Genomic DNA, 72089 nt, shown 5'->3' on the forward strand with positions numbered 1-72089 from the left:
TATTATTATTTGTTAAATGATGACAACCTGGTTCACCCCTTTAAATTTTCCTCCAATTAATTAATGAATTTTTAGTAATAAAAAAATAGTTAGAACCTTTGATCAAGGTCGTTTTTCATTTTTGTCAATAAATATTGAACAAAATAAATACAATTTCGTAACACAAAAACTCCTACAACACATTCTCAATTATCAATTTTTTGAGATGACTCTCCAACCCGACCCGATCCAGTAAACTCGTCTCACAGAAAACTTACTCATATTATGATCTAGATCTTTTCAGTTGGTGAATAAGAATAACGTCTCTTTGGATGAGAGATCCATAGACGTCTATCTCACCACAATTTTATAAAGACTTTTAAAAAAAGTCATCATATCGCTATTTTCAAAAAATCTTGAAAAATATTGTTGAATCCAAAATGGGCATGAAAATAAAAATTTCTACAGATTTTGGTCTGCAATGGAAATCAAGCCCAATGTATAGCCCAGTTATTACTAAATGGGTCTCAACCCGATTCAAATACACACACACAAATCGTATCTATCGGGTTTGTGCACTGTGAAATTCGCCTTCCGGATGCATATCTTTTTCTTTTCCCCAATGGGTTTGGGGGTGTAAAATCATAGCATTAAGTTATGATGGAAAAAATTTAAAAAATTAATTGGATCTTTTAAGACATATCGGGTAATCGACCACTTGAACTGGATATGGCTCCACAGCTGTCTTCTTGATTTTACATCCTTGTGGCCGTTGGGTGGGTTCGATTGATTCGAGCCATATCCGGCACGACCCAATGGATCCGTGAGCCACACAAAGTTTTGTGCGTATCTGGGTTGCACGTGCATGGTGTTGATATGGAACATTTTGGTGGAACCAATTTGTATATCGACATGTTCCCTTACCAACAGGCCATTTAACTCTTTCCTCTGAATAATGCATGAAACAGCGTGGGATATTGGGACAATACCCATGCTTGCACAGATGGATCGTGTTTAAATGGGGACACACGATAAATACCTATTTCTTTTGTTTGATTTATTTGTAAGTTTACTACGGAATCATTAATCGGTTTGATTTTTTCACAAGTCCTGTCCAAATAACAACAATGGAGCCGTACATTGGCTGGCACTGTCTTCCAATGATATCCAAATTGTAGTGCTGATGTATTTGTTGGCCACTCACCGTATTTATTTCTGTGCCTATCAATGAAGTCACACTAATCTGTTAAATTATGTGATGAAATATATCCAAATTATACAGGTCAATGTTATCATTATATCATCAAAAAAGTGTATATATATAGAGGTTCGTGTTAAATGTGGAACTTAATCCCATATCTTAACAAATTTAACTAAAGCTGAAGCAAAAGTGGTCGTGTCACACTCATAATCGTGTCGTTCAAGGAGTTTATTCCTTCGAATATTTGACAAACGTTAGAGGTTGAAAAACCTCCGACATTTGCAGGCTAAAGCCTGAAAATAATAGGGGGGAAATGATTTTTTTTGGGGGGGAAATTGATTTGTTAATTATTACCAAATAACAATAGCTAATGCCAAAAAGACATGAGAGTATCCCATAATATTTAAAGAATTAGCTTTGCGTCGATAAGTAATTAATTTATCGTATTATCAACAAATTTAACACATCATTAAGTGGGGTTTATCTTGGGATTTGTATTATATGTCATCAAACACAAATATCTCAGGTCTAGATTTTGTGTTCGATAACCAATTACAACAATTCTCTTTCTCCGGCTGAAATAACAAAAATAGAACATTCATTCGCAATATTATTGTTGATACGATAAAATTTGCGTATCGATTATGATATTCCACGTCAATCGCCGTTGGCTTCAATCCTTGCCACGATGTTGATCTTTCATTTATTTATTCCCTAAGAAATAGTTGTAATAATCAAAGTATATGAATCAATATTTGTGATCAAGATTGTATTTGTCATGAATTTAATACAAAAATGGTCCAAAAAATACTGCACAATCTCCTAATCATATATATCTTCATCAGCTATTGCTATAACTATCATATTCATGTTTGTATATATATCATCGTGAATCAGCCACATTTCTTCCAAACGACTTTCAATATTGGTCCTCATGATAAGATAGCTTTCGATTACTTAACGAAAAATCTTCATCGTCTTTTGTCACGAGCGAGTCGAGGGAAAAAAAATCATACTTAAAACACATTCGAAAAATCTAAAAATCGATCATGTCAAATAATCAGCAACCGTATCTTGTCACTTGGCCGATTATTTCACTCTAATTTATCGAATTGAAATCATATAAAATGGGGAAAATATAGAACCACAAAGATGAACAAGAAGAGTGCAAATAATGTAACCAAAGTGGGGATTTTTATGTGGCCCATTTTACAATAAGGTGAGTGTGACCATTCGGGGGATCAAATTGCCAGTTCAGACCCACAATGGATGTTTACAATTCAGTATATTATTCTAATAAAGCACAAAATCAAGTTCATGTGTATTTATTTAAATATAATATATTTGAGTATAACACGAGTAGTAACACATCGATTTCAGCTGTGCATGTGTGCATGTTCCGATACATACAAAGAAACGAGCCCAAAAGTGAAATAACATTCAAGAAATTGGGATATTTCCACCTAATTTGAAATGGGTTAATGTTTTTTTTTTAAATATATATATATTCTTGAAATGTCTTAATTATTTAGAGATTGGGGCAATCGTCGACAGAGCGAGAATTGATGTGCTTAATTGGTACCTATCACTAGCAACTTTCTGGTCCTGTCCATTCACAATAATGCAAGGCTTTGTCAAGGTATATGGTACTTAATTTATGTTATATATGAGATTCTTTTAGTCAACTGTGATATTATCGAATTATTTATATGGGTTTTTCATATTTTTACATGGGTCGATCCGATGTTTCAGAAGCCAAATTTTAGGTTTGAACCATAAAGTAGAGGGAGTAACGTATACAGATAAAGATTCGTGAGACCGTCTCACAAAAAAACCTATTATATTTATTTTTGCTCCCCTAATTTTTTTTGACCTTTAAACTCCATTTTCTGCTCCGATAGGCTTTCTCTAGTCTTAGTTGCTTAATTCACTATCAATGATAGCGTTTTTCAAGTTGAATTATTTTATTGACTTTACTATTACCACCATTATCTTGAAGCTTCTTGTCTTTCAGGCGTTAGTTTTTTTTAATGGATAATAAAGTTCTTGTTAAAATAAATAAAAGTACATAGCTAGGTTTTTAAAATTTTAAATTTATTTTATTGTTATCATGAGATAACTAGGTTCTTATATAAATGTTGGTGGAGAATTCCACTTGTTGGAACAATCAAGATATGGGACGACCATTTTTTATGGCGCCAGGAATATTGGTATTGGAGTTGTAGCATGCGATGATCCGAGAATTGTAATATTTGCTCGAAGTTTATGTGTCCAAGGTGTGTTCTCATCGTATGTAGCGGAACTCCTGAGGTCATTGCAGGCATTATGACGACTTTGCAAAATCAGTGGCAAGATGTCATTTCTGACTCCGATGCTCTTAATGGTGATGTCAACAATCGCTAATCTGACTTCGCATGCTGAGAATGCTCTTATCGTATTTTTTATTATCAATCAATGTACTTGCCCAAACCTCGAATTAGACAGTCCATTTCTGTAGAAGAACCGCTAACCATGTTGCTCTTTCACTAACAACTTATGGTGATGTTCATCTTAATCTTTTCATGGAATTCAGGGACTGTTGTCCCATCTTTTTAAGCTATTTTGTAAATTATGACTTGGGTAGTGCTCTCATCCGAATGTGATGTTTTATGAAAAATAATAATAAATAAAACCCCAAACGCGAAAAGCCGAGCAAGTCTAATTTGGGCCAATCGAATTTTCCAAGCCTATCGCCTAAACAAGAATTGGGCTCACTTAGGTGCACATGGAGGGGCCCATATGTCGGACTGTAACCCCGCTGGGTAACACGGATTGGGACCCCGTACTACTCCGCCAACGGTGCCTTTTCCCATATGCTATCCTCCTCCACCACACTTAAATTCCCGATTTACGCATGGCCCCAAGAAAAACACCGGAGACACCACCCGTCACGAAAATTGGAACCATTTGGGCTCATGGATCGAGCCAACACATGGTTGAGCCATGGTCCCGATCAAACATCGATCGAGTCAAGTCGTGGTTTGAATTCTGGATCCATCTTAGTGAATGAGAGATATATATGTATAATGAATCTTTTTCGTCGCACGATTTTTTATCTATAAATAAAAATATGTGGGTAGGTTTTTAGTTCTAAATATTCTCATATATCAAAGTCACGATTACGAGTGATTTGGTGTTATTGTAAAAAATAAAAAAAATAAAGTCTGGAAATCATAATATAATCAGAATAATTTCAAATATTTCATCCATTCAAAACCTAAGCTGTAGCAAATTAAGTTGACTGCATATTGAGGAATTAAATGATGGTAAAAACTTGTGTGAGACGGTCTCATTGATCGTATTTTGTGAGACAGATCTCTTATTTGGGTTATCCATGAAAAAATATTACTTTTTATGATAAGATTATTACTTTTTATTGTGAATATCAGTAAGATTTATATGTCTCACAGATAAAGATTCGTGAGACCGTCTCATAAAATACTTGATCTTAAATGATTGGTGACAAATTTTCAAAGGTTTATTTTTCTCGTCTCTCTATTTTCCTTTTTTGACATTTGAAGAGACAAATCCTGTTCATCTAGTCTAATTTCCAATATCCGTGGTCATAATTAGACATGATTGTTCGATTTAAATAATATATTATGTTAGTTTTTTTAAAATTTTAAAAAAGATATGAATTTTCACCCTCCATTTTTTTTTTAATATTAAATATATGCATGTGAATTCTCAATTATTATTATCAAAATTTTGCTTAGTAATTTTTACACGTTAATATCGTACTCTCGTAATCTCCTAGGTTTTGATGATGAATAAAAGGGATCTCTTGCATTATTGGAACCTAACATTTTCCACTCGTTGATTTTCTTGATTTTGTGTCATCAAATTATCAACCACGTGGTACAAGAGAGATAATTCATGTACCTTAACGAGAAGAATCCAATGCAATTTTAATTTTTAAAAAACAATTATTTTTAAATTTAAATTATTTTTTAAAAAATATATTTTTTAATCATTATATCCATTTAAATTTCTTAAAGTAATCAAGAAAAAAATACATACACATATCTTTACTTTATACAATTCTTGAGGAGATACCTCGTAAAGAAAATTAAATCATGAAAATTTGATGATATGTCAGCTAATTCTGGACTCCTTTCTGAGGCGTTAATTATATACATTTTCGCATGCTAACTTTCTTTGTCTAAGTATTCAATAACCACTTATATAAAAGTTATTTGACAAAAATTTGTGTGAGACGGTCTCACAGGTCGTATTTTGTGAGATATATATCTTATTTGGGTCATCCATGAAAAAGTGTTACTTTTTATGCTAAGAGTATTATTTTTTATCGTGAATATCGGTAGAGTTGACCCGTCTCATAGATAAAGATTCGTAAGACCAACTCACAAGATACCTACTCAAAGTTGTTAGTCCAATATATATATATATATATATATATTCAGTGCATAATGTTTGATTTGATTTTTATGCTGCTTATTAAATATTATGAACTTTTCATTTTCATGTGTCTGAATTGGTGTTGTCACTAGTTCGATTTTCCTTAATAACAATTTATGGGACGAGATTATCGCATATGATTTGCCAATATAGTTTATTTGACTAAAGAATCCTCAATCCCACTTGACTATTTTCAATTATGATATTTTTTTGGTCAATAATCATGAACTTGATTCTTCTATAAGTGCCCAGTGTTTCCAATTTCTTGTTTTTTTCCTTCCAATTTTTAATTATCTTTTTTATAATTTATTATATATAAATATTAATTTTTATTATTTGATATTGGTATAAGTGATATGTATTGCATTACATGCACAATATATATGATTTTAATTTTATAGTAAATTAGAAGCCAAGATGAAGTCGTAATCCATTTTTCTGTTCCGAATAAAATAATATACAACCAATTAATTTTTTCCCCAAAAAATTATCTTTATGATATCTTACACTTCCACATATTAGTCATTATATTTAATACTTCGTTATTTCCCAGCTTCTCAAATATTATATTAATTTATTATTTTCAATCAAAAATCAGATATATGATGTTTTAAAACTTAATAAATAGATTATCACAATATAAAAAAACTTGTTCAAGAATATCAATTTCAGTTGTCAAATAAAATTTTAAATTATCTGATTAATTGATTTACTGATATATATATATATATATATATATTTACGTATCTTATAAAAAGTATATCTGAAGTAGACCTTTTCAACTTTCAAAAGTTGTTTTTCTAAAAATTTGACATCTTTTATATTGTCTATAAATATATATATATATATATATATATTATCTATAAATATATGACTTTATATGTGAATTTACATTTACCTCCTTATTAATAGCTTGTTTTATATTAATTGCTTATTTTAATATGTCTTTTCTTTCTCCTTATTTATATTTTAAATTAATGTGATTAGTAGTATTTAATTTTTTATGTCTACCTACATTATAATATGTTATTTTTATCCAATTATATCTTTTCATTATGTTTTTCTTTCTCCTTATTTATATTTTAAATAAATGTAATTAGTAGTATTTAATTTTTTATGTCTACCTACATTATAATATGTTATTTTTATCCAATGATATCTTTTCATTATGTAAATTAGCATTTGGTTTTTTATGCCTACCTACATCATAATATGTTATTTTCAATCCAATGATTTAGATTTTTTATTTATCTTTTCATTATTTAAATTAAATTAATTAAAGTTTAGAAATAACTCATTATCGAATTGTGAATTTTCTTTGGTGTCTTATTAATATTTTTTCATGTCCTCATATGACATTTTACTAAAATTTATGTGTTTAAATTAAAGTTTTTTGCAACCAATATTTTTTTGCGGCTTATATTTATAAATTATTTAAATAAAACACGGTAAAAGATCGTTGTGATTTGAGCCGTCAATTTGGGTTGTGTCTGTCGGGTTGGCATGCACCTCCAAACAGTTTAAGTGAGTTAGGTTGAAATTTTGTCGACTCGTTTAAAGGTGACCCTAAATGAGCTCGCATGAGTTTATATTAAATATCTATATATATAATATTATCGATTTTCGATTATTATATTATATTATAATATATAAATATGTGACTTTAAATGTGAATTTACATTTATCTCTTTATTAATTGTTTGCTTTACATTAATTGCTTACTTTAAATGTGAATTTACATTTATCTCTTTATTAATTGTTTGCTTTACATTAATTGCTTACTTTAAATGTATCTTTTCTTTCTCCTTACTCATATTTTAAATATGTGTGATTATTAATATTTAATTTTTTATGTCTACTCACATTATAATATGTTATTTTTATTCAATGATATATTTTCATTATGTAAATTAGTATTTGATTTGTTATGCCTACCCACATTATAATATGTTATTTTTAATTCAATGATTTAGATTTTTTATTTATCTTTTCATTATGTAAATTAAATTAATTAATGTTTAGAAATAAATCATTATCGAATTGTGAATTTTCTTTTGTGTCTTATTAATTTTTTTTCATGTCCTCATGTGACAGTTTGTAGAATTTATGTGTTTAAATTAAAGTTTTTTGCAACCGAAATTTTTTTGCGATTTATATTTATAAATTATTTAAATAAAACATGGTAAAAGATCGTCGTGATTTGAGCCGTCAATTTGGGTTGGGTCTGTCGGTTTGGCCTGCACCGCCAAACAGTTTAAGTGAGTTGGGTTGAAATTTTGTCGACTAATTTAAAGATGATCCTAAATGAGCTCGCACGAGTTTATATTAAATATCTATATATCTATCTAATATTATTGATTTTCAATTAAGAATTCTTGATGTAAAATAGAAAATATCATTTTAATTTCAAAATTGTGATGTTACTATCTTATCCAAAAATTATGGATTGTTGAGATATTTTGGCAGTCACTCAAAATTGAGTGTCAAAGTTGACATTTGAGTTGTATTTTTGGATTCCTGACAATATATTTGTCAACATATTATTTTTAAGTTAGTTTTATCAGTATCGTGAGGGGTAAATATATTTATTACAATATATAAATATTGTTATCTCTTTAAATTAATATTCACTTTCATGTTTGACATATTATGAGTCTTGGTAAAATGAGAAACAATAAATTCAAACAAACGAATACAAAAATTCTGGGCGAAACCAGAATTATATGGTATCGAAAATTAATATATAAATTTTTATTGAATTTATCGATGTTAAGATGTATACAAATCTTATATCAAAATATATAAAATTTCAACTTTATAAATGAAATAAATCAAACATATATGAAATATACAAAATTTTATTACATATATAATCAAGTAATTTATTATAATTGTATTTTATTCTAAAAGAACTTGTCAAACTCAGTGATTGTAGATTTAACATCTATTAAATCAACAAACTAAAGAGCGTGTGTGGGGACCCGGACGCTAATCATCTTCTTAATCATCTTTGGGATTTAATTATCAATTAAGATAAACAGGGTCTAAAAATTTTTCTTTTTAAAATATAAGTGCGGAATGTAATGGAATTTAACTAATATACATCTCAGTATAAAAGTACAATAATGTACAACAATTATTTAAACTAGTCTAAGGTTCACTACTAAATTTCAAGTATTAAACCAAATCTACAATAAGTCCGGAATCACCACTCTAAACCCGTCTTCTCTCATCATCTTCTTGACCCCGATCATGTCCCACCTGTTGTCATGCACACATACAAAACAAGACAACAGCCGGATACTCCGGTGAGAATAAATCTCAGTATAAATAATGTATACATGCAGTTAACTGAATTAACATAAAAGCATGAATTATATCTTATCACATGTAGCATAATCAAACAACATATATCAATACCAGTCTGTAAATAAAACATGAATCGTAATCTACGAAACATAAATCAATACGGATCTGTAAATCAAGTTCTAGTCTCGATATCTAAGACTCGACTCATCTCTTATTCTAATCTAGGGATCCTGATCTAATTTAAACTTTGGTATGCTGTATCGAATGTCTACAATAGACTTCAATCTACATCTAAGCTCATCGATACACCGTAAGTCTAGAGTCTACGCGGTTCTGACAAAGACTCGGCGGTTCTGCCCTAGCTAGGCTGGTCTGCCCTAGACTCAAACTTTGGCTCTGCTATAATTCAATAGACTAAACATATCAATCTGATAATCTGCAAATATCAATGCAATAAAGTAAAGTATGTGATTTTGGGAAACTCAAGTCAAACCTAACTCGAGTTGTGCAATCCCGAATCAACATTTATTTATACCTTTCTCTTCACGATCTGATGAAGACGAAGTCTTGTATGTCAATCTGTCCATACCCAGTCTAGCAATGACAAGTCACATAAATACCATATCAGTATATAACTCAATTCAAGACCCGTTCTGATCAATACTCAAATCGGTATATAATCTGATACATATCTGAACAAAGTACAATCTAATTCATATCAATGATATCACGATACAATCGAAATCATTACTGAATCTGATCAATCTCAATCAATACTGAATCTGATCAATATCAATCTACTGATGTTTCGACAGCATAACAATACAGTCTTGATACCCCGTCAATCTCAACATCACAGATATAATACCAGAAATCATAATCAGTATCCGTACAATTCAAAATCTGAATAATAACACAACTCTGATATAGAATCTCAACTAAATCAACTTTGAAATTCATAACAATTTAATAAACAGTCTATTCTTTAATCTGGCTTAAGTTATACAATGTCTACTGTAGCAGAAACATCATATCTGATTCATATTCAATTCTGACAATAACATAAATTCAAATCGTGTCTAAACGTAACAAAACTTACGTCCAGTTGTAGCCTGCGTCGATAGAAACACAGTACTGAAGTCGGATTCAAAATCTGACGGACGGATCGCAATATAAAGGCGTAAGGATGTTCAACAATTCTCTCGTCCCTTTTCTTATTTTCTGAATTTTGAACGAATACAATGACACACACACACACACACACACACACACACACACACATATATATATATATATATATATATATATATATATATATATATATATATATATCTCGTACATGCAGGAGGACGAGTGGCTCAACCTTTGCAGCACACGTCTCGCGCATATGCGCGACCCCAATCGGCGCATATGCGCGAGACACTCGGTCTCCGCGCGTATCATGCACATCGCCTCGCGCATATGCGCGACTCATCTCCGCGCATATGCGCGAGACTCTCTGGAGTTACTCGCATAGGCTTCGCGCATATGCGCGACATCTTCCGCGCATATGCTCGAGGTCTTCTGCCTGTTTGGTGCATGTGCGCCGATGCTACTGTCCTCGCACATCAATTTTCACACGCGATCTCATTTCGTGTCTCAGTTAGCCCTTTCATAATTATCTCAATTAAAAATAATAATCGTAATTTAACACGGTATAAAATCTCGGGCATTACACCGTGTCAATTAAACTAATTGAATAATCACATATTTTTGAATTTCTTAATTAATTTTTTATCTTGATAATTTGTTTCATTTAATATTTTAATTTATAAGACACTGTTATTATAATTAAAGACACATTTTTTTAAATGTTCATAAGGAGTCATTCATTAACTCATATGAAAAAACATTTATCGATATCCTATATTGAAAGCATTCTAATTAATTCAGCGCATTTGTTGAAAATTTTTTAATTAATTAAGAAAAATTAATTTACAATAATCATATTTAATCTTTTTGGGCTAACACAATTTATTTTATAAGATATTCATTGCAATTCTTTATTTTTCTGTTAATCTTTAAATCTGAATTATGATGTATATTGTATTGCTAAAAGTTCTTAATTAACGATTTAATGCATTTATTCGACACTTCAATATTAATATTTTAAAATATATTAATTTTATATTGTATGTGTGCAACACTTCTAATCATGATTATAAAAATTTAATAAAAATTCTAAAAATGAATTAGGTAAAACATAAAAAAAATTACACAATTAATCAAAATACATAAAATAAAAACTAAATAATTGTCTATTACCTATAAACCACTAATACCGATTTCTAAAGATTGAATTCGGTGAGAACGGAGGCCACTATGTATTAAAAAAATAAAAAATTAATGCTTGAATGAGTCACACTGCAAAGTTAGTGAAGTAAAAATGAAGGACAAAGTGAGTTAATAAAAAAATTATAATGAGCTAAGTTGAATGAGACTTATATATATAAGTATCTCACTTGATCTCACCTTATGTTTTGTCACTGTACATAGCGAAAGTTCATGCACTGTAGTGTTCTACATTTTCTTAAATTTTTCTTGATTTCAAATTTAATTTCATCATCTATTGGTCTTTAAAGATATATTAGAATTTTTTCTAAACATCTAATATTAAATATGATCAATTAACCAAATAATTATTATACTTTATATACAATAATAAATAGATTAATATATTTGAAGATAGAAAAAGTAATGTATTGAGGAAAAAAAATGTTAGAATTAATACAGTAATTATCTAATGTCAATTTTAAATTTAACATCCTACATTCGAAAATGTGTCTATTGAGGTAAAAACTATGATGATAAACTAAAAATAATAATTTATTTATCATTGTAACGTAATAATAATGTGATCGTTATTTGGAATCGGAAAATGATGTACTTTGACTTTTTTATTAAATTGTATAAATAATTTTTTCAATATTTTTAGTGGATAAACATGTTAATTAGTCTATTAAAATTAAATAGTAGAATTTAATGATGAATATGAATGTATTAATTCAACTTTCAATTTGGGTTTCGAGATTTTGTCAAACATGTTATATATATATATATATATTTTTTTCTGATTTTTGTTTTATTTTAAAATATAAATTTTCAAATAGATGAAAAATGATTTTTTTTCTCTACTACTTATGTAGAATATCAAGTATATATTCTACTCAAATGTCTTATAAATTCATATGATATAGTAAAATGTTATTTGCATAAACTATATTGAAAGCATTCTAATTAATTCAGCGCATTTGCTGAAAATTTTCTAATTAATTAAGAAAAATTAATTTACAATAATCATATTTAATCTTTTTGGGCTAACACAATTTATTTTATAAGATATTCATCGCAATTCTTTATTTTTATGTTAATCTTTAAATCTGAATTATGATGTATATTGTTTTGCTAGAAGTTCTTAATTAACGATTTAATACATTTATTCGACACTTCAATATTAATATTTTAAAATATATTAATTTTATATTGTATGTGTGCAACACTTCTAATCATGATTATAAAAATTTAATAAAAATTCTAAAAATGAATTAGGTAAAACATAAAAAAAATTACACAATTAATCAAAATACATAAAATAAAAACTAAATAATTGTCTATTACCTATAAACCACTAATACCGATTTCTAAAGATTGAATTCGGTGAGAGCGGAGGCCACTATGTACTAAAAAAATAAAAAGTTAATGCTTGAATGAGTCACACTGCAAAGTTAGTGAAGTAAAAACGAAGGACAAAGTGAGTTAATAAAAAAATTATAATGAGCTAAGTTGAATGAGACTTATATATATAAGTATCTCACTTGATCTCACCTTATGTTTTGTCACTGTACATAGCGAAAGTTCATGCACTGTAGTGTTCTACATTTTCTTAAATTTTTCTTGATTTCAAATTTAATTTCATCATCTATTGGTCTTTAAAGATATATTAGAATTTTTTCTAAACATCTAATATTAAATATGATCAAGTAACCAAATAATTATTATACTTTATATACAATAATAAATAGATTAATATATTTGAAGATAGAAAAAGTAATGTATTGAGGAAAAAAAATGTTAGAATTAATACAGTAATTATCTAATGTCAATTTTAAATTTAACATCCTACATTCGAAAATGTGTCTATTGAGGTAAAAACTATGATGATAAACTAAAAATAATAATTTATTTATCATTGTAACGTAATAATAATGTGATCGTTATTTGGAATCGGAAAATGATGTACTTTGACTTTTTTATTAAATTGTATAAATAATTTTTTCAATATTTTTAGTGGATAAACATTTTAATTAGTCTATTAAAATTAAATAGTAGAATTTAATGATGAATATGAATGTATTAATTCAACTTTCAATTTGGGTTTCGAGATTTTGTCAACATGTTATATATATATATATATATATATATATATATATATATATATATATATATATATATATATATTTCTGATTTTTCTTTTATTTTAAAATATAAATTTTCAAATAGATGAAAAATGATTTTTTTCCTCTACTACTTATGTAGAATATCAAGTATATATTCTACTCAAATGTCTTATAAATTCATATGATATAGTAAAATGTTATTTGCATAAACTATATTGAAAGCATTCTAATTAATTCAGCGCATTTGCTGAAAATTTTCTAATTAATTAAGAAAAATTAATTTACAATAATCATATTTAATCTTTTTGGGCTAACACAATTTATTTTATAAGATATTCATCGCAATTCTTTATTTTTATGTTAATCTTTAAATCTGAATTATGATATATATTGTTTTGCTAAAAGTTCTTAATTAACGATTTAATACATTTATTCGACACTTCAATATTAATATTTTAAAATATATTAATTTTATATTGTATGTGTGCAACACTTCTAATCATGATTATAAAAATTTAATAAAAATTCTAAAAATGAATTAGGTAAAACATAAAAGAATTACACAATTAATCAAAATACATAAAATAAAAACTAAATAATTTTCTATTACCTATAAACTACTAATATCGATTTCGAAAGATTGAATTCGGTGAGAGGGGAGGCCACTATGTACTAAAAAAATAAAAAGTTAATGCTTGAATGAGTCACACTACAAAGTTAGTGAAGTAAAAACGAAGGACAAAGTGAGTTAATAAAAAATTTATAATGAGCTAAGTTGAATGAGACTTATATATATAAGTATCTCACTTGATCTCACCTTATGTTTTATCACTTGTACAAAGCGAAAGTTCATGCACTGTAGTGTTCTACATTTTCTTAATTTTTTCTTGATTTCAAATTTAATTTCATCATCAATTGGTCTTTAAAGATAAATTAGAATTTTTTCTAAACATCTAATCTTAAATGTGATCAATTAACCAAATAATTATTACTTTATATACAACAATAAATAGATTAATATATTTGAAGATAGAAAAAGTAATGTATTGAGGAAAAAAAATGTTAGAATTAATACTGTAATTATCTAATGTCAATTTTAAATTTAACATCCTACATTCGAAAATGTGTCTATTGAGGTAAAAACTATGATGATAAACTAAAAATAATAATTTATTTATCATTGTAACGTAATAATAATGTGATCGTTATTTGGAATCAGAAAATTATATACTTTGACTTTTTTATTAAATTGTATAAACAATTTTTTCAATGTTTTTAGTGGATAAACATGTTAATTAATCTATTAAAATTAAATAGTAGAATTTAATGATGAATATGAATGTATTAATTCAACTTTCAATTTGGGTTTCGAGATTTTGTCAAACATGTTATATATATATATGTATTTTTCTGATTTTTATTTTATTTTAAAATATAAATTTTCAAATAGATGAAAAATGATTTTTTTCCTCTACTACTTATGTAGAATATCAAGTATATATTCTACTCAAATGTCTTATAAATTCATATGATATAGTAAAATGTTATTTGCATAGGCTTATTTGTTGGGTACAATAATTGATCATCTTGGGTAGAGTAATTGATATGTTGCGTTTGAGCTGTTGTACTATTTAAAATATTTGATTTGTATTGTTACCATAATCTATAGGTTTTGATAAAACAGTAAACGCTTGAGCCTACAATTGGTATCAGAGCCAAAATCGCGACTTTGATTTTCATTGATTGAAATTGGTGCAATTATTAGGAGATAGATTGTCTGGTACAATAATTGTCCACGATGGGTAGGCGCTTGAGTTGTTGTATGATTTAAAGAGTTGACATGAATAGTTACCATCAATTATAGTTTTTGGTAAAGCGATAAACGCTCGATCCTATATTATTTGATTGTAAAGTTAGAAGAAACATGATGCATCAACTTTTAGTTTTGAATCGATCCCTTACATGTTACTCGATTTTTAAATTTAGAAGCATTCTACAGTTTTAAAATATTATTATATATTGAATTATAATTTATCTTTTTCAAATTGGATAAATATACAATAAAACACATGTAAATATTATTAACAAAAATATTTAAATGAAAATTGGATTTGTCGATAATCAAAATAAGAAATAAACAAATTTTGATCTTTGAAAGAGAAATAAGATATTTAAATAAAGTTATAATTGCCAAAATGAAATAGTGCACCTACATGCATTTATCACCATATTTTGCAACTAAAATGTCAAAAAAAATTTCCACATATTATTTTTATATCATATTTAAAATAATTCCTAATTTTTATTGTTTTGAGTTGGCCTTTGTTATGAAAAATCATTGTGAATAAATTGAATTTGAAAATTCTTATATCTATGTATATTACATATTACTATATCAACATAATTCTAGGTAATAAAAAACTACAAAATGAACTTATTCATCTTCAATGTACACAAATTATATTGTAAAGATATATGACAATTAAGACACTGAAGTAGAATATATGTTTACATATAACAAAATATATAGACACGAAAAAAAATATTTTTCTAGATATAAATATTTTTTAATAACTTTTTGCAGTGAGTTGGAGAACATAAAAGAGAAAAAATATTAACTCTGTTGGATGCAATAATTGTCTATGCTTGGTGGAGCGAACGAACCGTGGTGCTTGAGTTGCTGTGTGGTTTAAAGATTTGAGTTGCACCATTACCACTAGCTATAGCTTTTGGTAAAGAGGCAAGCGTTCGGTCCTACAATTGGTATCAGAGCCAAGGTCACGAGTTCGATTCTCATTGATTGCAAGGAGTGCAATTATTGGGAGGGAGATTGTTTGGTGCAATAATTGTCCCTTTTTGGTGGAGCAATCGAACCGTGGTGCTTGAGTTGCTGTGCGGTTTAAAAGATTTGAGTTACACCATTAGTACTAGATATAGCTTTTGGTAAAGCGGCAAGCGCTCGGTCTTACAAACTCTTTTGGGTTACACAAAAAAATAAAAAGGAAGAAGTGTTTGTCATACAATGAATTAAGTTTCCAAATTAAATGTATACTATAAAGTTATATTTACTATTCAAACTTTATAAATGCAATAAATTTTTCTCAAGATAAGGGTACACAAATGATCCTGTTAACATATTAAACAATTAGAAAAATTAAATATATTATTTTTCTGGAAATAATACCAATATGAAATTAGTAATTTGATTGTGCTAATTATACTTATGAGTTAATATGAAATATTAAAATCAATGACATAAGAGTCAGTAAAAAGATGATTTATTGTCAAAAATATTATTATTGTAAATTACAAATAAATGACAACATTTAATCAATATTTTTTTGAATCAATCAATTAGTACTTTTTATGTGATGATAGATTGTTATACTAATTAGGGGTGAGCATTCGGTCGGTTCGATCGGTGACCGAACTAAATTAGTCATAACCGTTCTGAACCGAAATATTTAGCAATAACCGAACCAACCAAATTATTTTTCATAACCGATGAAAATCGAACCGAATTAAAATCGGTTAATTCTGTTGGTGTCCGAATTAACCGATTAGTTTTTTTAAAAAAAGTGATTTAACTTTAATTATATATGTAATTTGTTTGAACGCTACAATCTACATAAATGCATAAAAACATAAAATCACATACATCACAAATTTTTCTTTAGAATTAGGTCTGATTTTAAAATTAAAAATTAAAAAATATATTAAAATTGATAAATAATAAAAATTTATTAAATAATATTATTTATTATATCGGTTAATTCGGTTATCCGATTTCAAAATTTTGAAAACTATAACCGAGTCGAATTAACCGATATAATCGAATTTTTTAATATTAAAATCGAATTATGAAATAACCGAACCGAATTTCCGAATTGACTCGGTTCGGTTAGTTAATTAAATCTAACCGAAATTTTGCTCACCCATAATAATAATGTGTAATTTATATGTTATCAATTATAAGTGTAGAAATAAATTAAAGGTGACTAGGAAAGTAAAAATATTCAGTGGAAATTTTTGTCAATTTACATGAAAGAAGTTAATAATCAAACAACATTGTAAATAAAAATTTGCATATCATTGATTGTCAAAAAAATTGTAATAATTGAATATTTTAATAAAATATATGCATTATTGAAAGAATATGACAAATAACAAAAGAAAACAATATGATAAAAAACATATGAGAAAAATTTTAGTAGTCCAAATCTTTTTTTAAAAATTAAAAAAATATGTTTTTTTTTCAAATTAGTTAAATATGCTAATTAACACAAATTGTCAAAATTTACAATACTATTATCATTATTTTTTGTTGAGTTAAATAATTTTATTCCAAATTCTAATTACTTTCCCACGTACAACGCACGTACATTATTTTTAGTATATATATATATACACACAACATAAAGTAAAACCCAATATTTTGGAAACTCATTTCATTTTTCTTTATTTCACACGAGAATTAATTTTGCATGGCCCCCCCATGCATTAATGGAAGAAAAAGTGATGTGTTATTTTGAAGAAAAACAAGGGCAGTTGTCATCTGAAAATTTTATATAATTTCAAATTGAGGCCAGCACGCAAGAACAGAAGCCACCATTGATGGTGATACCTATTCCTCCCTTTTTTTAATCCAGCAGCATCCCTTTAATTCTTTTTTCATATTATTTTTTTTCACACGCACTCTTTTTCAGAAAACATATTTTAATATGTGAAAACAAATTATATGCATTCTTGGGTGTATAGCGGCGCAGAATTTTTGTTATGAAGTAGAGTTTGAATAAAATAATCCCGGGGTGATGGTGAAGAATCAAGAATGGCGCTAGTAAAAATTGCTGTTGCAATGATGAAGAAGTAGGTGCTGGATAAGGACGTGCACGCTGGCGTAGCAGTACTGGTTTAGCTAGCTTAGTTTAAACATTATCTCCTCAAATTAAAGGGAAAACAAGAAATTAAAAGGAAGAAACAGCCAACCGCGAATTGGCAGTCGTGAGTACAAGTTGAAAACGACCATAAATTATTTACTGGTTTAATTGCTCAGATCTTAGTCTATGTTTCTTCCGCTTGCTTTTAATAAGGGATGTCACGCGAAAACTGAAATTTCGTCGATTCTTTCGACGATATCGGTGGTTTCTTTTGCTTAGTCATATCAAGAATTTGATTGAATTGACAAGGTTTTCTGAGAGATTGATTTCTGTGGGGAAGTCAGCTTAGTTCATGAAATTCCTCATCTTTCATCAAAATTCTGCATATTTGTTCCTTTATCAACTTAAATTTTTATCGAGCTTTGGTGGGATTGAATCTTTTTGTTTTATTTTTGATTTTTTTATTTAAAAAATAAGAAAACTGGTAGTGGAAATCTGGTTTCCGACAAAATCTATTGCTTGCAGCTGGAGGTGGATCTTTTCCTGGTAGGGTGTCGTAAAAAAGTGAAGCTATCAACAGTGGAGATATTGGTTTTTGTCTGATCCAGAAATGGTGCTGCCCTTTTAGTAAAACACTATAGTTTTGCAGCAATTTAGAAGCATCAGAAATGAAGTGTATGAAACTTGGATCCCGGCCTGATACTTTCTACACCAGTGAAGCCGTGAGGTGAGCTTTTTTTTCTTGTTGTCGCTTCTGTTTCTTCTAATTTTCTTTTAAAAAATTATCAATTTTCGGGCTGCTTTTCAAGATTTGGCGCGAGAATTCTTTAATATGGCGTCATTTTGAGATGCTTGTTCAATGAAGAAGAATCAGAGTTTTGCTTTTCTTGATTTTTAGGTCCGTGTCTTCTGAGGTTTCAAGTGATCTTACCATTCAAGTGAAGGGAAACAGATATCTACTGCATAAGGTGAATTTACAGACGATTTTTATGAGTTATATAACAAGAAAAATTATACAGAAATAAAAATAACTTATGGCTATTGAATTCCAAAATTTTCACCGCTGCAGTTTCCCATGCTGTCCAAGTGCTTGCGCTTGCAGCGGTTATGTGCGCAAAGCTCAGAAGCCTCACAAATTCAAATAATCCATCTCCATGACTATCCTGGAGGAGTCGAGGCCTTCGAAATGTGCGCAAAATTCTGCTACGGAATCACGATCACTCTCAGTGCTTTCAACATTGTGTCGGTTCGATGTGCAGCAGAGTATCTTCAAATGACAGAAGATATCGATAAGGGTAATCTAATATACAAGATTGAAGTGTTTTTGACTTCTTGTATCCTCCAGGGATGGAGGGATTCAATTGTAACTTTACAAAGCACGAAAGCCTTTTCTTTGTGGTCCGAGAACCTTCGGATCACAGGCAGATGCATTGAAGCCATTGCTTCAAAAGTTTTAGCTCATCCCACAAAGATTAACTTGTCACATAGTTATTCGAGACGTGGTCGAGATGACATGTCGTGGAATGGGTCGGAGAGCCATAGGCATAAGACTACAAGTAGTAGCAAAGGATGGTGGGCTGAAGATTTAGCAGATTTAGGGATTGATCTTTATTGGAGAGCAATGATAGCCCTCAAATCTGGCGGCAAGGTTCCTTCGGCTCTCATCGGTGATGCGTTGCGAATCTATGCATCACGGTGGCTACCGAATATCTCGAAGTACATTAGTATTGAGAAGGGAGTAGAATCAGACAACGAGTTGGATTCGACTAGAGAAGCTACTAGGAAACACAGGGTGCTGCTGGAATCAATTGTTTGTTTGTTGCCAGTGGAGAAAGGCGCTGTTTCTTGCAGTTTTCTGTCAAAACTATTGAAAGCTTCTAACATACTGAAAGCTTCTTCGTCTTCAAAGATGGAATTGGCAAGAAGGGTTGGGCTTCAATTAGAAGATGCCACAGTTGGTGATCTGTTAGTGCCATCCTTGACATCCACAAACGACACAGTGTATGATGTTGATGTTGTAATGATCATTTTGGAGCAGTTTATGTTGCAAGGGCAGAGTCCACCAATTAGTCCTCCGAGAAGCAAGACCAATTTCGAGAGGCGAAGGTCTCGATCTGCAGAAAACATCGATTTGGAGTTTCAAGAAAGTAGGAGATCGTCTTCTGCATCACATAGTTCCAAACTCAAGGTGGCAAAGCTTGTGGATGGATATTTACAAGAGATAGCTAAAGACAAGAATTTAGCGTTGTCAAAGTTCATTTCCATTGCTGAATCGATCCCCGAATTTTCCAGACTTGATCATGATGATCTTTACAAAGCCATCGACATTTACCTTAAGGTAGAAAAATAAAAGACAATTTCATATTGTTAGCAGCTTCCAAGGAAATAATGAAATTTTTATACTGAACCTTTTATTTCATGTCAAGCAGGGGCATTCGGAGCTCAACAAGAGTGAAAGAAAACGGCTATGCCAAATATTAGACTGCAAAAAACTATCGGTAGAAGCATGTATGCACGCTGCACAAAACGAGATGCTCCCATTAAGGGTGGTGGTTCAAGTGCTTTTCTTTGAGCAAGCTCGAGCTGCCATGAACGGTGGAAAAGTGGCCGAGTTTCCAAATAATATCAAGGCATTATTAGCGGTGCAGAAGAATCCTGCGAAGGTTACATCCATGATCACTGCTAATACTATTCCCCCAGAGGATCAATGGAGTGTGTCAGGCTTAAAATCACCAAAATCCAATGTTTCCACGCTTAGAATGAAGCTTGCTGAGGATGATCAATTGGATGAAAATGTGTTTCCAAATGGAATCGAGAAATGTACAAAGGCAAAGTCGTTCTGTATGATTCCAAATAGGCCTAAAAGGATGTTCACCAAGCTGTGGCCAATCAACAGAAGTGTGAGTGAAAAGAACTGAGAAATTTTGTTGGAATTTTCTTGTTTGGAGGGATGGTTGGTTCTTTCTCCAGGGTAAATAATACTGCGCCTTGTATTTAGTCTCTTTTGTCCCCTGATTCTTGAAGAACCCTTGTAATGATTAGGAAAAAAACATTATCCCTTGTGAATTAGTGGTGTAATCCTTGCTTAATAAAAAATCTAAGTAAGCAAATATTATTGACAGGAGGGAAAGAATCTTGTTTAGGAACATGTCTGTTTAAAACTAGAATAGGGGCACTTGTAAAACTAAATGTAATGTTGAAAAAAGTTGCTCTTTCCTATAAGTATTTGATGAATGGATTTCCTACACTTTTCCATCTTGTTTATCTCTTACATTTTGACCACATATAATATTCAATTGCTGTTCTTATTAAACATGTTGAAGTAATTTTTTTGATCGTGTAAGCTCCATTAGATAGAACTGAGAGTAGGTCTCTTGTGAGACGGTCTCACGAATCTTTATGTATGAGACGGGTTAACCCTACCGATATTCACAATAAAAAGTAATACTCTTAGCATAAAAAGTAATATATTTTAATGGATGACCCAAATAAAAGATCTCTCACAAAATACGATCCGTGAGACCATCTCACACAAGTTTTTGCTTAGAACTGATCTTAAATTCATGAACAGTGAATCAATAATTGTTTCAACAGTAAAATTTGAGAATACTGGTAAAACAACATGTAGAGACCAAAAACAAGCTTGCTCTTACTTTATTCTGCTGTTCTTTTCAAAAGCTAAAAATGAAACTCAGGGAGGCGTGGAAAAAATTATTGCCACAAGTTTGATTATGGTTTACTGGTCAGGATTTGTTAACACAAATAATCCTTTAATTCGTGGATTAGAAAATTAATAAAAATTCATCGGTTGAAACTAACAAACTTCTCTTAGACCCTTTTCCAGGAAATGTATAAAAGCAACAGATCCGTGACATATAAGAACATGAAAAATGAAAATATATAGCACAATTGGATTTCACCCGTTCAAATCTTTACTGATAATCGAGTAGCATCCTTCTTACGCATATCATGATAAAGAACATGCATACATAGATTATGCCTTAGATTGTGAATCCAAGCAGGCCGGGGAGTCGATGCTCTTTGTCCGGTGGAGGCTCGGAGAACGATGCAACCTGCAACGAAACGAGCCCGGATGCGTGGTAGGAGCACACAAGCAGTTGTACTTGGTAACACTACCTTGCCTGGAGATCCCTCCACCATTCAACGTTTTTGATATTGGAGATAGGACACTCGATGATTCCCGCGGCGAACATTCAGTTTTCCTATCTTTTATTATCATCGCTTCGTTTTCCATCGTTTGTTCTTTCCGTGATGAAACGATCAAGAAAGTCAGAATGGATTGCAAACAAGATTGTAAAGATTAACCAAAATGATTCTGATGACTTATCCTAACTTGCACCTTTGGAGGGCAAGAGAAGTAGACCATGCAACTTGTTTTCAAAAATTGGAATTTGGTTCAAATAAAAGATCGATGGTGAAAGTGATGTGGATTTGGGTAAGGATAAGAAAGGTGGTGCATTCATTATGCATTCATTATGTTCATTGTTGGGCTAAATTCATAGGGCGGGTTGGATTTTACTAATAATATCCAATTCCAGTATTTTCGTTTTGACAAAAACTCGTGTGACGGTCTCACATGTCGTATTTTGTGAGACAAATTTCTAATTTGTGTCATCTATGAAAAAATATTATTTTTTATGCTAAGAGTATTACTTTTTGTTGTGAATATAGGTCGGATTGACATGTTTCACAGATAAAGATTCATGAGACCGTCACCTACTCTTTCGTTTTTTACAACTATAATACTTAGATAATCACACCAAAACCTTAAAACATGTAACAAGAAACAATTTAAATATTTTTTTTATGTTTCATCATATTTTTCACATTATGAGTTTTTCCAATCGGTCCAAAGAGTAATCAAATAAATCCATTAATTTTTCACTAGAGTAATAGACTAGTCTCCAGTATTGTCACACCAAAAGTAATCACTAACTTTTCATAAAGATTCAACCACTCTTGTAAATAAATGTAAAATACCAAAATAAATAGGGATCCCATTTGGTTAATCTTTTTCCTTTTTTTTTTTTTGGGTTCTTGTTGGATCATTCATGGATTCATGAGAAAGAGAAAGATTATATATAGAACACTTTTGGAGGGGTCCCAAGTTCCATACCTAATATTATTATCATGGCAGACATTCTTGTGAAAGGTCGATTTTACTTGTCACTCTCCACTTCCAAATTAATTCAATTTCAAGCATCTTATGTGGCTTAAGGTCAAATCCATTGGTTAATGGAGGATAAGGTGCCATTTCGAAATATCCTGCCACCTGAAAATTATTTTAGAAGTCATGAAGAGGAGAATAGTTGAGTTGGAAGGTAGGAGAATGAGGTGGTTAAGTATTTTTTTCCTTCTAAATAGGTTAAAATGATTTGAGTGGTCAGTTCGAATCTTGTACATGTATACTTTGATGGAGCGGAAGGTATTTAATTTTCTCTTGATTTTAGGCTCGTGTCGTAAATTTTGGTTGTTAATGTCGGTCAAATTTCAATTTTAGTTATGTATTTTTATATATTTTAATTTTTTCCATGGAAGGTACTAATGTTGTTAAAAAATAATTTTTCAGAATGTGATTTTGATTCGATCGTGATGTCATTTTCCTTTAAAAAAAATATATTGCCGCCACTATTTTGCTGATGGGGTAGTGACAATTTCCTTGTATGAACTTCAAAACAATGAACCAAATTTATAGGCATCAATATCTGTAAAGTTTCCCAAAACAGATTAAAGAAATTTGTACTTCACAAATCAAAAATAAAATACTTCTTCTATTAAATGATGTGACTGTCTGAATAGATAAATACTTTTTATACAGACAAAAATTTGTGTGAGACGGTATCACGGGTCGTATTTTGTGAGACGGGTCTTTTATTTTGGTCATCCATGAATGAAATTGACTAATAATGTAGTACGATTGAAAGAAAAAAAAATTGACTAATAATGAAATTTTACAACATTGAAAATCAAAATCATAACCAGATGGCCTAAATCCTTTGATAAGTCTAGGAGTTATAGTCTAAGATGTTTGAAGAGAACATAAAGAGTTCGGAAGAAGCAAAATACGCAAAGAAACACTTTGTTTTAAAAAAAAAGTAAAGAAGTATAAAAATATTTAACCATCTGCACTATCAATCATTTCTTAAACATAAATAAATAATAAAAAAAAAGTTTTAATCTACTTCGTGACAAAGTTAAATAATTTTAAAAAATTCATTTTGGTTTATTCTACTCTCTCGAAACCAAATTTGACTAAATGGGTTATTTTTAGGATCCACTTTATGGATCCGAAATACACCCAAAAATATTTGAACAATGATATTTGGGCCTTTTTTTTATTCATGTCCAGGCCCTTAATACTTTGGGTAAACAAATAGCCCAAAACTGCTATGATCTAATAATATGGGGTCCCATGAAAAATTATGCAAAAATACATTTTTATTAAAAAAAAAGATGGTGCAAAAAAATATCAAGAAAATGATGCAAAAATTCACGGTCATATATTGAATATATGATGATGATTTGAACTTAAAATGTATTTTTCGAAAATTATTGATTCTAAAAGTGAAATATTTGATTTAAATTAACTTATTTACCAAAATACCGGTAAATTTTCAATCTAAGACATACTTTATTTTCATAATATGTTATATTAGACATAGTTTGATTCGAGGGTAAATATTTTCGGTAACCCGCAGCCTCTATCATCGTTACGCACTGAGTAAACCTTGGACTAACGTAATAGTCTATAAATTACGCTAATAAAGTAAACAGTATTGGGCTTGTTCGTCCGAAAAAGTCTTGGTACGATAATAAAACTCCCGATCATTAATCAAGCGTTTACTTACTGTAATAACTCTGATAATATCATGAGAGCTACATTATATATATATATATATATATATATATATATATATATATATATATATATATATATTTAATGTGTATATCTAACTTCACATTCTCAAAATTAATGCTAATCGCTAAAAGACGAGTTAAGTCAAAGAGGTAAGAATTGGTGTACCTCACTACTAAACCGAATGACTCATACTCGATAATATATTAAGTGGCTGATAAATTATTTCTCAGTGATTTTAAATATATTATATTTATTTTCACTTGTTTTTCAGAATAACAATACATTTCAATCCCTTAATCAAATTAAAGAAGTTTAAATCAAATTTTAAAGAAGTTTAAAATTATTCACACACACCCCAACCCAACATTTTATAATTATTATTAATTTTCTCAATTAATAATATGATGTCTTACTAATTAGTTACTCATCAATATGTATTTATTGCAATAATAAATATCAAAACAATAATAGATGTTCATGAAGTTTGCATTTAAAGAATAGGCAGCACCTCGTTTCAAAATTTAGTTATACTCTCATTTAAATGTACGCGCTTACGCAACCCTTAATTGTATGCAAATACATACATACATATACTATTTTAAATTCATCATTTTCCATTTTTTTATTTTAAAAAAATAAAGTTTGTAAAACATAGACAAGAAAGTATTCAATCCAAACATCATATTATATAACACTAAATTATTTCCACAATATTTGAAAAAGCATGTGATCATGTCACATCCACGACCACGATCACGACCACGACTCATGTATGAAGGGTCGACAACAACTAAAAAAGAAAACCATATTCTTTATATGAGGGGATAGACTCTCAAGATCTACTTAATATACCTATAGAATTCCTCCAATAAGTGGAAGCATTAAAATGATATGTTTTGGTACAAATACCACCCAATAATTAAAAAGGGAAGTAGAAGTCGGGTACAACAACATGTCTATTCCATAAGTGTCGATATTTATCACAAAACAAGAAATCCATGTGCACAATTCTCTCAATAGTTTGGTTACAATAATAACGTAGTACCTTGTCCTAGCCTCATCTATTTTATTATAAAGAAAACTTAGAAGTAATTGACACAAAATAAATTTTAATTTTTTTATAGAAGATTTGTTGTTTTCTTTTTTTCCTTTTGGTATTTCAAAATTTAATTATCTAACTAATACCAACATGGGCACTATTGTGGTTTGCCTTTGGTCTTTATTAATTCTTAAGAAGTGTCGTTGGAATACTTCGCCACCCGATGGTACTTGTCACCCAATGCTTACGTTCTTGTCGAGTGGAAACAATACTACTTCTTGGTTTTAATTGATTTAGAATAGCCCAGCTTCTCTAATATATAATACTATATGGCAGCTATTTAGTATAAATGGATAATACTATTGTAGGACCGAGTGCTTACCGCTTTAACAAAAGCTATAGCTAGTAGTAATGGTGTAACTCAAATATTTTAAACCGCACAGCAGTTCAAGTATCACGATTCGATCGATCTACCAAGCAGGACAATTATTGCACCCAACATACATGCAAATATATATATATACATTTTGCGCAGATTATTCGCATTATACATCGTTTGATTCGTGGAATGAGATGATAAATTGAAAAATAAAGAACATTACTATTTTTTAATGCAATTATTAAACAAGAGTCACATGAAAGGTTGGTAAGTTTGGGATAAGTAATACAAAACCTCACCCAAATCTAAAGTAATTTTAATTCATGTATTTTCGACATAGCATCGTCATACTAGTTGTGTAATTAATAAGGATGGTATTACTCTTAGATTTAATTAATTGTTAATTATTAATTATTAATTATTAAATCAAGTTTTATCTAGTCAGAATTTATCGACTTAACATCGTCCATACTAGTTGTGTAATTAATAAGGATGAAGCCCTATAACTATATTTAATATTTAATTTTATGTTGACAAAATAATGTTAAACTCAAATAAAAACTATGAATTTACTATAAATACTATCAAATTACAATCCACATCACAACCCATATTTTAAAAAAAAATTTAGATAATAATTTAAGTGTTACGCATTAACAATATATAGTACTATTTGTTACTATACAAACTTTGAATAACAAGGGCGAGACTATGTAATTAATTAATTAGGGCGTCCACGTATTTATATATATGGTCTATTCAATCCATCGATTAAATTAAATGGTCCATCCCACTTAATTATTATTAATAACGTAACTTAGTCCATTGTGACATAAGATTGATGGGAATTTCGATCTGGGAAATAATATTGGTCAAACTTTATTTTTGAAAAATATCCGTCTCCAAACGTATTCAAGTCATCCTCACATTTGAATGGAACTTGACATGAGATGTTATTGATAAAAGGAATTAAATTTCACTATGAGAGAAACAATCCGAGTGTAGCATATAAAACTCCAGAATTTAGAATATAAAAAATTATGGAAAGGAAACAATAATACCTCCATCGAATCCAAAATCACGTTAATATTAAATAAAATTAATGAAATGGTTATTAGTCATGCATCGATGTTGTGACAATTAATATGAATCTCAATTGCAATGCATTACATTACGGGTGACATAATTTAATATGTTGGAGAAAATGGATGGGATGTTTCTTAACTAAATTATTTTCAGGTCAACTTACGTTTACTTAATGGAAAAACTATTATATATTTTAAAAAATTGAGAAAATTATACTTTTCCTCTTGCACGGTTTTTTATTTTCGATTTGGTATTCTATATTGTTAAAACAGAGCCTTAGACTTTCGGTTAAGTATTTTCAATTTCTTACGGTTTTAATCATTTTCACCGTGAACACAGATGTGATGTTGTGCACTTATGCGCTACGTTGATACAAGTCAGCTTTATATATGTCAAAATCGCGTCGTTATAAAAGACAAAAGCTAATTTTTTTTGACAAAAATAACGAACTAGATTGAAATCTGAATCGTTGATTATGCTTGCTCTTTTTGAACGAAAGATTTTCCTACATGAGCCAGCTAAAAATTAAGTAACGTGCATAATGTAATTGAGAGGGAAATCGTCTAATTCATTAAAGTTGAGAAAGGCCCTCTTTTAATATTTTTCCCACCAGCAACGTAACTAGTTTTTCGATCACAACCATAGCTTCGGATATTGATCTTGAAAGGAACACAATACGACGTATCTGCTCTTTAAAGAAACATGGAATTACTTCCCCTAATTTAAAGAAGCTCGTGATAAGATATTTTTCCATTCGGATGCGATTTCCGTACATAAATGTGTCCAAGAAAATGTTTCCAAACCAAACTATTTATCATGCATTATAAGAAATTTCAATATGTTGATGTAATAATGAGGTTATAATAATAAAAGTAACATTTTTCAAAGTATAATAAATCATTAACCATTACATATAATATAGCAATAATATTACTCGGAATTAATCATTGTTATGTAGACAATACAACGTGTGTAGTTTATTTCATACGTACGACAACGGTGAAATTTTGTTATAGAGAATATTAATACATCACAATTACATAGTTTTAATTTTCTTTTATTGAGAATATATATTTCTTGCTAGTTTATAATAAAGTTTTAATACATAAAAAATTGTCGAAACATGGCACAGAAAGAAGGTCAACTCAAGAAAAGACCCAAGTGGGAAAAAAGCATGCAAAGTACTAACTTTTTTCGGCCGTGGAAGGATGGATCTTTGAGGAAACGAAATCTTCGCTGAATCAAATCCACAAGGTGGAAATTTGATTAAGATTGGAACTTAAGTTAAAAAATTAATTTCTAAAAATTATTAAAAGTTTTCTTGTATGAAGAAATACAATAAAGTATTAACTAGTTGCGTAAATTATATGAATCAAAAACACAATCCGCGATTAACAGAATCAAAATATTCAAATTGCATTGAAGAAATAACAAAGTATTCGTAAAGCAATAAATTAGACAATTAGTACAAAGAAATGCATGAAGCACAGTACTAATACGTAATGGGAGAGACACAAACTTGTTTAATCAACCAACATTTCGATCTCCAGATAGAATCTAAATACAGTAATAAATAATACATTTCGATCTACTGATAATCATGCTTCAAGCATTCTGCACTTTGGCTGCGAACGAATTCAAAGCTTCCTGATAATGAAAAATGTCTCCTAGAATTCCATTTGATCCATTCATCTGCATGTCTGAAGAATGGAAATCATGGCCGAAAGAAGTGGTAGGGTTTAATTCGACACCGAAGAAATTTTCGGAGTGTGGAGAAATTCTTAGATGATGATCAATGGAAAGCCCTAAACAATCATTCTCCTGACCGTTTGTATTCTTCACTGGGAACTCGAATTTCGTGGGAATTTCAGCCATCGGCGGAGTAAATGTATTACAAGCAATAGACGGCGGCTCGGGCTTAACAACCGCCTTAGGTCTCGGGAAAAACCCGTTTAGAACTTCTTGTAATAATCCCGAACCAGACCTCTCGGAAGGGAAAAAGTCTAAGACGTCAGCTGGATCCGTGCTTGATAAACCTGTTCCAGGAGTAATATTTTCACGATCACCGAATTCGTGTGAGTTCAAAGAAGAACCCTTGAAGGTGGAATTCGAAACAATTGTTGTGTTCACACAGGTAGCTTGAGAAGTTGTATCACATGACAGATTCATCAAGGAAGAAGGTCCCATGAAAGCATTTTGAGAGGAACTGGAACTGCCCAGAAAATCTGAGGGCATCTGTTCTTGCTGGGGAAAGTTGAAAGAAGAAGAAGAATAATCGGAGTATTTGGAGTAGGAAGAGTTGAAATAGTCTCGAAGCAAAAGCATGTTGATGGAACTATTGTTGTAGTTATTTGCTCTAAACGAAGATCCATCAAAATCGAGATTAGGGTTTTCAAAAGACGGCGATGAAACAAACGGACGAGAGCCAAAAATTCCGGGTTGCGATGGCTTCTGATAATTAAACGAAGCGATGAGATTTTCCGCAGCTGGCTGCGTGGGAGAAGTAGGGTAAACAAAGTTCGTTCTCGCCTTAACACCTCGCATGGCCCGAGCTGCACAATCATAAGCACACGCAGCCTCCTCCGCAGTGTCGAAAGTTCCGAGCCACCGCCTTTCTTTCGACTGAGGGTCTCTTATCTCAGCCGCGTAACGTCCCCATGGGCGGCGGCGGACGCCACGGTACCTCATGGTGTTGCCAGCAGAGACGGCGGTAGAACTTTCCTTGAGAGACCTCTTGTTGGGAGTGCAACGCTTGGGGACCGCGGAGGTGGGTGGAAAGAGGTCAGAGTCCGAGGTAAGATTACCGTTAAGTCTCCTCAAGGCTTCTTCCATGGATGATTATGTAAGAAGTAAGAATCTTGGGAGGAATGTTTCTGCGAATTTAGTTAGAGAACGTATAGGAAAGATTGTTGATACAGGGAGAGTTTCTGTGGAGTTAGGTAGATGGATAGTTTGCACCTGCAACCGTGTGGAGAAGCTCGGGGAATAATGCTGTATTTATAATCATGATTTACTCTCACTGCAGAGAGATAGGAGGAGGTAGAGTGAGTTATTGCATGACCACTTATTCATAAATTAATTTGAGTTTTTAAAAAAAAAAATTCCAAAAAGCATCTGTATCAATATTTTTCTGACCTTCCTTCGTTTCCTGATGAGAAAATGAGTAATTATTTGAAATTCATTTGTTTATATAATATCTAACACAATCACAAATGTCAGGAGTCGACATAATTTTTATTTCAATAAAATTGAAATTGTAAAATTTTCTTTCAGAACTAGTAACAAATTAAGTAGTTGAATTTTACACCTCAGTCATTTATAACATTGATAATTTTGTCCAAACGACTTCTCTTTGACACACGTCTTAGCCAACGGAAAGACTACATCTAATACTCGACCTATGATTTGAACGATATGCCCCGTTCTTGAGGAAAATATCAACATATCTATTATGCAACTTATCATTTAACCTTTTTGGATAAAGCCATGTTACTAACATATTCATTTCTATTGTATATATATTTTTTTTTAAAAAAGTCAACTTTATATTTGAAACAGAGAGGAAAATTAAGTTACATTGAAAGATTGCGAAAAAAATCTAATATCGAATATCCTTGTATTATTTTGCTGCCACCTTCCATCCAATGGCAATGATTTGATTGTCCTTTCAATCCAATTATTCTATACATATTTTATCGACGCAACATTCTCTAATTATGAAATAATTAAATTTCAACAACCATATTATTATTTAATAATTTATACATCCGTCTCTCGTGATCGAGCCATAACCCCACAGATAAATATTGCTTTGTCATTCCTTCACCGCCCCTCGTTCTCCAATATTTCCTTCGTTCTTTTTTTTTTAAACCCTATTATATTTATAAGTTAATTAATAATTAACTGATAAAAAAATAGGCATGAAACTAACAAAATTTAAGATACATATCTGAATGGAATTTGTTGCATATATTGAAGGACCAATGTCTTACCGCTTTACCAAAAGTTATAGCTAATAGTAATGGTGCAACTCAAATCTTTCAAACCGCACAGCAGCTCAAGTAACACGATTCGATCGCTCTACCAAGTAGGGACAATTATTACACCCAACATATTTTTTTATTTTAAAGCGAAATTTAATTATTTTCATAATTTCATAGTCAATTACATAAGTTGGAAAAGGTTTGATCTTCTAAATGAGACATATTAAAATATTTTACCTTATATATATCTTGTAAGTAAATGCTACGATCCAAAGATGGCTCAATCTTGTTGATAAGATAACTGAAAAGCCATTTATTTTTCGAAGCATCTCATAATAAATAATAACCCATTATTATTGTTAAATGTTACATCAAGTTGATTTTCTTTTTCCATAAAATAATCGACGTATGTGACTTCAAATGGCTACTGTTGATTTACAGTAATTGCTTCGTGTATTTCCAAGAAAAGTGAGTTACATATTAATTATATTCTATAAACAAAAATTTTGATTTTTTCAATACATAATTTTAAAGTGTACCAATTCAAATCGAGTTATTTGGATGTTTTATGAGATAAAATCTTTTAACACGTATGTTAGATTTTTAATACAATATTTTATTTATAAGGAAATCGAACTCGATTATATGTTTATTTAATAATATTATAATAGATATAAATAAATAAGTATAGAAAAAACAAAAAGTGTCGTGATCAAGATGTCTAAATCGAACGTGATAACAAAATCACGATTTTCGGGCAAGAAAATATTAGAAGTGCGACTTTGTTTGCTAGTTTCAAGGAAGTCACCTTTTATCCTTTGTTCTGAATGATTACACTGGCGGCGCTCAGATTTTGTCTCTCTCATTTTGCGTACTCTCGGGATTTTTTATTTTTTGTTTTAAAAAAGATTTTTTGCAATTTCTAGCATTTTATTTTATTTTATTTTATTTGTGTTAAAAAGTATTTATTTTTCTCGGAGCATCCGAATTTGTTTTTCTAAATAAGATTTGCTTCTTTCGAGGGACTCTGATCAAGGTCACCGTATGTAAGAATTTGGACACTAAAAGTTGTACCCTCTCTCAGAAATTTGTTTTTCTTGTTGTAAATTATTTTCGATTAGTTTATTATTTATAATCTTATGTGTGCTCTATTTTTTTAGCATAGACTCGTTGTTTGTTGACGAACTGAAATTTTGTTCTTTTCCAAGTGAAGAAACCTTTTACTATTAGCTTATTTGATTTTACGTTTGTATTGAGTTATGGTGGACGCAAACACAACTACAAAATAGATCTTTATAATAAGAATATGTTTCTTGTGAGACGGTCTCACGAATCTATATCTGTGAGACGGGTCAACCTTACCGATATTCACAATAAAAAGTAATATTTTTAGCATAAAAAATAATATTTTTTCATGCATGACTTAAATAAGAGATCCGTCTCACAAAATACGACTCATAAAACCGTCTCACACACACAAATTTTTGCCTTATAAATAACTATTTCATATCTATCTCGTTTTACGAAAATAGTTTAACATAAATTGCTATACAAATCTATAGTTACTCACTGTTAAGTTATTCAAACAACTTTTTCTATCGAGTAGGTCTCTTGTAAGACGGTCTCACGAATCTTTATCTGTGAGACGGGTTAACATTACCGATATTCACAATAAAAAGTAATACTTTTAGCATAAAAAGTAATATTTTTTAATGAAGATCCGTCTCACAAAATACGACTCATGAGATTGTCTCACACAAGTTTTTGCCTTGTAGAATCACAACATTAGGTAACATATAATTGGATTGTTTTAATTAACTAATTCTAGTAAATAAATTTCACTTTTAAATTAAATTACTCGTATGATCAAAATACATTGGCCGACGGTTTCAAATAAATTAACAATGTAAATTAAATGAATTGAGAATTAAGAATCCAAGATTTGATGAGATTTTATATTATAGATGAATTAATAGTCATGTAATTGACAAATTATATACTTAACCAGAGAAATATGAGGAAATTATTAACTGAGTTCATAAAATAATTATTTGAAATGGTCATAGTTAATTAATTGCACAAATTATTGACTAAGCCAGCTTAGAGCTTGGAGTTTACCTGAGGCAGCAGATGGTCTGAAAATGATAGACTGCATCATTGATTAATGGTACAAATATTTGAATCAGAAAATTTTCTTTATTCATACTTCGAGAAATAAGTCGTTCAGAGGTTGTGTTTCGATGGATGGATTCAACGCTATGATTTCAATCCATTCATTTGCTTGTATATGAATGTATGTCCGAAAGATTTTAAATCCAAAACTTTATGTATTTTTACAGATGTAACGATGATTATTATGGATTTAAAATAAAAAAAATGAAATTTATTTATAGAAGGAAAAAACATAAGATTTCTATATAAAAAAAAATTATTTATAAAAAGAACTAGGATGATATATAATGAAGTACTATTCGTAGTTAAAGTTGTAATGGCCTTCATTTAGTAGTTAATAAATGTTGTAACGATATCGTATTCCCAATTATACATAATCCACTAATTATGCATTAAAACAACTTAATGTCCATGGGAACCACTTGTAATTTTATAATTGAAAAATTATATTTGCAAAAAGACAAAACCTTATCACTACCTATATAATTTAAAGCTGTGTTATATATAATGTATAAATTTTAATGTTTCATAATAATATTTTTTTAAAAAAATTTATTTGTCAAAATTTAAGCTTAAGAATGGAAAATCGTGTTAAAAAACTGTAAGAATTGTATTTTTATTCAATAAATAAAAAAAATTCATCATATACGTGTAATTTTATGAAGCACAAGAATTATAATTTTCACAAGTGACGAGGTATCTTTTCTTTAAGTCTTTTATTAAAGTTAAAGTGAAAAAATATATTTTAAAAAAAACAATTTATACAAGAAAAAAAAGGGAACAAATTATGTCTAAATTCAAGGTTGGAGTATTGGGAAATTATTCAGCATTTAATTATCAGCACTAATGTCTCTGACAGAAATGTTTGGGGAAATTATTGGATAATGAACTGCAATAATTTATTATCCATGCGTTCTTACGTATCATTACGCAATTTAGTTGATGTTTATTTATTTAGCCAGATAATGGATAACATAATATATTTTTAATCCACAAAACTAAATCATATGGAAGAGTCGATGACAGCATATCACAATAAATTTATGTTTAAAATAAAAGAAATGACGGTAAGATTCGAACTTTATTTAATTTAATATATAATAATCATAAATCAGCCAAACTATATCACCTATTTACGGAGGTTTTGTTGGTTTCAAATCGTTAATTATTACATAATTTTATTGTACATTCACGTTTGCACGAGTTAAAAATATAAGATAACGAATACAAATAATATTAATGTGTGTGAATAACATTGAATTGATAGAATTGGCCGTTCTTGTGTAAGTTCAGAGAAAAAATGTATTTAAAAAAATAATAATAATAAGTATAAAAATAAAAGTAGAGAGTAAATGATGCATTAGATGTAGGGAAAGAAATAGGCATAGGCAGGAGGGAACAATAAAGTTCTCAACTAGATTTTAACGACAAGAGGAAGATACTGTCAGATTCAAGAAAGCTGTAAAATCAATGGAAATTTTTACCAGCTTTTTCCAGTTTACGGATATTTTCGTACACTGCTATAGATAATCTTATTATTAATAAAATCTTTTTTTTAAAATAAATAAATGTTTTTTTATATAAAATTTTGTGATAAAAGGGAATTAAATTCAGAAGAAGTTTGATAATTATATTTAAGAAGTACAAATATGTGAAATAATTACGTCCTTTATGGGCACGCGTGGTGTAAAATAATAATATTTTTTTATACAGAAATTTTTTTACTCAATAAATATAAATAGTATTAAAAATGGATATGGATAGTTGAGATTTTTTCACCTATATTTATTGAATATAAGATTATTATTTTTAAATAAAAAAAACTTGTTTAAACTCTTAACAATCGCTTGTAAAATCTATCTTGAAATGAATTATCGACCCCAAACTTAGTTCATATTGGAATAGAGAGAGGTGCTGAACATAAATAATTTTCGATAAAATAGAGTAATTTGTCCATGACATATTTCTACGATGAACTTGATTTAGTGAATAATTACTAACTTATAACCAAATAATATAATGACAAAATTATCTTCTATTTGATACTCTAAATTGTATTACACTTTTTCCAAACAAGTCTTGTTTGCAAAATTAATACAAAAGAAATGCATTAAACATTATGCATGAAGAAAATATAACAAATCACATACAAAGCATTTTGTTGATCTATTTTTTAAAAATAAAGCGATAATAAGTTGTATCTCAAGCACTTTAAATTATTTAAAAAATATTGATGTTTTTTAATTAAAAAATATATTAATAAAATATTTTGTGTGTGATATATTTTATTTTTTCATGCATGATGTTTAGTGAATTTATTTTTTAATGATTTTTGCAAACGAGACTTGTTAATAGATGATTTCGTCTCAATAATATATGTATATGTCGTAACTCCTAACCTAATCCGATTGGATAAAATAATCAATATATAATCTAGGCTTAATACCATGCAAAATCGTTGTTTCGATTATTCAAATCCTAATTAATATGTTGGGCGAACCGTTGTTTCTAAATTTTTCCTCTTAGAGGCCGGTTCTACATGACTAATATCAAAAAATCTTGTCGAAGCTTAGAAAATATGAAAAGAATTTTCTATTTTTTTAAAAAAATTTAATCGCTAATTATTGTTACTTATTTTCTTCATTCACCTCTGTCGCCTTCTAGCTCGATAAACCTGAATTTGTTAAAGCTAGGTTTTAATATGTTGAATGTCGTTCCAAAAAATTTTGGTTTAATGAAAAAAAAAGGAAACAATAATAATTTCGTGGAATGAAGTATGATTCCAAAATTAAATTGTGTACGTTCATTATGTCAAATGCTAACACATGCAGTTAAACTATGAGTTTACTAGATTTAGGTACTGTGTGGTTCTTCGTATGAGACAAATAGTATGTAGATAAGTAATATTTTTCAATAATAAAATATATAAAAATGATAGTTAATATAATGTTTGATTTAAGTGATTAAATTTGAGATAATTTGGTAATTACCGTTTTGTCGTTTTGAAAATATTAATAAAATATTTATAATATTATTTATTAAGAGTAATATTGTAATTTCAATTCAATGATTTGATTGATGTGAGATAAATAATTGATAATTTGATTGATGTAAGATAAATGATTGGTTGATTGATAAACAGTATGGTGCATCGAAAATGAGATTAGATTGGATAAAAATGTAGATAAAAATATGGATAAATAATAACGTGAACCAAACAGTAGTGGAACTGCATTCTCGTCAACGGCTAAACTCTTGCTGAATTCCTCTTTGAATCCTGAGTACCTACCGTGGGCATCACCGATTTGACGCCCATCTATCGGACGTGGTGAAATTGTATATCCAATTAAGCTAATGTCACATCACCGATATTCATATACGTACCCAAACTGAGCGTCAAGATGCAAGGAAACATGCAACAGAATAATTAAACACACAAAATTTTACGTAAATAAATCTAGATGCAAGGAATTATGCACAAGTGACAAAAACCATCCTTGTCAAGAACCCTATTATTATTATTTTGTATAAGTCTCTCATTCTTGTCAAGAAAATTTTCCTCTCACAAATGAATTTGGTTTTTTTCAGTCGATAGTCAATAACCATCCTCGATTGAAATTAAATAATTATTTTTTTTTATAAAAATAAGTATTTTAGTTATCTTTCTAAATTATTAAATTAACTAACTAATTAAGAAATATTTTAATGATATTAATAAAAAAATATTATCATCTGGAATATACGAAATAAATAAGGCAAATAAATAAAGAAGATGACGATATTGTAGGAACTGGTTGCCTACACCATGTGCACATTAAGGGCCATTTAAATTAAAAAAAATTATGAACTTTCGATAATTGACATATAATTATCACTTCATTGAAATTTGAAAGCGGCATCCCCAAATATTTTTATATAAACATTATTTTACGATCTCTTAAAACTGATTAATGAACATTTATTCAGAGACGAACCCGCCAAACAAAAAATTAATAAAAAAATTTAGAAGAAACACATAAATCTAACATCTACTAACAAATTGAATTCGAAGGCAATAATTTGAAATTAATTACTTTTCCACGTATCTTTTTTATATAAAAAAATTTATTTAAGTTGGTGAACATATTATTTGAAATTAATTTAGGACTCTTCCACTTTTCTTTTTTCTTTTTTTTTTTATAAAATTCATTTTATTTATATTGGTGAAAATATAGAATAAATTCACCGATTTCTAAACTTTATATAGATTATACTCTAAAATTAATGTCGATGACACAAATATCAAAACTTCTCGTTTTTCGTTAAAAATTTACGGGATAAACCTTTTATTTAAAAATTGTCCAACAAAAAAAAGAAGGGATAGATGCATTAGGCAAAGACCTACATATTGGTCAATAGAAATTCTTATTGTAGAACAATACAATATTCTGAGTAATATAAACAATAACGATTTGTGATGTGTATTGATTACGATAAATTAAAAGAAGCCACGACTCATAAAATTAGATACAAACTATATATAATCAAGAACGATCCATATATATTCATAGCCGATCGAAACAATAAAACAAATGGAAAAAACAAGAGTTAAATCGATCGAAGATGCAAAATCAAGCTCCCTTGTTTCCGAATCTGGTTTTGAGTTAACTTGCGATCATCCCTGAACGACCACTGCTCTTTTTTTAACATAATCAAAGAGATTAAAAGCCCTCAGTTTACCAATTAAAGAAGAAATGATGGGATCTTAATTTCTTTCAAATAATATTTTTTCTGAACTTTGCATTAGTTCTGAATCAAAAGTTTAATTAGATTTTTTTGGGATTAAATTTGGAGTATCAGAGTATGCAATGGAATGGTATTGACATGTAATAAATAAAAACATCTGCAACTGACAGTTCTGAGAGGCTCACAGGTTTCCCTGAATAATTTGTCTCATAATAATAATAATAATAATAATAATAATAATCAAATAAATCCTTCTTTATTTACGCTGAAACCTGCACGAATTCAAATATAAAGCCTGTACAACAACGTATATAGCTGAAACTCTAAAACTTAATGCATGCATGCGCTCTCAAACTATCCTATTTTGTCCACTCTTTCCCTTCTTTTTTCTTTCCTTTTCCTCGTCAGTTTTGTCTCTCCTTTTACCTCTGCCCAAATATTATTATTATTCAATAACCCATTTGCTTTAGTCATCGTAATCTTACGTGCATATGACTTTAATTAGTCCGGGGGAAAAATTATACATAAAATTCTAAAGTAAACTACTACATCAACACACATTTAATCGAACAACTAGGTTAGTTTCTTAATCGCATGATATAAGGTTAATCTATATCTGATCGGTGAAGTATGTTACATCGCATTTTGACCAGTACTACACAATGTTCGAAACAATAGCTCATAGACAAAATACATAGTTCTTACCTAGATAATCTGAATATAAAAAAAATTAAAAATAGAAAGACCGGGTCAGGCTACAACCCCGGTGGGTCATAAGGTGGCTTTACCCTTGTATAGACATATAAGATTAATTATGAAGTTTTTTTTTTCAATACACAAGCACGCACGCACGCAAATTTGTGCTTACTTCCTACACAAACTTTTTAGCTTGGCTACAGATTATATCGTAAGCAAGATTTGCTATAATACATCCCTTTGGGACCTTTTATAAACCAACACAACCTTATAAATATAATATTATGATCCTATATACCTTTTATCTTGCAAGGTTTACTGCTGCAGTCGTCGTAGGTAGGGGCTCTCAGATTGCGGCTCTCATGATTCGTGTAATGGGTTGACTTTCTAATTTTCATTATTTATAAATTATTTGTTTTACAAGAAAAAAATAATAATTAAAATAGTAAACTTGGCGCATGATGTGCAATATTTATAGAATTAAACTGGGAAAATTGTGGAGTTAATTATAAGTTAATTTTGGGATAAAAATAGGAGTATATCGAACACAATGATTAATGTGGATAGAAGTCAACCAATGATACGGGAATGTTAAAGGGCAGGCGTGCAATGACTCACCAACTTATTTGTCCTAACTTTATTACTCAACAATATATAGACGTAATCATAACCTGTGTCCAAATCACAGATATTACAGCGCAGGCCAACTCCAAAATTTTATCACGTCCCACCCTATGCCCAATTTTTTTAAAAAACAACATCCATTTTTTATTTCAATATTATAATTCTAATTTTTTTAAACTATATAGTAGTATAAACACTGTGTGTCTGAAATTGTAACTTTTTTTTTTTGTATAAAAAAACATTTTTAAAAAATAAAAATCACAATCCAAATTAATATATTATTATTATTATTATTATTGACATGCAAAGGAAATATTTTGATTCCTAATGTAGTTCTGAAAACCGAGGGAGACATTATTCTCGACCGGGTTGTGATCACCTTTTGTTGGCAAAGTCAAAATTGGACGACAACCAATATTGCATGAGCAGACAGTAATCGTTGGCTATGTATCGGAAGTTTGGGATAGAAGACGTATATACGCGTTTTCACACGGACAATGGGCTCTACAAATAGAGTTCCCCTCCCTCATTCTGAAATCATCACTTCTTCGAGTTTTATCTCATCTTATAGCATTTGAGTGCTTATAAGTTTTATAATATTTGTGAGATGTTTGTTCTCATGTATTAAGAGAGTGTGTGTTCTTTTTGAAAACACAGTGAGTGAGTTGTACACAATAAAATATTATAGTGGAATTCTTTTCATCTTACCCGTTGTTTTTACCCTAATAATTTTTAGAAGTTTCCACGTAAATCTCGGTGTCCAATTTATTCTTTATTTTAATATTTATTATCTCAAATTGTCGCACGTGGGACCAACAAATGATATCAGAGCTTTGGTTTAAAATTTCTTAAAATTCTGAGTATGCACTGTGGTTGCAGCCTAGACTGATCTTCCACATCAGAAAAGTTTTTTTGAGATTTTTTTTATTAAGGCTGGATTATTTTGTCCTGTCTACTAAATTGTTGTAGACATAATGACAGACATGTAAGAGATAACAAAATTCAGTGAAAGCAATTTTATGTTGTGCAAAACAAAGATACAAGTGATTTTAAGAAAGGAGAATTGTTTGGCGTCTATTGGAGATAAACAGTTGGAAATGACGGACGATGGAAAGTGGTTTCTTTGGGTTATGCTGATGAAGTAAAGGGGTTTCATCTGTGAGATCCTATTGTTCACAAGCATGTCATCAGCAGAGATGTTATCTTCGATGAAGATAAAGTAAAGGGACACAAACGCACACTGAATTCAGAAACAACTATATTTTAGGTGGAAAATAAGACGGACGGATGTCAAATTTATTGTGAAGCAGTACCGAAGCACGAAGAACAAGAACATGTTAAGTCTGAGGTTTTCAATGTGAGGCGGTCAACTCGAGACAGAAAACCACCAGGTTGGCTTTCAGATTATATAACTGAAAGCAATATTGTATATTGTCTATTATCAAATGATGGTGAGCCATCGAGTTTCCACGATGCTACTCAAAGTTCGGATGTATCCTTGTGGATGATAGCAATGCAAGAAGAGTTAGAGGCATTAGACAGAAATAAAACTTGGATCTTGTTATACTACCATAATGGAGGAAAGCCATTGAAAACAGATGGGTCTATAAGATCAAGCGTGATGACAATAACCAAGTGGAGCGGTATCGTGCTAGATTGATGGTAAAAATGTATGCTCAGAAAAAATGCATTGACTTCAATGAGATATTTTATCCTGTGCTTCGGCTTACAACAGTCAGAATAGTGTTGTCATTGTGTGTAGTGTTTGACATACATCTAGAACAGCTAGAGGTGAAAACGTCGTTTTTTCATGGAGATCTTAAGGAAGAAATCTATATGGCCCAACCAGAAGGTTTTGCGGAAAAAAACAAAGAGAACTTGGTTTGCAGGTTGAACAAATCTGTGTACGGTCTAAAACAGGCGCCGAGGTGTTGGTACAAGAGATTTGATTCCTATATCATGAGCTTTGGATATAACTGACTCAGTGCAGACTTTTGCACATATTTCAAGAGGTATGGTGATGATTATATTATTTTATGTTGTATGTGGACGACATGTTGGTAGCAGACCCCAACAAAGATCAGGTCCGAGAATTGAAGGCACAGTAGTTGGCTAGAGAATTTGATATGAAAGACTTAGGACCAGCAAACAAGATTATAGGGATGCAAGTTCACCGCGACAGATATAACATAAAGATTTGGCTTTCCCAGAAAAATTATTTGAAGAAAGTTTTGCAACGCTTCATCTTTCAAGATAGTAAGCCAATTTCGACTTCTCTTCCTGTTAACTTCAAGTTATCCTCCGAAATGTGTCCTACAAGTGAAGCAGAGAGGATGAAGATATCTCGAGTACTATATGCATCAGCAGTAGGAAATTTGATGTTCGCTATGATCTGTACAAGACCAAAAATTGCTTAAGAAGTGAGAGCACTTAGTCGGTATATGGCGAATCCTGGAGGAGAGCATTGAAGCACTGCCAAGAAAATCCTTATATACATTATGGGTACCTCAAATGCTGCATTATGTTATGAAGGATCTGATTTTATACTCAAGGGCTATGCCGATTCAGATTATGCAGGTGATCTTGACAAAAAGAAATCGGCTACTGGTTATGTGTTTAAACTTGCAGGGGGAGCAGCAAGCTGGGTTTCAAAACTGCAAACAGTTGTGATCTTATCTACAACGAAGGCAGAATATATGACAGCTACTCAAGTTTGCATGGAGGCAATATGGATTAAAAGGTTATTGGAGGAAATCGGGCGTGAAAAACAGAATGTTCTAATGTTTTGTGACAGTCAGAGTACCTTGCACAACGCAAGAAATTCAGCCTTTCATTCCATGATGAAACATGTTGGAGTCCCATTTCACTTTACACGGGAAGTAGTAGAAGAAAGAAGTGTGGATATGCAGAAGATTTATACAAAAAATAACATAGCTGATGTTCTGACCAAGCCAGTGAACACTGATAAGTTTGAGTGGTGTAGATCATCAGGTAATGGCAAGATTGAAAGAATGTGTGGAGATGTGTTTGATTCCCAATCAAATCTCCAAGTGAGAGAAATGTCGGCAAGGTCAAAATTGGCAGACAACCAATATTTCACTAAATGAACAGACAGTGGTGGTTGGCTATGCAGCGAAAGTTTCAGATAGAAGACGGAAGACCCGTTTTATACGCGTCTTCACACGGACAATGGGCTCTATAAATAGAGCTCTCATCCTCATTCTGAAATCATTCTTTATTCGAGTTTTTTCTCGTCTTATAGCATTTGAATGCTTAGTTCTATGATATTTGTGAGGTGTTTGTTCTCATATATTGAGAGAGTTTGTGTTCTCTTTGGAAACATAGTGTGTGAGTTGTAGGCCATAAAATATTATAATTTAATTCTTTTCATATTGCCCGTGGTTTTTACCCTAATAATTTTTAGGGGTTTTTCACAAAAATCTCTATGTCCATATTATTCTTAATTTTCGTATTTATTATTTAAAATTGCCACACGTGAGACCAACATCTTTCACATCGAGTAATTAAATTTTAATTATAGTAAGGTGATACATTATTTGTGAATCAAATATAGAATATCATTTTCAGATGTGAAAATTTTCAATTTATTAGAATGTGACATTTTTAATTTCGAGTTGTGATATATTCTAAAATAATCACAATTACATGAAAAAAGAGTTTGGTGCAATACCTGACAATTTCATCACGTTTGACTAATTCGGAACCAAGAGATGTTATTAACTAATCTCATATGTAGTAATCATTATCATAAATTATAATGCCCCAAAACCGAGCCCTAGTCATCTCGAGCCCCCACTCTAATCGAACCCTTACTTACCACACTGAACACTCATTATTCTCGAGCTCGAGCTCTTACCATTCTCGAAACCCTAGTCCATCATTCATGAACCCATATCGGCTCGGAGTACTCTATTAGGAAATGAACTCACATGATTTGAAATATACGTATAAATTCTTCCAAATCAGGAAAAATCCCAAATATCTCGTGATATGCTTAAATATTACGATATTGTACGGATCAACGAAAATTTGATAACACTTACCCGTCAAATGAATTTTGCCTAACTAGCTAGTTTCATTCATAAGATATGTTTCATTGTTTTCATTCATTATTATTACTAAACACTACTTTTTTACACTCTTAAGCTATCTCAGATCACTTAAGTGTCGAAAGGTCTTTGTCGCAAATATCTCTGGTCTCCCCTAACTGTTGTTCGTTTGTACAAACAAAATCTTTAGTTGCCGACCCGAACCAAGCAGATCGTAAGACACCGCTCACTCGACCAAACTCAGTGTGAAATTTTTGGTTACATCAAAATATATACATGTAAAGTGATCGAGATCATGCAAAGTTAACAAAAGCATCGATAGTTCATTAAAAATGTGAACCAATAATCACAATATTAGGAAATTACTGCTCCTATCTTGTAGCTCATCTAATATGGACAAATTTTCAAATTAAGACAAGAGACTAAATTCCAAGAAATATCTTCTTGACTCAGCAAAAAATAATTTAATATTTATAAGATAGAGACAATTATATCTTATTTGACATATATCATTTCAATCGAAAGATTACCATCGAATGATACAAAGACAAGCATATCCATAGGTGTCATCTCAGCATTTAAATGGCTTCACATAAAGCGTGTGTGCACTGTTTATAAAAGGATTCTAAAAAACGTGTCCGGAGATTCTATTCTCACGTACAAACATTCCAGAAAAAAACGAAAAAATATTGTTATTTGTTTTGCAGTAAAAAATTCCCACACTAGTACATGATAATATAATTTCATTGATGAGCTATGATCAAATTTAATTATTTAGTTCATTGTTAAATTTCAAATTGTTTATAAGGCTCAAGTCCGTTGGACATAAAATTTGGGTCTCTACTAACTACTTGGGGACCCATTTACGAGGTAGCTGGAGTACCGGTCTACAAGGCCTAAGCCCATCAAACGCTCCTGAAAAATCTATAAATAGAGGAAAACTCTTGTTATTCATGGTTCACTCTCATTATTTTATGCTTAAAATTTCTAGCTTTCAAAAGAATATCTTTAAATTCTTTTCTGACTTGAAGATCAAAGTATCCTCTGATATTGTTTGTGACGTAGGTGATAACCCACAAAATTTGCTCCCTACCGACTATTTGGACTCGTTTACAAGCTAACTAGAGTATCGGTCTAGAATTACTTGAATGTGTTTATAAGCTAGTAGAGTAGTCCATATAATTATATTTTTTTAGCTACATCACACTGTAAATAACATTCTGTTATAGATGAACCCCTTTAAATTATCAATTACGCATCCCGACACGTCATTGATTCACATCTATTTAAATTTCCAAAAAGTCATGAACTAAATTATTACTAAAAAATTAATCTTTGAATCGAGACACAATTTTACAAATCCTTCCCGACTCAAAAGTCATATATATACATTTTTTTTTACAAATTTTGAATTATAATGTTTAGTCTCGTACTTTAACTATTTGTTTGCAAGAATTTATTATTTTATATATTATTTAAAGAGAGAGTGTGAAATTTTTTTTATTAAATATTATATATATTTTTATATTTATTTAAAGCTATTTTAGGAACTTATAACTTTTATGCTATAAAGTCAAAATAGAACGTTGAAATACTATGATAAAATAATTGAGTTCAAACGTGTGAATATGTTTGGTACTTTAAAATCATTCTATCACAGTAATGACAAAAAAAAAAAATTTTGACATAAAACTGTAATCATCGTTAGACATATTTTTATAAGTAGTATAGTTTTAGAATATATCATAAATATTAAAACTACTTTATCGTCTAAAAGAGCTTAATTGCAATAATTAGTATCACATTTATTTTTTAATATCGGTAAAGGCACACCAACATATCATTACATCGATATTTACAATCATTATATCACAAGATTTCAATTAAATTTATTTATTTATTTTTTCAGTTTGAAGAAAAGATTGTAGTAATCTTAGATATGAGTGAAAGAATTGTTGTACAAATATTTGATGTACATGTCGCAGAACTATTTATCTTTTAAGAAAAATTTTTAAGTAGCTTATATGCTTCCAAGTAGATATGTTAAAATGAGTTAGATCAGTCGGATCGTTCTGTCTTGTTATATAAAGTAAATGAATTGAATTGATAATGTCTTAATCCGTCAAAATAACAGACAGACCTGATCCGTCTTACTCATTAGCAGGTTGCAACAAGTTGTGGGTCGGCCTTTCCCCAACCCACCAAATAGGTGTGTTGCATTGCCCGTTTTGTCATCTCCAAGTTCTAAAACCTTTTCAAATTTATTAATAAAATACTATTTGAATCTTACTCTCAAATTGTTTATAAACTCTATTAAGGAATATATAAATCACCTAGTCTAGATGATATTATATTTACCGAAATGGGTTTTCCACAAATACTCATAGGCATACTTAGGAAAGGGGTCTTCATTTGTTGAAGCGCAGAATTGTAAATAGACATAATTTATTTACATTCCAACTTCAATATACCATGTAAAATATTATATATTATCTACCGCTCTATCCCGGCAATAGCTAATCGGGCCTTGAATGAAAGATTACAAACCTAAGTTTACCCCCTTCGAACCGCCATATGTCCGAATAAATTTGTTTCCATGGGCTTCAGCCCACAATAAAAGCCACGGATCCTCACAAATCGAGTCGCAAAACCGGGCTGGCGTAGTTTTCAAAGCAGAAGAATGGAAAACTTATTCATCCTTCAGTTACTGTTCGAAACGTATTTTCTCAGTCAGTCCAACAAAAAATGTCACAACCTGCCACTACACTGCTAGTGATATAATGGCATAAATCTCTTCGAATCATGTTTGGTCATAAAATGTCTAGGATGTTCTAAGGGTTGATCCAGTAACGATTTGTCACTTTCTTTATTGCATAACCCACTTTCATATGTGATTAACCTTTGGACGATATCCCAAATGTAGGATGGAATTAACCTAAATCTTGGTTTCTAATCTTGCCACTGGCAAGATCTTGGTGCATGATAGTGATGGAAGTATTTCAACCGGTTTTGTAATCTGCTGCTAATATACAAAAGAATGCACAAGGTGCTAAAAACTTGATACTTTTCAATTTTTGAAAGACAAGACAAAAAAGAAAATTATATTTTATTACGATACGATTTAGCCTCTGTATTTTAGGTAAATATATCTTTGTGATTAGGAGTATCTTTAGGAGATCAAGTAAATATATCTTTGTGATTAGGAGTATCTTTAGGAGATCAACCGAGACTTGGAGAACAAGGATCTTGGTCAACTTTTTGTAATATATATTCATCATTATTATGAATGAAAGGCACAGAAAACTTGTGGATAATTTGTCATGGTATCAGAGCCTTGGAAGATTCTAGGGCAAACACATATTTGTACTGTACTTTAGCTTCCACGAGAGATCATGGCTGGCAGAGAGGGAGAAAAGAAAGGAGATGGTGACAAAAAGGTGGATATGACTTATCATCTTGGATCGAGTGACGGTCCGGGAAACATCATTACCCCGATTCAATTACGTTGTGAGAACTACGATGAATGGGCGAGGGCAATTCGAACCTCGTTGAAAGCGAAGAGGAAATTTGGCTTTGTGGAAGGGACGGTCCCGAAGCCAACAACAGAGGAGAAACTTGAGGATTTGGATAGCTGTGCATTCTATGTTAGTATCGTGGCTGACCAACACCATTGAGTCGTCCGTTCGGTCGACACTTGGAGAATATGATGATGCACAACTCCTGTGGAACAATCTCAAAAACAGGTTTTGTGTGGTGAGCGGCACTCGTGTGTGCCAATTAAAAACGTCCTTGGGGGAGTGCAAACAAGGAAAAACCGAGACTGTGGCAATTTATTTTGGTCGTTTGTCAAAAATCTGGGACGAACTGATCACATATGGGAAAGTGCCGATTTGTAAGTGTGGAGGCTGCACGTGTAACATAGTCACGCAGGTAGAAAAACTAAGAGAAGAGGACTATCGTCATCACTTTCTGATCAGCCTCGATGGAGCATATGCTTCAATTCGAACAAATCTTCTTGGACAAGAGCCATTGCCGACGCTTGATAGAGCATATCAACAAGTTATTCAAGCGGAACGTCTGCGGGACGGAGAGGTGTCCTCATCCAAAGATACACGAGATAGTATCATGGCCTTCGCAATTCAACCTGATACACGTGGTAAGTCTCGTCTTGTAGATAATACTGATAAGTTTTGCAATCATTGTCATAGAGAAGGCCACGACGAATCTTCTTGCTTTCAACTACACGGGTTCCCTGAATGGTGGGGGCACTGACCTCGCGGAGGAAGGGGACCGGGTCGTGGTGGACGGACATGAAGAGGAGGTGGGCGTTCGAGTTCTGTCCGTGGCAGAGGGCATGGTGCACCGCATGTCCGCGCAAATAAAGTTGGCGGGACTGGAACTTTATATGGGCAACAGGCAGGGAATTCGCAGGGGCTGGCGGGTACAACTGAAGCTGCGGCTCTTGCCGGTGTTTCAGCAACACAACTGCAACAACTTCTTGATTTTTTGAACTTAACTAAAACAAACGATCGTCTACATGGTAAGAACAGTGATTTTAGTTGGATTATCGATACAGGAGCGTCGAACCATGTGACTTACGACTTGTCTATTTTGAGAAATGTGAGAAAGGTGAAACACTGCCCGGTGGGATTGCCGGATGGAAACACAGCAGAAGCAAATCAAGAGGGGAGTGTCATGTTGCCAGGAGGATTGAAGCTTGACAATGTTCTTTATGTCCCACAATTAACATGCAATTTAATTTCTGTGTCTCAATTAATCGATGCATCAAATTGCGTTGTACAATTCACTAATAATATTTGTGTTATACAGGACCAACCGACGAGGAAGGTGATTGGAGCGGGTGAAAGATTGGATGGACTTTATTTTTTTCGTGGTGTCTCTCAAGTGAAGGCCTTGACAGTGGATGGTGATTCGTCGTTCAAGTTATGGCATCAACGAATGGGGCATCCGTCTGAGAAAATATTGAAGATGATTCCGGCTGTGAGTCATTATTGTAGGAATAATAATAAAGCTTGTGATGTGTGTCCGCGTGCAAAACAACCTAGATCTAGTTTTCCAATTAGTATGAATAAAGCTGGTAGAATTTTTGAACTTGTTCATTTGGATTTGTGGGGAGCATACAGGACTCCCTCTTCGTGTGGGGCTACCTATTTTTTGACAATAGTATATAATTTTTCAAGAGGAGTTTGGGTATATTTACTATGCAATAAAATGGAAGTTGAGTCTGTGTTTCTTAATTTTGTTTCCATGATTGAGCGTCAATTTGAACAAGTGATAAAACGTGTGAGAAGTGAAAATGGGACCGAATTTAGTTGTTTGCATGATTATTTTCAAAATAATAGGATTATTTTTTAGACTTCTTGTGTTGGGACTCCACAACAGAATGGGAGGGTTGAGAGAAAACACCAACACATTTTAAATGTGGCTAGAGCATTGAGATTTCAAGGGAACTTACCACTCAAATTTTGGGGAGAATGTGTGTTGGCAGCATGTTACTTGATTAATAGGACACCCTCAACTTTACTTAAGACTAAATCGCCATATGAAATGTTGTTTGGGAAAGTGCCTTCTTACGATTCTATTCGTGTATTTGGTTGCCTTTGTTATGCTCATAATCAACGACACAAAGGCGATAAATTTGCAAGTAGGAGCCGTAAATGTATCTTTGTTGGCTATCCTTTTGGAAAGAAAGGTTGGAAGTTGTATGATTTAGAAATGCATGAGTACTTTGTATCGCGAGATGTGAAGTTCTTCGAGAAAGAATTTCCTTTTGTACCAAATCCACCACGGAATGTGGTGACTCCTATGCTGGCGACCAATGAGGATGGGACATGGAGTGAAGATGAGGGTGCCGATGAGTGTGCTGTGTGCATTGAGGGGGAGTTGGAGGCAGTGTCCACCCTCGAGGGGGGGTCTGGTGATGTGGCACAGCCCGTGCTACAGTCCACACATGAGGATGTGTACGTTGAGGGGCTGGAGAATACGGTGGGAGAGCAAGGTGTGCGAGTTGACAGCGAGCTAGGGCGAGGAAAATGAGCCAAAACTTCTTCCACACGGTATCGTGATTTTGTTACTCATACTATACGAAAAATAAGTCCATCTGAGAATTCATCAGCTACTTCATCTTCCTCAGGTACGCCCTATCCTATAACATACTTTGTGAATTGTGAACGTTTTTCTGTGAGACATAGGAATTTTCTTGCAGCAGTGACAACAGGACATGAGCCCAAGTATTTTAAAGAAGCAATGAAAGACTCAGGATGGCGAGATGCGATGGATAAGGAGATTCGTGCCCTTGAAGCCAATGAGACTTGGGTAATGGAGACTCTTCCACCCGGAAAGAAAGCACTTGGGAGCCAGTGGATATATAAAATTAAGTATCGGTCCGATGGTAGCATAGAGCGACTTAAAGCAAGACTTGTGATCTTTGGCAATCATCAGGTGGAAGGAATTGACTATAACGAGACATTTGCTCATGTGGCAAAATTGGTGACGATTCGTGTTTTTCTTGCAATTGGTGCTGTTAAAAATTGGGAGGTACATCAAATGGATGTGCATAATGCTTTTCTTCACGGTGACTTAAATGAGGAGGTTTATATGAAGGTTCCTCCAGGTTTCAAAAATACAAATCCTAACATGGTTTGCAGGTTGAAAAAGTCGTTGTATGGTCTGAAGCAAGCTCCCCGGTGTTGGTTCGCAAAACTGTCAACAGCGTTGAAGAACTATGGATTTGTGCAATCTTATTCCGATTATTCCCTATTTGGGTTGTGCAGGGGACGAACTCAGATCAACGTGTTAGTTTATGTTGATGACTTGATTATTGCAGGGAATGATAAGGTTGCCTTGACAATTTTAAAGATTATCTTGGCAGGTGCTTTCATATGAAGGATTTTGGCGTTTTGAAATACTTCTTAGGGCTAGAGGTAGCCCACAATCCAGACGGAATTTTTCTTTGCCAAAGAAAATACACACTCGACATAATTTCTGAAACGGGTTTATTGGGAGAAAAGCCTGCGCATTCCCTATGGAAAAAAATCACAATTTGGCCCTTGCTAAGGGCGCATTCCTTGCGGATCCGGCGCCGTATATGCGACTTGTAGGAAGATTGATTTACCTGTCTGCGACGAGACCTGATCTTGCGTATTCGGTTCATGTCCTGTCCCAATTTATGCAACAACCTCGTGATGATCATTAGGGAGGCTGCTCTCAGGGTCGTGAGATATTTGAAGAAGAGTCCGGGGCATAGGATTTTGCTCCGTACTGATAGTGACCTCCGTCTAGAAGGGTGGTGTGATTCAGATTGGGCTAGTTGTCCACTTACGCGACGTTCCTTGACAGGCTGGTTCGTGTTACTTGGTGGTTCTCCTGTGTCATGGAAGACCAAGAAGCAACAAACAGTGTCTAGATCGTCTGCGGAGGCTGAGTACAGATCCATGGCGGCAACAGTATGTGAGTTAAAGTGGCTTAAACAACTTTTATGTGACTTGGGTGTGCGACATCTGAAAGGTATGACGTTGTATTGTGATAGTCAGTCGGCATTGTACATTGCTCAAAATCCAGTCTTTCACGAAAGAACGAAGCATATAGAGGCTGACTGTCATTTTGTTCGAGATGCGGTGACTGAAGGGATGATTTGTCCGTCATATGTTTCCACCAATATCCAATTGGCAGACATATTTACAAAAGCGTTGGGGAAAGCGAAATTTGAATTTCTACTCCGCAAGTTGGGCGTTCGAGATCTTCACGCTCCAACTTGAGGGGGGGTATTACGATACGATTTAGCCTCTGTATTTTAGGTAAATATATCTTTGTGATTAGGAGTATCTTTAGGAGATCAAGTAAATATATCTTTGTGATTAGTAGTATCTTTAGAAGATCAACCGAGACTTGGAGAACAAGGATCTTGGTCAACTTTTTGTAATATATATTCATCATTATTATGAACTGAAGGAGACAAGATGTTGATAAATTATCTTTTATTTTGTATAATTTTATTTGAATTATAATTATAATATTTGCATGTATTAAATTTTTTTATTTGAAATGATTTAGCTAATAATTTAATTTAACCCATAAAATTGTCCTCTATGAGCTAAATTTTTTAAATGTGATGAGCTAACTTGTTTAAAATGATAATACTTTAATTCAACGTGTTAATAATATTGAATTGTTTTTTTAAAAATAAAAATTTTATTAATATAATCGGGTCAGGACATGGATCTCATCAAGAATATATTATAAAGTATGTCTTTTATGTGACGATCTCACAAATCTTTATCTGTAAGACGGGTCGATCTTATCGATATTTATAATAAAAAGTAATATTCTTTGCATAAAAAGTAATATTTTTTCATGGATGACCCAAATAAGAGATCCATATCACAAAATACGACCTGTGAGACCGTCTCACACAAGTTTTTGCATATATTACATGCACGATCTCTGTCCTGACATTGATCGGGATGAAAAAATCCGAACAATTCGGGTCATGAAAAGTGTAGCGTGGATATTTTCGAGATGAGATTCGAGATGAGTCGGAGGGATTTTGCCAGGGCCACCATTGCCGCTAATTTTAGGAATCTGATTTTTTAAAAAAGAAGATAATACTGCATGAGCTGCTGAGCCCAATGCAATACGGGCTTTGTAACTGTGATGGAGCCCAACATCTGGACCATCTCATAGGGCCTGATGCCCACAAGCCTTAAATTAAAGTAGTACGATTGGAAATATTTGATTTACTAGCATGGACTTTATTTGAGAAATATTTTAAATTTGGATTTCAAAATGAAAATTTTTATGGATTTAAAAGGTATCATTAATTATTAATTAGACTAATTGATTTTATATTTATTGAATTTTAAAAATCCAATTTATTAAATTCATCCAAAATAGTAAAATGTAATTCATGATTTTATATTAGGGGTGTCAATCGGGTGGGTTGAGTCGGATTTCGGGTCAACCCGCAAATTTTTTTTATTTTTTTATTTCAACCCGAACCCGAAGCAACCCGAAAACCCCAACCCGAACACGAACCCGTATAACCCGACTCAACCCGTCTAACCCGTCTAACCCAAATTTTATTTATTTATTTTTAATTTTTTAAAAAAATTAATGAAAAAAGTCAAAAAAATAAAAAAATAATAATAATATTTTAATTTAAACATATAATAACAAAATTTTCGATTTAAATTTGAAAAGTTTAATCGTAGAAAATTAAAATTATATTTATTAAATCAAATAAAAAATTATTTAAAAAATAAATATGCAAAATAGATATTAAATGATGAAAATTTATCATATAAATATACAATAAATTTTGTTCAAATATACAATATATAAAAATATAGGTAATATTTTCAAAAAAAAAAAGTTTGCGGGTCAACCCGCGACCCAACCCGACCCAACCCGAAACCCGCCTAACATGGCACTAACCCGAACCCACCCAACCCGAACCCAACCCGAAAAACCCCAACCCGAACCTGATTTTTTTCGTGTTGGGTCGTGTCGGGTTGACGGATCGTGTCGCATTTTGACACCCTGTTTTATATTGTTTAGCCCAGACTCGGCCTAAAAATGTATGTATAAAAAATAAATCGAACAATTTAGGGTTCACTCGAGCTCGAGTAATGCAATAGTCTAACACGGCCTTGAATTGTTTTATAAAATTTGAACATCCTAAATAAATTATATTTTGTATAAAATACTTTGTTATACGTATTTTAATTCATTGGTTTAGATATATCGATAGTTTTCATTGGTCTTCTTTTATTAATTTATTGTTTGATTGCAATTGATAACCGAATAATTATACTAATTTATTCTTAATTTGATTATGTTTTTAATTTGAAAACAACCAACGGATTGTATAATTGTTACGATCATGGGCCATGGCATAGCATGGGCCTTGGCCCATACCTACACACCATTACGCATATGACTTATTCAGCCCAAGCACTAGAGTTTTTACCTTCCCAAATTAGAACCCAAGACCTCCTGGACTTATATAAATCTTGGCAGCGATCCTGGTACCAATTGAGCTTTGGTACCAGGATGGCTGTCATGATCTATATAAGTCCAGGAAGGTCTTGAGTTCTAATCCTGAGAAGGTAAAAACTCCAGTGTCTGGGCTGGATAAGTCCTATGCTCAATGGTGCGTGGGTATGGGCCGAGGCCCATGCTATGCCATGGTCCATGAACGTTACAATAATACCCCCAACATTAGGGATGACAATGGGCCGGGACGGGGGCGGGTTTGTCATCCCCATCCCCGAATTTCATCCCCACCCCCATCCCCGCCCCAATCCCCGTTTTTTCGGGTTCGGGGAATCCCCAAACTCGAAAATTCAGGGATCAACTTCCTATCCCCGCCCATCTCCATTTCAAAAGTATTAATATTGCAAGACGATAACGAATTCGGAGATTTTTCTCAAACCAAAACTTATTATTATCTATTATTATTAGAGATAATATTAATATTAATATCAATATCAATATTAATAATAATAAGATTATTAATATTTTAAATATTTTCGAGACGGGTTCGGAGATTTCGGGGATGATGATAGTAATCACCCGCCCCGAATTACATCGGGGATTTAAAAAATTCCCGAACCCGAACCCGAACCCAAACCCAAACCCGAAAAAATCGGGGATCCCCATCCCCATTTCGGATTTTCCCCACGGGGCCCCAAACCCGTGGGAAAAGTTGCCATCCCTACCCAACATCTTAGATTAATTTGATGTTTTATCTAAATATCAACTTATTCAATATTTTTTAAAATAATATAATATCATGGTTCTAAATAACGAAATACAAATATATAGGTTATTGATTGTAAGTTGTTTAGTTAAAGTAAATTTTATCGTTGATGCAGTTAATATCTAGAATAAAAAGTAATATTTTAATATTGAAATAGTATTTTTTATAGATAGGATTGAAAAGATATTTGTCCCATAAAATTAATTTGTGTAACAGTTTCATAAATATTTTGTGTAATCTAAAATATGTACGTCATACTCTGATTTTTTCATTTATGGTTGTTCTTCATATAAAAATATTCATAATTTAAATACTTTTTTATATATAAATAAGGTCTGAAAATATAGAATATTATATTTCAAAAAATATTTTACAGTTTTTACTAATATACTAAAATCATCTATGTTTTAAAACCTAAAAGAAACATAAAAATATTTAAATAAAAATAAGATGGGAGTATTATTGGTATGTTTTGATATGTGAATAACACAACACTCCATATAAAATCTGTAAATAACATGCTGCAAAAAAATACTATTTATTAAATTATATTTAAAAATAATTTGTGTATTCATTCAGATAAAATATTCTTTTATGAATATTGTATGTAGTATAAATTAATCAAAGTGTAGATTTTTTGTTCTTCACATTGTCTCCCTCTTGCTAAAGATTTATGGGTTTGGATAATGTACATGTTGTCATAATAAATCCCAAATTCTCGGTTTCCACCATTCGTTCCGCTTATCAAACCAAATCCACTCTCCATCTTTTAACTTTTCCACCAAAGAAAATGGCAAAAAAAATCTTAAAAATTCAAGAAAATGAAGAGTTGGGCATTCCCAGTCGTCCTCTACGTTCCACGGCCGAGAATCAAACTGAATAATTCCCTCAAATATTCGCTCCTCTGCTGTGTTTTTCATCCCTTTGTGACACCTTTTTAGTCATGACTTCTTCCTATTGTTTGTCTTCGACCAGAAACACCACATCACAAGCATTATTAGTTCACAATTCTCGCCTTTATATCCCTAAGCACCAGTCTTGTGTTTTTTCTAGTGAAACTCAGTGTCCCAGAAAGGATTCTCTCGTTCTGAAGCATCATATATCTAGGTTAAGGAACCCCTTCACACTCTTGAAACGCCCTTTTGCAGCCTTATCCTCTTTTGCGGAATCGGAAAATGATGATAGTGGAGGTGTTGTCGAAGGAAAAGGGCATCATCATGAGGAAACTGCAAAATCAGAAGATGATTTGTCTGGAATGGCGCGGGCTTTCAACATATCGTCAAGAACAGCCTCTGCTATCTCAGTGTGCATAGCCTTGGCTGCCCTTACGCTACCATTTTTCATGAGTTCTTTGGGGCATGGATTACCGTTCAAGATTAAAGCTTTATCTTATGTTACCCTTTTGTTTGGATTTTACATGGCTTGGAATATCGGGGCTAATGATGTGGCCAATGCAATGGGGACTTCAGTCGGTTCAGGGGCGTTGACACTGCGGCAAGCGGTGGTTTTGGCTGCCGTGTTGGAGTTTTCAGGAGCGTTGCTGATGGGTAGCCATGTCACAAGTACGATGCAGAAGGGGATTCTTGTTGCCAATGTTTTCGAAGGAAAGGATGCTTTACTCTTTGCTGGTTTGATTTCTTGTTTGGCTGCTGCTGGTACTTGGCTGCAGGTGCACTTTAAAGTTTGCAAGTGTTTTGAATAGATAGCGTTGTTCTTCATAATTCATGAAACTAGTTGCAGTTCATTTCAATTTCTGGTATATAATTACTTGTATTTAGTTTCTTGAATTATATAATCGCTGTCATCATGTATTATATTATGTTTTATATGCTGATATCTCCATGAACATCTGCCACTGGTGTTATTAGTTCTTGTGTAAAGCCAATAATATCAATCTCCACACTGAAAGAAACTAAGAACTTCTGTGCGTAAGTACTCCAAGTGAGTTTCTAAGTTCAACCTTTGTACTCAGGTAGCATCTTACTATGGCTGGCCTGTCTCAACTACACATTGTATTGTTGGATCCATGGTTGGATTTGGTCTTGCTTATGGAGGAACCAATGCTATCTTTTGGAGTTCACTGGCGAGGGTAACTTCATCGTGGGTCATTTCACCTCTAGTTGGAGCATTGATGTCATTCCTTGTCTATAAATGCATACGAAGGGTATATTCATCTGTCGCACAAATCCTGATCACTAAGAAGCATCATTAGCAGAATATTGTCTGAAACTCTAACTCTCCTTAATATTTCTAGTTTGTTTACAGTGCTCCAAATCCAGGACAAGCAGCCGCTGCAGCTGCACCAATTGCTGTCTTTTTAGGAGTCACCGGCATTTCTTTTTCAGCATTCCCTCTCGGCAAGACCCTTTTCATATCTTTTGCTCGGGCCTTAGCCTGCGGTGCTGCAGCTGCATTTTTAGTTGACAGAATCACAAGAAAGCAATTAGGCCATCTCCTAGCCAAGTCTGCTAAAGCAGATTCAGAGCCAAAGGAGGAAACCCATCTCAGTAAAAATATTGGCTTTCTATCAGATATAGCTGGCCCTACAGGCACCCAATTAGAGATAGTTTATGGAGTATTTGGCTACATGCAAATTTTATCAGCCTGCTTCATGTCGTTTGCACATGGAGGAAATGATGTGTCCAATGCCATTGGTCCTTTGGCTGCAGCTCTGTCCATTCTCCAAGGTGGCTTGAGTGGAACTGAGATTGTGATTCCTAATGATGTTCTAGCATGGGGTGGATTTGGGATTGTTGCAGGGCTCATGATTTGGGGATACCGAGTTATCGCTACTATTGGAAAGAAAATTACAGAACTAACACCAACTCGAGGATTTGCTGCTGAATTTGCAGCAGCATCAGTGGTTTTAGGGGCATCGAAACTGGGGCTTCCTATTTCTGCTACTCATACTCTGGTGGGGGCAGTGATGGGGGTAGGATTTGCTAGAGGACTTAACAGTGTACGAGCTGAGACGGTGAGAGAGATCGTCACTTCTTGGGTTGTGACAATTCCCGCTGGTGCAACATTTGCTGTCATTTACACTTGGATCTTGACCAAGGTTTTATCATCTGTGCTTTAACTGTATATTAGAAGATGATGATTTACAACATTTTGAGTGAAATATTGATGTACACTTGAAAATTTTATTCCAATATTTAATTTTTTGGCAATTCTGTCTGTCTTTTCTACTGAAGTTGTGCTGCACTCATCAATATTTTACAGAATTGACAAATGTTATGAGACATACTGTTACATTCGGCTGCTTATATAGCAATTAGCATACCGATCAAGGTAATGCAAAATCTCTCTCAACGTTTATAATCTTGCGCAGCATATGACGCATCATACCTTAAGCCCGAATTACCATTATGAAACAAGATTTCGTTCTTTATAAGTCATACGACTGATAGAATCAGAGGTTGAAACAATCACACATTCCGAAACGTGTCTGACCCACGAAGTGAACTACTGAAGTTATTTAAAGAAAAAGAGAAATTAACAACTCCAAACCATATGACAATAAATTAATCAATATTTCAACCCAAAAAAAAAGGAAAATTGAGAAGACTCACGTGAAGTCTATATTGTCGGCAGAATTAGTCAACAATGGACAGACAAAAAACGTGGGTTGGCAATCCGTAGTAATTTCAGAGGAGAAAACGCGTTTTCACACGGTCAAGGGGCTCTATAAATAGAGCTCTCCTTCATTCTGAAATCATCCCTTCTTCGAATTTTCTCTCATCTTATAAGCATTTGAGTGCTTAGTTCTATAATATTTGTGAGGTATTTTGTTCTCCTGTATTAAGAGAGTGTGTGTTCTCTTTGGAAACACAGTGAGTGAGTTGTACACCACAAAATATTATAGTAGAATTCTTTTCATCTTGCCCGTGGTTTTTACCCTAATAATTTTTAGGGGTTTTCCAAGTAAATCTTGGTGTCCAGTTTATTCTTTATTTTCGGGTTTTATTATATCAAATTCCGCACGTGGGACCAACAAGTGGTATCAGAGCCTAGGTTTAAAATTTCTTAAAATTCTGAGTATGCTCTGTGGTTGCAGCCTAGACTGATCTTCCACATCAGAAAAGATTTCTTGAGATTTTTTTTAAAGTGTGATTATTTTGTCCAGTCTACTAAAATTGTTGTAGACATAATGGCGGGAAGGTACGAGATAGCAAAGTTCAATGGAAGCAATTTTATGCTGTGGAAAAATAAAGATAAAAGCAGTTTTAAGAAATGAGAATTGCTTGGCGGCTATTGGAGATAGGCCGGTGGAAATTACGGACGATGGAAAGTGGAATGACATGAATGATAATGTTGTTGCCAATTTACACTTGGCTATTGCAGAAGAAGTTTTGTCAAGTATCTCTGAGATAAAAACAGTCAAAGTTATCTGGGATTCTCTGACAAAGATGTACGAGGTCAAGTCGCTACACAACATGATTTTCCTAAAGAGAAGGCTTTATACTCTTCGGATGGTGGAATCCTCATCGATGACCGACCATATCAACACACTAAATACTCATTTGCCCAACTCACTTCCATGGGGCATAAAGTAGGGAAAAATGAACGTGCGGAGCTTCTACTTCAAAGTCTACCAGATTCATATGATCAACTTATCATCAACATTACCAACAATATTGAGCTTTTTAAGATTCGACGATGTCTTAACTGCGGTTCTCGGAGAAGAAAGCCGGCGCAAGAATAAGGAAGATAGGTTGGTAACTTCGAAGCAGGCAGAGGACTTTAACGATGATAAGAGGAAGATTTATGGACCGTGACTCCAGTGGGAGCCAAAGACGAGGTAGATCAAAGTCAAGAAGTAAGAAGAAAAATATTTACTGCTTTAAATTTGGCGGTAAAGGGCACTTCAAGAAAGAGTGTACGAGTATCGAGAAAAGTTATCAAGGAAATGTGGCCAGTACTTCAGGCGGTGGTGAAATATTATTCAGCGAAGCAGCAACTGTTGCAGAAGGCAGACACAAATTTTGTGACACATGGATTATGGATTCAGGAGCGACGTGGCACATGACGTCTCGGAGAGAATGGTTTGATCATTATGATCCAGTCTCAGGAGGATCTGTATTCATGGGAAATGATTGTGCCTTGAAAATTGCTGGGGTCAGTACTATCAAAATAAAGATGTTTGATGGCATCATTCGCACCATACAGGAGGTACGACATGTGAAGGGACTGACAAAAAAAACTTTTGTCCTTGGGGCAATTGGATGATATCGGGTGCAAAACTCGGATCGAGAACGGGATCATGAAAATTGTGAAGGGCGCGCTTGTGGTTATGAAGGACGAAAAAATGTTGCTGCAAATCTGTATGTACTTTTGGGAGAAACACACAAAGAGGCAGAACTAACTGTTTCATCAATTGGTTCAGGAGAAGAATTAACGGTGTTATGGCATAGAAAGATCGGGCATATGTCAGAACGAGGGTTGAAAATTCTCTCAGAACGGAAGCTGCTGCCGGGATTTACAAAAGTGTCATTACCCTTTTGTGAGCATTGTGTTACCAGTAAACAACACAGATTAAAATTTGGCACTTCTACTGCCAGGAGCAAAAGCATATTGGAGTTGATTCATTTGGATGTTTGGCAAGCACCTGTTGTATCCCTAGGAGGAGCGAAATACTTTGTCTAGTTCATTGATAATTTCTCTAGGAGATGTTGGGTGTATCCAATAAAGAAGAAATCAGATGTTTTCCAAGTCTTCAAAGATTTCAAAGCGCGGGTTGAACTTGATTCTGAAAAGAAAATCAAGTGTCTGAGGACTGACAATGGAGGAGAATATACCAGTGACGAATTTGATGCATATTGTCTACGTGAGGGCATCAAAAGACAGTTCACGACGGCTTACACACCTCAACAGAATGGAGTGATGGAGCGGATAAACAGAACTTTGTTGGGCAGAACAAGAGCTATGTTGAGGACTGCAGGTCTAGACAAGTCATTTTGGGCAGAAGCAGTCAAAACCCCTTGTTATATTATCAATCATTCTCCTTCAGTGGCGATTGATCTGAAGACTCCGATGGAGATGTGGACTGGGAAGCCGACGGATTATTCTCATTTGCATACATTTGGAAGTCCTGTGTACGTTCTGTACAATGAGCAAGAAAGATCAAAGTTGGATTCGAAATCCAGAAAATGTATCTTCTTGGGTTATGCTGATGGAGTAAAGGGGTTTCGCTTGTGAGATCCTACTGTTCACAAGCTTGTCATCAGTAGGGATGTTATCTTCGAGGAAGATAAAGTAAAGGGAGACAAAGGCACATTGAATTCAGAAACTACTATATTTCAGGTGGAAAATAAGACGGATGAAGGTCAGGTTTCTTGTGAAGCAGTACCAGAGCACGAAGAACAAGAGCATGTTGAGTCTGAGGTTTCCAATGTGAGGCAGTCAACTCGAGACAGAAGACCACCAGATTGGCTTTAATATTATGTCACTGAAAGCAATATTGCATATTGTCTATTATCAGATGATGGTGAGCCATCGAGTTTCCACGAGGCTACTCAAAGTTCGGATGTATCCTTGTGGATGATAGCAATGCAAGAAGAGTTGGAGCCATTAGACAGGAATAAAACTTGGGATCTTGTTAAACTACCACAAGGAAGGAAAGCAATTGGTAACAGATGTGTCTATAAGATCAAGCGTGGTGGCAAAACCAAGTGGGGCGATATCGTGCTAGATTGGTGGTAAAAGGGTATGCTCAGAAAGAAGGCATTGACTTCAACGAGATATTTTCTCCTGTGGTTCGGCTTACAACAGTCAGAGTAGTGTTGATATTATGTGCGGTGTTTGACCTACATCTACAACAACTAGATGTGAAAATGGCATTTCTTCATGGAGATCTTGAAGAAAAAATCTATATGCTCCAGCCAGAAGGTTTTGCGGAAAAAGGCAAAGAGAACTTGGTTTGCAGGTTGAAGAAATCTCTGTACGGTCTCAAACAGGCGTCGAGGTGTTGGTACAAGATATTTGATTCCTATATCATGAGCCTTGGATACAACAGACTGAGTGCAGACCCTTGTACATATTTCAAGAGGTCTGGTGATAATTATATTATTTTGTTGTTGTATGTGGACGACATGTTAGTAGCAGGCCCCAACAAAGATCAGGTCCAAGGATTGAAGGCACAGTTGGCTAGGGAATTTGATATGAAGGACTTGGGACCAGCAAACAAGATTCTAGGGATGCAAGTTCATCGAGACAGAAGTAACAGAAAGATTATTATTGAAGAAAGTCTTGCAACGCTTCAACATGCAAGATAGTAAGCCAATTTCGACTCATCTTTCTGTTAACTTCAAGTTATCCTCCGAGATGTGTCCTAGCAGTGAAGCAGAGAGGATGGAGATGTCTCGAGTACCATATGCATCAGCAGTGGGAAGTTTGATGTTCGCCATGATCTGTACAAGACCAGACATTGCTCAAGCAGTGGGAGCAATTATTCGGTATATGGTGAATCCTGGACGAGAGCATTGGAGCACTGTTAAGAGGATCCTTAGATACATTAAGGGTACCTCGAATGGTGCATTATGTTATGGAGGATCAGATTTTACACTCAGTGGCTATGTTGATTCAAATTATGCAGGTGATCCTGATAAGAGAAAATCTACTACTAGTTATGTGTTTACACTTGCAGGAGGAGCAGTAAGCTGGGTTTCAAAACTGCAGACAGTTGTGGCATTATCTACAACAGAAGGCAGAATACATGGCAGCTACTCAAGCTTGCAAGGAGGCAATATGGATCAAAAGATTATTGGAGGAGATCGGGCACCAACAAGAAAATGTTTCTTTGTTTTGTGACAGTCAGAGTGCCTTGCACATCGCAAGAAATCCAGCCTTTCATTCCATGACGAAACACATTGGAGTCCAATTTCACTTTGTACGGGAAGTAGTAGAAGAAGGAAGCGTGGATATGCAGAAAATCCATACGAAGGACAACATAGCTGATTTTCTGATCAAGCCAGTAAACACTGATAAGTTTGAGTGGTGTAGATTCTCAAGTGGTCTAGCAGAACGTAAGCAGCAGGGAATGACAAGATTGAAAGAATGTGTGAAGATGTGTTTGATTCTCCAAGTGGGAGAAATGTCGGCAGAATTAGTCAACAATTGACAGACAAAAAACGTGGGTTGGCAATCCGTAGGAATTTCAGAGGAGAATGACGCGTTTTTATACGCGTTTTCACACGGTCAAGGGGCTCTATAAATAGAGCTCTCCCTTCATTCTGAAATCATCCATTCTTCGAGTTTTCTCTCATCTTATAAGCATTTGAGTGCTTAGTTCTATAATATTTGTGAGGTGTTTTGTTCTCCTGTATTAAGAGAGTGTGTGTTCTCTTTGGAAACACAGTGAGTGAGTTGTACACCACAAAATATTATAGTGGAATTCTTTTCATCTTGCCCGTGATTTTTACCCTAATAATTTTTAGGGGTTTTCTACGTAAATCTTGGTGTCCAGTTTATTCTTTATTTTCGGGTTTTATTATCTCAAATTCCGTACGTGGGACCAACAGATATTAGGCTCAACTAAGACCCTGGATCCCAATGATTCCGCCAGGGAGAAAACGGAAGGGTCTTGGCTGAAAAGAACAACATTAATATTTTCAGATAGACCGAGCCATGATCTCACAGCAAGAGCCCGCCTTTCACCTATTAAACCCGTGAAAGGCCGAGGTGCAGTAAAAAGTGTAATCTTGGGGTCATCGTTAATAATCTTCTGTTCCTTGGGCAACAACAGAGTAGCATAGAAGGATACACAAATCAAGAAAATCCCACAAAGCCAAAGAAGCCATAGCCCACTTTGCAGAGCCTGCGAATTTGGAAAAATTCAACATTTGACTACTACAAGACATGAACTTAATCAAAACCGAGGGAGCCGTAAAGTTTGAGCCTTTTCACGTTCATGTAGTAGAAATTGGAGAAGAGAATAGAATAGAACAGAGAGCTTCCATTACTTTTACTTTTTAGAAATGCATGAATGAAGTGAGGCAAGATTGTTCTTGGTAACCCAGCTTTTACGTGTTTATTTAACGGAATTGGGGGTAATAGGGGAGAGTGGAAAGGCCACAACCTCCACCTTCAGCCATCAAAAATGCCGCTCAAAGCATCCGACCTATCCATCAACCCGCATAGGATCACATTTTTTCAAAGTCAAAATTATGTAAATTCTATCAAAAAAATATTTAATTTATTATTCATTATTAAGTACATTTTGTAAAAAAAAGTCATAATCATTTTTTTAAAATATTTACAAATACAATTTGTATTTTTCATCATGTTGGACTCCAAAACCAGTTTTGAGAACGCCACGTCTCTGCTACATCTAGACGATATTACCCCTCAAGATCACCACTTTTCAAGTTTATCCGATCCCACAAACTGAAAGCGTCAAGCCCTTTTGCGTCATTTCCTCTCTACTTTCCTAAAATATCTCCACTCCCCATCATCTCTCCCGACGACACAGCTCAAACCAAAACCTCCATATCCAGTCTCCGAGCAAATATCTCAATTTCTTCCCAGCCAATACGACGCCTTCCCCATGGCCGTCGTAGTCAGCAACATATCCCCTTTCCTAGAATTCTCCGCATCCCCTCCTCGAGTCCCTGAACTCAGAACCCGCCTCCTCCCCTCCGACGCCGTTTTGAACATCTTCAAGAAGGATATACACCTGATCACCACTCACTTCGAATCTGTTTTCGATCATAAAGAGCGATACTTGGCCAAGAAGACATCGAACCAGTCGAGGGTGAACGGTGTCGAGTACGAGAATTCCAGCGACGATGAGAATGGAAACGGGAATAGTCTCAATGAGGAGTTGGGAGAGGATGATGGGTTCGATTGGGAGAAGGAGATGAGGAAGAGGGTGAAAGAGATTGAAGAGATGAAAGAGCTGGAGAAGAAAGCTGAGGAGTTGCAGAACAAGGTTGATGAAGAATATGGCGATAGGAATGGTGGCGAAGAGACTGAAGAAGAGAAGAGGATGAGAGTGAAGAAAGAACTGGAAAAGGTTTGTTCTTTCCTTTTTTCCCTGACGATTACTGAATTTAAGCTCTTCATTCTATTTATTGGCTAAGGCACGACTGTTTGCTCTTATACTTGTATTATGTTATTGAATCCTTTGGATCTGGCTTAATGGAGAGTATATATTTATCCATTATATTTTCAACAAAATCTCCCTACATTTTTAAAACTCCGAGCTCCCTAAACTGGGTCTCGACTCTGAAGATAGAAACTCGACTATGAAATTACACACTCAGCATGATCATTGGAAATTACGTGTATGATGGATTGAAAATAGGCATGATCAAGAAGCTAAAAGTAATGGTTTTAAGTTGATTTCCTTGTGATGGAGTGACAATGGATTATTATGATAGTTGCATGTGTAGCTGACATTTAAACTGGTGATCCTATGTTTTTCTGATGTTTGGGAAGAAACTGTTGGATATCTTGCAGAGTGTTTATATTCAAGAATGTGAGGGCAGAAATGAATAATTCGTAACATTAATGTTTGCCAAATTGGTCTGAATTTTTATCTTTTTTTAAAAAAGATGGCTTTGAAATTATTTATCTTGTTATTTAAAGATGTACTAGATTGTGGAATAAAAAATCCTTGTCTTTTGACCAAATATATAACCAATCTTTAAAGCAAGGGGGTTTTGGATGAGCATTGGGAACTTTTATATTGAGGTCTTTGTCAGTTGCATGAATTAATTGTTTATTGTCTCCATGTAGCTACAATCAGAGATATAGTTAGCACTGTCTGCTCTTGATTTGTTCTTTCTTCGTAGTTTACTATGTAATCACTTCTGGGTTTACTTGATTTGTTTGCTTTTTTTAACATGAAGTTTCTTACTACACTGTCTGTAATCTAGCTGGACTAGCTAAAAGAGTCACTAGAAACGTGAGAGTATCATTTATAAAAGAGAAATTAATTATAAGAAAATTAATACATCTAATATTCCATCCCATGTTACCAAGGCAAACCAGATTTAGCAGAAAATTTAATTATTTGATACTTGTTAGAATCACGTTGCTTCAACTAATTTGTTTTAGATTATGTTTTGATTTGTTTAATATCGAAAAATCTAGTCCCGAGAGACGTAACAGCTATCAAACATCTACACACATTATCTCGGTTGTGCTTATTTTATTTTCTTATGTTATTAACTTGATATATTAAATGGATTTGTATTGGAGACATGTAAATGGTAACGAATAGAGAAGCAAGTCACACAAAATGAGTGAATTGATGTAAAAATTTGATTTGATTATATTTCAAAAAATATTATAAAGTTGCGTCTGATGATTAAATTTAATCAAGAAAGTCATTAGTTTAGTAAATTTCTATGTTAAATTTGTTTAGTTTGTAGACGATAAGGTTGATTATTCAAATCTATTTTTAAATTTTATCGTATGAATATATATAATTACATTAGTAAATTTTAAGGTAAAAACTCCTCTTTGAAGTGCATTGTGTCAATTGTATGTGTTTTGGTTGCAATGATGCGTGCTATAGGTGTAATGTGGCAATTACTGTCATGGAATAATGGCCGTAAAAGAGTGAACTTCAAATTTCTCTCCAAAGCTTTGCCAATCAATATATAGCAGATAAGAGTAAATATGAAGGTCGTAACTGGTGGCTAGACGGCTTGACTTCTTAAAAATCAAGCATAAAACCGCTGACAAATTGGGCATATGTGTTTGAATTTTGTAACACGGGTTAAATATACTTATTTTTTAAAAATGGAGTCTTTTTTTAGTGTTATATGCCTTTTGGATTTTTCACATGAGAGCCTGGTGTGGTTAGCTCGTTGAGGAAGCATTAACCATTTAGGCATACGATGTATAGGTAGCGAAGGAGCAAGCAGAACGAAGACAAACAGCCCAGCTGATGTTCCAATTGGGTCAAAAAGCTTATGAAAAGGGCATGTACGGACGTGCAATCGAGTTTCTCGAAGGTGCACTCACGATCATCCCCAGGTCGACCTTGTTTGGCGGGGAGGTTAGAGATTCATATGTTATTCATATATTTATATACCTTTCTTTTCCATTCATCGTGTGAGCTGCACGGTATTCATATGTACAGATACAAATATGGCTTGCCATGGCTTACGAGGCCAAGAATCGCCATGCCGACTGCATTTCTTTGTATCGGCAGTTAGAAATGACGCATCCCAGTGTCAGCATAAGACGACAAGCTGCAAATTTACGCTACATCCTGCAAGCACCAAAGCTTAAGATTACTCAAGAAGAGATGGTTACTATTCCAATAATTGGTTCGAGTTATGATAGGTGAGCTTATTTTTGCAAATCTTTGTGTATTTCCAGATTGATGCAGATGCTTCACATATTGTTGAGGTATAAAACTGTTTTTAAACTCGATTTTTGAAAACGTGGTTTCAATATAATATCGGAGCCTGGAGGTCATAGGTCTCGTTGGTTTCGACATGTATGCCTTAGACAGGTGCTTTTCTCCAAACCAGTTGAAACCACGAGAGAGCTTGTTAAAGTATACGACAATTGTCTCAATCACACCCGATGAGTTCAAGCTTGTAAAACAGTTATTTGCGCGTATATTTATATTATGAAGTTCTGTCGAAGTTTGACGAGCTTTCTGTTGATTGTGTCAGTTATGCAGCGACTTGGTCTGACAAGGAAAAGGACCAAGACCGAAGAATGAGTAGCTCCACGACAAATCAACTTCCATCAACCAAAGACTATTTGGCCGACTTCTTGGTGTGGAAACCACCAACTGGTTTCGAGAAAAGCCGTGCCTTCTGGCTGTCTTTAGCTTTGTGGGTCGGTCTGGTTGGAGCTGCCCTCTTTCTGAAAAGTTGAAGCCCTCGTTATTTGTATTGTAAATTTCTGCTGCTTATCTTGTATTCTTTCTTCGGTACAGCACGCTATTGTTGTTCGAATTGTATTCATACGTATGTGTGTATTCTTGGAGTTATCATAACAGTTAAGTTGTAGACAGTTTTTTCTTCCCTCATCTCAGTATATTACATTGAACAGATGCAAGTGTCAAAATTCAATAGCAATTTGCCCATGATAAGCTTTTTCCCAGATATACAAAAACGAAGACTTGTGCGATACGCTTCCCATGGAACATGAAGGGGACCAAAAGCTCGTAATCAAACGAAACTAAATTTACAGGTTCTTCAACTCTCAATCGTGTAATAAATAAGAACTTTGTTCTAGACAATGCACAACAGATCTTAAACATGGTTTCCTTAAGGAACTGATTCCCCTCCCCAGGTCTTGATCCTTAGAGCAGCAGCAGATGCCTGAACCACACCCAGATAAATTAATCGTAACATATCACAAAAATAAATCAATCTTTAAAAAAAAAAGTGAATTTAGTGCAAATGAACTACTAAATTGTTCGTACCTCTTTATTCCAATTTGTTCTATAAACAATGAAAAAGAGAATGAATGTTTGCACAGCTGTTCCTGTTATCATTCCATACCAAATACCCTGAAAGCCCAATATATACACAAGTATTCAAGAATTGTATAGATATAACATATATATATATATGTTGTATGTCAGAAATTATAGATACTTACTTGTACTCCAAAGTTAATTGCATACCCAAATATTAGACCCAAAGGAATACCAAAGAGATAGTAGCATGCAATGTTAACATAGGCAACCAATGCTTGCCATCCAGCCCCAATAGCCACCCCTGCATTCATTCATTTATTCATTCACACACAACATGCTTTCTTGATTCTTCAATATAAATAAATAAGAAGAATTTCAGAAAAAAATGTCGAAATCAATTACCTGAGAGGGCAGGCTGGATGTTGTTGATGACGATGCTGAATGCAAGCAATGGTGTGAGGTGATACACAACTTGTTTGACAGCTTCACTGTTTGAAAATAAAGAAGGATACTGTTTTTGGAAGATGAGGATGAATGCCGAGACGAGTAGACCGATCAAGAACGACGATATCACCACCACCACCACCGAGAATTTTGCCGTTCTTGGACGTGCCGCCCCCAATTCGTTAGACACCCTTACACTGTGGAGGAAAAAAATACATTTTTAACAAAGTTAATGCAGCAGTAGCCAAAAGTTTGAAAAGATTTATCATCCCTTGACAATTTTTAAAATATACATCAAGAGACAGTGAAATAATTACTAGTAAAAAGTTTACAACGTGGGAACACAAGGGTGTCACACATGACAGATACGTTTTAGCCGACAACACAGACAAAATATTTTTATTTAAAATAAAAACTTATATATAAATTAGGCTCCACAGGTACTCCTAACATTTCGAGTTCGACACGTGATTTTTATTTTTCACGAAGTGAATTTATTATTATAAAATTTTTATATAATTTTTCCACCGTGTATACGACAATGCATGCAATATTTAAACATCAAACGTTAGATAGGAAAACAGTACCTTATTGCTGCATTGAAACCAATGGCTACCATGACAGTCCACCCCAATATGTTTGTGCTGCACCAAAAAGTCAAAATTATTCTCTACAAATAATCACTTTTCTTGAATTCTATAATTTTCAAATTTCTTTCCTTCCATGTTCAACATATTTTATTAATCAACGTAATTGATTCTAAATTCTCACCAAATACAGTTATTCAGAATCCATCTTTCCAATCATTTTCTCATATCGAAATAACTTCGGCAAACACGAGCCAAGTTATTTGACAAAAACTTGTATGAGACGGTCTAACGAGTTGTATTTTGTGATACTGATCTCTTATTTGGGTCATCTATGAAAAAATATTACTTTTTATGCTAAGAGTAAAACTTTTTATTGTGAATATCGGTAGGGTTGACACGTCTCACAGATAAAGTTTCGTGAGACCATCTCACAAAAGATCTACTCAAGTTATTTTGGTCCATCCAATCTAAAAAGGTGCAACATTCAAATTTCACTTGTGGTAGATAGTCAAGTAGTTTAGACTCACGCTATCTGATCGATCTTATATACATTTATTATAAACACGAATGTGAGCATCGTTGAGATTATTAATATGTTCACATATTAAATATATAATTTCATCGCATTCAATAAATCGACGTAGCATTACCCAAACTCCCGTAAATATTCACAGTGCAAGTACATAATATCAAATTTTGATATGTATGGTGGGAATCATCCGAACACCCGGGGATTATGGGATTATCATTTATGGACCCGATTAAAAAAAATATCGCGGGTCCCAATTACATGAAAAATTCTTTAAATACATTATTATTAACGGGTGGTGAAATGTTGACATCTTTTTCAATTACTATATGAATAAATGATTTAAAAAAATTTCGAATTCTTAATAATATAAAAATAAGTTAATGACATATACTTTCTAATAAACTTTATAACAATTACAGCAACAACGACAAAAAATCATACCCCTCCTAAATATATAAAAGATATAAAGTTTTTTGTAAAAAATAAACCAAATTTATGCGTGTGTGTTTACCATATTGACAGAGCATCGACAGCAACTTCTGCGTTCTTCAAGTATCCAGCAAAGAGAACCAGAGCCATGAAGTACCACGTCTCTAAACTGTATCAAATACATATCCATAAGATGCGTTGTGTCGCTCTTGCTGCCACATTGTATCAAATATAGAACATCAGAAATAGGAGGATTTTTGACAATGAAGAAGCAGATATCGAAGGAGTGAAGATGAATATCAAAATTCACGTGCTACGTAATGTTCGGAATGCAATTGATGTAATTTGATTTTCGACATACATTAGTTTTTTCTTATTGTCTACTGATCGTGTAGGTTGTACGCATTCCTGGCATTAAAAAAAATACATATTCATTTATTTTTATTTTTATTTTTTAGAAAATCTTATATTATTATTATTAATAAAAATAATTATTATTTATGAACGTAGCACCGAAATAATAAATAAGGTGTGGGTTTGGTGATATGAATATATTCATTATGATAACGAACACCAGGTCTACCGCAGAGATGCAACGTGCCTACGATAATTGACTATTGATTTCTAGACAATTCCTCTTCCCCATTTCATCAAACACAATGTAAGATTTTATTACCCTTTTTTTTTTTTAAGAAAAGATTTTGTTACACAATTATTTTTGAGTAATTAATAGTGCATGATTATTGTCTTAAACATCATTTAAAAATACCAAAATCAAAGTATAAGCCCTTACTTCTGCTTTTTTTTTAAAAAAGAAAAGAAAAGGTTACAAAAATATTTTACTCTATTACTTCCCAAAATATAAGTGATTTCTATGTTTAAAAATAATAACAAAACAAAAACAAAAAACAAGTCCAACATGTTAATCTATATAAGTAGGGAAACAAAACAATTTTGCTTACATAAAAAATGCATAATTTTCATTTTTCTTTAGTAACGTCTCGGGAAAAAAGTTTGAAGAAGTTTTTGCATAATGACATAATTATAGTTGAATAAGATGGTGAGAAAATGTGAACCACATATGTGCATGATATTTGTGAACCACAACATGACGGCCGATGCCAGAGACAATCTCACGAAACCCCATAGATTATGAAACGCCAACCATGAAAAGCCAGACCAAGCTCTGCCGCAACTCCCGGCGAATATATAAACCATCTGCGCCACAACTATGAACCACCACGGTTAGGTCGATGCTACATATGGGACAGTAACCTCACATGGTTTGACTGGACAAGATTCACACACATATGTGATTTTAAAAAAAGTAGTGGACCCCATGTATGTGTGGCTAAATTTGGACCCTTGATTATATCATGGGGTAGTGCCCCTACATGTAGGATGGAATGAACCAACCACCACAACGCGTTAAGAACTATGGCGCCGCCACCCATCCCGTACCCCAGCTTCAGAATCAACAGCCAACTGAAAAGTGCGTGCAAAACTAAGGCCACCAAGGAAATCCACGCCATCGCCATCATCTTGCTCTGCGCTTGCAAGAACTTGGAGATCGGAAAATTCATGGCGTACGCGTAGAGTTGAGGAATTATCCAGAGAGCGTACTTCCCGGAGCAGAGTGAGATGCTCTCCGTTTGGCCGATTAATAGCAGGAACGGAGTAGCGAAAATGTAAACAAACGTCAGCATAGCCGCTGTGGAGAGGAGGATGACCCACGATCTCTGCATGTATACGCCGAGCATCTCGATTCTTCCGGCACCATACGCTTGCCCGCAGAGGGTTTCCAGCGCGCTTCCCATCCCCAACTGTTCAAAAATTACCCAAAAAAAACTTAAAATTACCCATTTTCATATCAGAGTATCCATTCAATCGTGCAGTACTTAGAAAGAAGACATGAAAATACAAAACAAATTCCATTAATCAAAGAAATAAGCTCAAACATCAACTGCTTAAATTATATAATTTATTTTTGCAGTAAGCTAAAAGCCT

General features: G+C 32.9%; 5 protein-coding genes across 6 annotated transcripts in view; 3 read left to right on the plus strand and 2 right to left on the minus strand.

The window, feature by feature from the left end:
• The first annotated feature begins 17981 nt into the window (after positions 1-17981).
• On the plus strand, positions 17982-21507 carry LOC142532216 (BTB/POZ domain-containing protein At1g67900-like). Of its 2 annotated transcripts, none has more exons than XM_075638512.1 (5): positions 17982-18000; positions 18786-18987; positions 19159-19228; positions 19330-20598; positions 20690-21507. In XM_075638512.1, exons 2-5 carry the CDS (start codon positions 18929-18931, stop codon positions 21176-21178), a joined length of 1887 nt encoding a protein of 628 aa, XP_075494627.1. In that variant the 5' UTR covers positions 17982-18000; positions 18786-18928; the 3' UTR covers positions 21179-21507. The 2 variants fall into 2 exon arrangements, with proteins under 2 accessions (XP_075494627.1, XP_075494625.1); XM_075638510.1 differs by lacking the exon at positions 17982-18000 and adding an exon at positions 18007-18384.
• Positions 21508-29035: 7528 nt separating this feature from the next.
• LOC142533296 (ethylene-responsive transcription factor ESR2-like) lies at positions 29036-30596 on the minus strand. The gene has a single exon (XM_075640018.1). The coding sequence runs from the start codon at positions 30474-30476 to the stop codon at positions 29250-29252; it is 1227 nt and encodes a 408-aa protein (XP_075496133.1). The 5' UTR covers positions 30477-30596; the 3' UTR covers positions 29036-29249.
• A 24773-nt stretch (positions 30597-55369) lies between these two features.
• Positions 55370-57864, plus strand: LOC142532743 (inorganic phosphate transporter 2-1, chloroplastic). Its single transcript, XM_075639164.1, has 3 exons — positions 55370-56363; positions 56667-56858; positions 56949-57864. The coding sequence occupies exons 1-3, from the start codon at positions 55638-55640 to the stop codon at positions 57771-57773; spliced, it is 1743 nt and encodes a 580-aa protein (XP_075495279.1). The 5' UTR covers positions 55370-55637; the 3' UTR covers positions 57774-57864.
• A 6222-nt stretch (positions 57865-64086) lies between these two features.
• On the plus strand, positions 64087-67713 carry LOC142532745 (uncharacterized). Its single transcript, XM_075639167.1, has 4 exons — positions 64087-64706; positions 66549-66701; positions 66786-66991; positions 67330-67713. The coding sequence occupies exons 1-4, from the start codon at positions 64239-64241 to the stop codon at positions 67535-67537; spliced, it is 1035 nt and encodes a 344-aa protein (XP_075495282.1). The 5' UTR covers positions 64087-64238; the 3' UTR covers positions 67538-67713.
• Positions 67714-67805: 92 nt separating this feature from the next.
• The window catches only part of LOC142532744 (protein DETOXIFICATION 30-like), a 4807-nt gene continuing 523 nt past the window's right edge, over positions 67806-72089 (minus strand). Inside the window, 8 exon segments of the mRNA XM_075639166.1 lie at positions 67806-67986; positions 68091-68177; positions 68270-68388; positions 68490-68728; positions 69119-69175; positions 70165-70251; positions 71185-71326; positions 71506-71905. Of these exon segments, the coding sequence (XP_075495281.1) occupies positions 67933-67986; positions 68091-68177; positions 68270-68388; positions 68490-68728; positions 69119-69175; positions 70165-70251; positions 71185-71326; positions 71506-71905 (1185 nt within the window). The 3' untranslated portion in view covers positions 67806-67932.

Source organism: Primulina tabacum, chromosome 18 (genome assembly GCF_025594145.1).
Source record: "Primulina tabacum isolate GXHZ01 chromosome 18, ASM2559414v2, whole genome shotgun sequence".
In the NCBI taxonomy this organism is placed as follows: Eukaryota; Viridiplantae; Streptophyta; class Magnoliopsida; order Lamiales; family Gesneriaceae; genus Primulina; species Primulina tabacum.

What these genes read in the sequence shown, in the direction of transcription:
- LOC142532216 (XM_075638512.1), top strand. Translation starts at nt 18,929, where the DNA reads ATGAAGTGTATGAAACTTGGATCCCGGCCTGATACTTTCTACACCAGT. An exon ending in TACACCAGTGAAGCCGTGAG is followed by an intron (nt 18,988 to 19,158) that starts GTGAGCTTTTTT and finishes CTTGATTTTTAG; the next exon opens with GTCCGTGTCTTCTGAGGTTT. An exon ending in ACAGATATCTACTGCATAAG is followed by an intron (nt 19,229 to 19,329) that starts GTGAATTTACAG and finishes TCACCGCTGCAG; the next exon opens with TTTCCCATGCTGTCCAAGTG.
- LOC142533296 (XM_075640018.1), bottom strand. Translation starts at nt 30,476, where the DNA reads ATGGAAGAAGCCTTGAGGAGACTTAACGGTAATCTTACCTCGGACTCT.
- LOC142532743 (XM_075639164.1), top strand. Translation starts at nt 55,638, where the DNA reads ATGACTTCTTCCTATTGTTTGTCTTCGACCAGAAACACCACATCACAA. An exon ending in CTGCTGGTACTTGGCTGCAG is followed by an intron (nt 56,364 to 56,666) that starts GTGCACTTTAAA and finishes CTTTGTACTCAG; the next exon opens with GTAGCATCTTACTATGGCTG. An exon ending in TCTATAAATGCATACGAAGG is followed by an intron (nt 56,859 to 56,948) that starts GTATATTCATCT and finishes TAATATTTCTAG; the next exon opens with TTTGTTTACAGTGCTCCAAA.
- LOC142532745 (XM_075639167.1), top strand. Translation starts at nt 64,239, where the DNA reads ATGGCCGTCGTAGTCAGCAACATATCCCCTTTCCTAGAATTCTCCGCA. An exon ending in TGAAGAAAGAACTGGAAAAG is followed by an intron (nt 64,707 to 66,548) that starts GTTTGTTCTTTC and finishes TACGATGTATAG; the next exon opens with GTAGCGAAGGAGCAAGCAGA. An exon ending in ATTGGTTCGAGTTATGATAG is followed by an intron (nt 66,992 to 67,329) that starts GTGAGCTTATTT and finishes TGATTGTGTCAG; the next exon opens with TTATGCAGCGACTTGGTCTG.